At 43.2% G+C, this 57,500-nt stretch overlaps 2 protein-coding genes across 3 annotated transcripts; one reads left to right on the top strand and one right to left on the bottom strand.

Moving 5' to 3' along the window:
• The first annotated feature begins 262 nt into the window (after positions 1 to 262).
• On the top strand, positions 263 to 24,645 carry RPP30 (ribonuclease P/MRP subunit p30). 2 transcript variants are annotated; one of them, XM_020803204.3, is made up of 11 exons: positions 263 to 434; positions 1,849 to 1,904; positions 4,308 to 4,364; positions 9,186 to 9,260; positions 10,867 to 10,938; positions 13,736 to 13,825; positions 14,939 to 15,055; positions 17,674 to 17,703; positions 22,315 to 22,352; positions 22,990 to 23,069; positions 24,229 to 24,645. In XM_020803204.3, exons 1-11 carry the CDS (start codon positions 353 to 355, stop codon positions 24,333 to 24,335), a joined length of 804 nt encoding a protein of 267 aa, XP_020658863.2. In that variant the 5' UTR covers positions 263 to 352; the 3' UTR covers positions 24,336 to 24,645. The 2 variants fall into 2 exon arrangements, with proteins under 2 accessions (XP_020658863.2, XP_020658864.2); XM_020803205.3 differs by lacking the exon at positions 263 to 434 and adding an exon at positions 653 to 789.
• A 1,975-nt stretch (positions 24,646 to 26,620) lies between these two features.
• Positions 26,621 to 39,381, bottom strand: ANKRD1 (ankyrin repeat domain 1). The gene is made up of 9 exons (XM_020803206.3): positions 39,228 to 39,381; positions 35,342 to 35,521; positions 32,557 to 32,694; positions 32,346 to 32,453; positions 31,101 to 31,199; positions 30,246 to 30,344; positions 29,992 to 30,090; positions 28,971 to 29,069; positions 26,621 to 27,536 (listed from the first exon to the last, which is right to left on the bottom strand). Exons 1-9 carry the CDS (start codon positions 39,252 to 39,254, stop codon positions 27,426 to 27,428), a joined length of 960 nt encoding a protein of 319 aa, XP_020658865.1. The 5' UTR covers positions 39,255 to 39,381; the 3' UTR covers positions 26,621 to 27,425.
• Between the last annotated feature and the right edge of the window lie 18,119 nt (positions 39,382 to 57,500).

The following is a 57,500-nucleotide window of genomic DNA, read 5'->3' as shown; positions in this document are numbered from 1 at the left end:
ACACCTGGAAGAGCCGTCCATCCGAGCCCAATGTACCTACTAGTACACCGTGCAATGGAAAAGAAGCCATATACTTCCACAAATAAACAGACATATCTGCGCGCCTTTGCTAATTTTTCTTTCGTAGCCATCCCGATGTGTTTCACGGCGCCTCTTCTTGAAGCACAGGTCCGCATTTCTAGTCAAACGTAGCACCCTTCCGCTCCCTGACGGTGTCGGTAATACTGCGGTTTAAAAAACTACAATTCCCAGCATTCCGCGGGACGAAAGGGGAGGTGTAAACGCCGTTCTCTCGCCGGGGTTATTCTTCCCCCTCCCCGCACACCCACCCACACACACACGTGGATTCAACATGGCTGGCTTTGTGGACCTGAATATCCCTTACTTGCAGGAGAAGGAGTCGCTGCAGAAATTGGTGGAAACTGCAGCCCACCGTGAGTGCCGAGCGGCCCGGGGACAAAAGCATTCAGGGCAAGGGTGGGGTGGAGGGGGGGTGAAAGGCGGGAAGTGGATCGGAAAGAGAGCAAAGTCTGGGGTGGCGGAGCTGGAGGGGTTTTCCCGCTGCTTCCCGCTCGCAGTTTGGGAGCCTGTCGCTTTGCCTTGGTTCGGGATGAAAGAGTTTCCCTCCTGGGCTAGGTAACGCCACTGCTCCGGTTCGTTCTCGGGTCCGTTGCTTGCTTGGAAAAGCTGGTTGTTGCCAGCAGGATGTTATATCCGCCACGATGACATGGGAGAGAAGCTAAGTAGCTATTCTTAATTTAAGAGAAGAGTGGATGCATCATCGTCAAGGTTCGTGAAATTTATGCAGCTTGTGGTGACCCTCCTGGTATTTTCTCAATATAAATTACTACTCTGGGACCATGCAGCTTGCCCAGGTTGACACGGGCACATTGAACACACACACACACACACACACACACACACACAGACACACACACACACACACACACACACACACACACACACACACACACACACACACACACACACACACACCGTGTGGTTTTCACTCACCTATTTTCCCTGAGGCACAGTGGGGATTCAGGCTGCTCTGCCCCTCGGGTTCCCAGACCATTGAGTTCTACCAGCTCCAAAAGTAGTATTTATTTCTTAAATTTATACCCCGTCCATCTAGACACATGTCTACTCTGGGCGGCTAACAATAAAAATATTGTATAACATGATGTGTGAAGAAGAGAAACAAACCATGGTGGTCTAGCATTTTTTTTTTCTTTTCAGAATGTTTTTAGGGGCATGTTAAGATCTGTTGCCTTCTCTTCCTCCTCACTGCTTGTGGCAAGTTCCAGACTGAAAGATTTCATAAAAAGAAAGTTTTTACTTATGATATATACAGGAAGGAATATTTTCTAAGATTATTCTGCTTTAAGTCCTGACATACAAAGAGGGGGGTTTCTTTTATCTTAATTATGTGAGAGTTTCTGTTTCCAGTGGAAATAACACAATTTAATCTTGTGTATTATCTTGTCAATGATCTCAAATAGTTGCTGCATTTGACAATAAAATTGAATAGCAACAGATTTGCTGCTTTTTCTTTTCATGATCTGCCCAGAAACTGCACATTGCAGCTCAGCACATGGCAGAGCAAATAACAGTCTTGTGTACATAGCATTAAGGTGGCAATATTTCCTTACAGAACTGCAGGATCAGGCCAAAGATATATGTGGTCTAATACTGTGTTTTTAGCAGGAGAAGTCAGTATTTTTTTTCCTATCTAAACTTTGTTTCTTTGATATATCCTGATATGAAAGATCTGTTTTGGAACATAATCATGCTTAACTTTCTTAAAAACTCTGCTCTCCATTTAATTTTACCTCATTTTATTTATAGTTGGCTATTCGACTGTAGCAATCAATTATGTTGTTGACTATGAAGAAAAGAAAAAGGTAAGGTCCTCTTTGAAAATGCTCATGTACAGCAGCTATCCTCAAGCTACCATCCAAAATGAATTAGATTTCAATTCCTACTATCCCCAGCCAGCACTGTTTTGAGAGTTACAGATGCCAGGGACCTGTAGTTTAGTACATCAGTAGCAGGAACCAGGATGAAAAGGTCTATTGTAGGGGCTGTTTTTGGTGCTTGCCTCTAAAGGCAATAAAAATGACTATACAGTGGTGACTCACATTAAAAGCGCTCCGTTTGACAACAAAATCGCTTTACGTCAATGTTTTTGCGATCGCAAAAGCGATCACAAAACGATGTTCCCTATGGGGGAATTTCGCTTCGCGATGATCGGTCCCCTGTTTCAGTAACCGATCATCGCAAAGTGATGATTTTCCCACAGCTGATTGGCGGTTTCAAAATGGCCACCGGATTAAAAAAAAAAAGGCCGCCCGTTGTTTTTTGGCACGGATTCCTCGATGCACGGGCAGCGAAAATGGCCGCGCTATGGAGGATCTTCGCTGGACGGTGAGTTTGAAGCCCCTAGGAACGTATTAATCGGGTTTTAATGCGTTTCTATGGACTTTTTAAAATCGCATGACGACGTTTTCATTTTACAGCGATTTTCACGGAACGAATTAACGTCATCATGCTAGGCACCACTGTAGTCTGCTAACTCGAGAAGTTCCATTATTGAAACAACTATTTGATTCCTCCAGCTATCATGGCCCCTAGCCATGTTGTCTGGAGGTTTCTGGGAGAGGAATACTGGAAAAATTACATTTCCAATCTCTAAGCCTAGTAAAGAATATAACTTTGGCAGAGGCTGGAAACAAGGAAGAAACTATTTGTTCTGTTACTATGAGACAGCTAGGGAAGGTGGTTACCTTGTCATTTTCTCAAAGGGAGACAGGAAAAACAACTGCTCTATTTGACTTTTTAACTTGTATATTGCAAAGCAGATAATTGTTGAGGGTTTTAAAACAATTTTTTGTCCATTCAGTTTATGCCCCACAATATGCACAAAAGATGATCTAGCAAATGACTGATATAATGCTATTGAAGTAACCAGCTTCCGATAAAAAAACTCCAGTGGTTGTTGTGGGTTTTTCTGTGCTGTCCTCTGAAGATGCTGGCCACAGAGACTGGCGAAATGTTAGGAAGAACAACCTTCAGAACACGGCCAAAGAGCCCGAAAAACCCACAACAACCATTAGATCCCGGCTGTGAAAGCCTTCGCGAATACAAAAAAAAATCCATCTTAACATTTTAACTTGTTTTCAATTTTACCTACATTTCCTATATGTCTGTAATTTTAAATTGTGCAACAGTCTGATGCAAAGAAAGAAAGAGGACCATTAAAAAAACCCTAACATGGTAAGAGAACTGTTTCTTAGCTGTTATATCCTCAAACCTTCAAGGATGTTTGCACTTCCCTGTATAATCCTTCATACTGAATGTACATCGGAGAATGATGCCCAGTGACTTTCCCATTGGGACACTCGCGTATGCGGTCTGACCAGGACTTCTGTGTTCCCAAGTGAGGAAAAGGACTTCCTCAAGAGTTTCCCCATTAATTTCAGCAAAGGAAGTATTTAATACATGGAAATGCCATAAGCCTACTAAAATAAAGGGAGCTGCCCCCTTCACCCCAAACAGGCCTAAGCAGCTGCATGAATGTTATGCACAAAAATCAGCAGGCGCTCTCTCCTTTCCCTCCCTAGATGTTCAGTGAACAAAAGGGGTGGAGTGAGGAAAAGCAGAAATAAGAGTGAATAAGGAATAGTAATTCTTAATATTAACACTATTAAGAATAATGCAATTTTTGTAGGGTTTATGGGTAAAACTGATCAGCACTGTTATTAACTACATATCAGATGAAACCCTGTTAAATTCAGTAGGATTTCCCTTTGAACAGTATCATAGGGTTGTACTGCAATCTTTTTACTTGTTTACCAAAGCGGAAGCAGGCTGGATGGCTCAGTGGCTTAGGCAGAGCTGGAGGTTGGGAGTTCGATTCCCTACTGTGCCTCCTGGGAGAGGAGCCAGCCTGTGTGGGCCTGGGCTGGCTGCCCGGTCCCAAAATGTCCCCAGAAAAAGGGAATGGTAAACCATTTCTGTGTATTCTCCAACTAGGAAACCATAGAAAGGGCTGCCATAAGTCATAATTAACTTGACAGCGCATGATGATTATTACCAAAGCTCAAGCATGCTATTCAATTTGGTCTCTGCAGATTTTTTCAGCCTGCACCACATTTTCCATCAATCTAGCACAATGTATAAAAATACATCTTCAGCTTCATTTGTTTTCTTTTATTGTATTACACTTATTAAATCTAGCTATTTTTTTCCGTCCACTTATATGTTCCTTGTGTTTACTAGATGTCTTTTTGTCTATTTGTCTCTAGGAAATTGTCAAACCAGTGTCTCCTGCGGAATTGTTTTCAACCGTGCCTCTTGTGCAGGTACGTCCTGGAATGTTGCTTATACTTTTTTTTAACTTGTTTTAAAATGCTCCCACTGTTCTACAAACTTTGCTGAAGCAGTAATCCTTAGTTCACTTCCTTGAAATAGATTCTAAGTAAATCTTGGGATGTGATCGCTCTGTATACATGCAGAGCCTATGTAAGGTGAGTTTTTTTTTTCAAAAAAAATGCTGCCCTCAGTTAACAAGCCTGTTTACAAATTATTTCTAAGTAATTGCTTTGTTGTCAACATGGGTTGCATTTTCATGCTTCTGCAGTTGGGTGTGATACAGTCCATTCGGCCACCTGGGACCAAGGACACTCCATTTCTGCCATCGTTAGTGGTGCATATGTATTGAACAGGTTTATGCGTGGGAGGGCAGGGATGGGCAACGCTCAGAGACCTGGAGGCTGCCCCTCCCCATCCCTGGATCTTGGAGGGCTGGTCTTTGACCTCTTCCCACCTCCCCAAAATTTTGAGCATAATTGAGTGGTTTTTGTTTGTTTGTTTGTTTTTACAGAAAAATCCCCAGTTGTTCACTCTAGTGCTACCCCCCCCCCAAAAAAAAAAGGTCTGGGATTTAATTAATTAAAAATGGGAGAGGGATATGGAGGACCCATTGAACTCGAGGGGACTTTTAAAAACCATTTTTTAAAAAAGAAAAATATTTCGGACTGTAGCAGTGCTAGGGGAGTAGCAGGGGGGAACAAATCAAGAACCCTGGAGGTTGTATTCTGCCCCCAAGCAGCATGTTGCTCACCATGTATGGTCACGGTGGGGAGCTCTGTGCAGAGTTTTCTGGATAAGTTCCCACCAGGTTTCATACATCGGTGATGTTGAACCTGCAGCCTGAAAACATATGGAGGGCTAGAAGTCCCTTAGTCTGTCACTCTTGGACAACTCATGGGAGTTGTACGCTAAAACTTCAGGAGAACCAAAATTTCCCCATCACAGGCTCCATCGCTGTTTTGAATGCATTGGTCAAAATTCTGTTGCGTAGCTACACAAGTGGAGTAACTTTGAGAGGCAGATTGTCCCAAGCTAAGCAATTACTACACGCATTATCAGATGCATGCTGTAGATACTACCCGTTTCACTCAGTATGAAACGGGTAGTATCTACAGCAGTTAATATAATCTTTGAGCTGCAGAGGTGGAGAGGACCATTTGGATTGAGTCCAGCTCTGGTTAGGGAGGCACAGTGGGGAATAGAATTTCCAATTTTTGCTTCTGCAGCTGCATACCCAAGCCACTGAGCTATCCAGCAGTTCCTTGCCTTGAAGCAGTTCACCTCCAAAAGGTATATTGTTTGTGCATATAGATTTCACCCCCCTGCCCATCCTAGGAGGCAAAGAGGAGACATTTTTGGTGGGGCAGTGTGAACTCAGCTGAGTTTCTTTTCCAAGCCTATCCTTTAAATATCCAAGTGGGCCAGCATGGGTCACATGATTCAATGTGTCTAAATGCCCAAGTACGCGTCGAAAGCTTATCCAGGTAAATGCATTGCCTGCAGCCTCTGTAAGTCAACCAAATCAAATGTGTGTAACCAACTGCCGGGCACAAGGGAAAATGCTTTCCGAGCCTTTGCAACTGCTAATGTGGCCGAATTGGCCTGTGCAGAGCTAATGCTGCAAGATCTGCACCCCATCCTCAGTGCACCATATGGCCCTTGTTAAAAATTCATGTCAGCCAGGCCCTTAGATGTGGCTTCAGATGTGACATTTATATCCTGCCTTTCCTCCAGTAAGTTCAAGGGAAGGAGTCAGTTGCTCCTCTTCTTCATAACTTGTCCTTCCAACAGCCCTGGGAGTTAGACCAGGTGGAAAAAGACCCACTCAGATGTCAACGCCTCAAGCAGAAGATCCCCCAAGTGTCTCATATTTATTTATGTGTTCATTCATTCATTCATTCAATTTATATCCCTCCCATATAGGCCAAAGTCTACTCTGGGCGGCTAACAATAATACATAAAAGTAAAAACAATATAATAAAATAAAGACAACAGTAATGATATAGCTCAAGATGGCAAAGGTAATTATGTAATGACAGGAGGGAAAGCCTGCCTAAAGAGCCAGGTCTTCAGTTTGCTCCTAAAAACACCCAGCGAGGGAGCCAGGCAGATCTCTGTGGGCAGACTGTTCCAGAGTCGAGGGGCCACTGCCGAGAAAGCCCAGTTTCTTGTTCTTTCTCTCTGGGCCTCCCTTGGTGTAAGGCCCCTGAGCCACCCATCTTGGCTAGAACGAGCGATTCAGGTATATCTAGGTGGGAGCAGGCATTCCGCTAGATATTGAGGTCCTAAACCGTTTAGGCTTTATATGCCAACATTAACACTTTGAAATCTGTGCAGAAAACAAACGGGCAGCCAGTGCAGGGCAGCCAGAGTGGGGAAAATATGCTGCTATTTTCTCACCCTAGTGAGAAGTCTGGCCACCGTATTCTGCACCATTTGAAGCTTCCACATCAGTTTCAAAGGTAGCCCCATGTAGAGCACATTACAGTAGTCTAATCTTGGGACTACAAGCGCATGGACCAGAGTGGTGAGTGCCTTGACATCAAGATAGGGACGCAACTGGGCAATCCGCCAGAGATGGAAATAGGCAGAGCAGACCACTGACACTACCTGGGTTTCCATGGTGAGCGCCGGATCCAGATGGACCCCCCCAAGCTGTGAATCTCACTCTTCGCGGTGAGAGTCACCCCCCCAAAAGAGAAGGAATTTCCCAAACCACCCACCCTCAGGACCTCTGTCTTGTACAGGTTCAGCCTCAGTCCATTCTCCTGCATCCATTGCAGTTCAGCCTTCAGACAGCACTGAAAGGATGGAACTGCACCCACTGTTGTTGGGAAAAAAGGAGATGTAGAGCTGCATGTCATCAGCTGATGACCCCACCCAGCGGCCTCATATAGATATTAAACATCATTGGGGAAATAATCGAGCCCTGCGGAACCCCACAGTTGAGACTCCACGGGGCCGATACACTGTCCCCAAGCTGTACTTTCTGAGGATGGTCTCCCAAGAAGGATTGGAGCCAGATAAGTGCCAGACCACCGATTCCCAACTCGGAGAGCCTCCCCAGGAGGACACCGTAGAGATCTTATAGATCGATACCATAGTCAGCGGTATTGAAGGCGGCTGAGAAATAGAGGAGGACCAACAGAGACATTTTGCCTCTGTCAGCCTCCCTCAATAGGTCATCAAACAGGGCAGCCAATGCCATTTCTGTGCCATGGCAGGCGATTGGCTTCATCCAAAAGCGCCTGGAGCTGGTCAGCCACCACCCTCTCTACCACTTTGCTAAGGAAGGAAACATGGGTGACGGGCCTATATTTGCCAATGTTGTCCACCGCCAAACTTGGTTTCTTCCTTATGGGCCTAATGAGTGTCTCCTTGAGCACAGGGGGAAACTTGCCCTCCTGTGGAGACCCATTAGTTACTGCAGTGGCCGATGCTGTTGTTACAGGCCTGGCTGCTTTGATTAGTCAGGCCGAGCAAAGGTCAAGGGAGGAGGTGGCGGCACGAAAGGCGATCAAGCACTTTGTCCACCATATCTGGTGTCACAGGCAGAAAATGATTGCATATCGTCGGGCAAAGCAGAGCACTAGATGTCTCTGCTCGATATACTGTTTTAAAATAAGGGATAAGATCCTGGCGGATGGCCTCCACTTTGGATTTTAAAAATGCTGCAAATTGGTCAGGTGAGATGCTAGTGGGAGGCCAATCACTGTGACCAACTCTGGATAGATCGCAGACTATATGGAAAAGTTCTGCCTGCTGATTAGAAGCTTCACTTATCTGGACAGCGAAGTGAGCTTGACTAGCAGCCCTCACCTTAGTAAGGTAATAGTTAGTCGTGATCCCTGACAGCTTTCCGATTATATTCCGTCGGGTTCCGTCTCCAAATGCACTCCAGCCTTCTCCTATTCTACTTCATAGCTCACAGCTGCTGGTTTAATCAGGGCGGTGGATGAGCTCTGCAACAGAGAGGGTGTTTAGGAGAGATCATGTCAACAGCCCTGGTGATGACAGCAAGCCAGCCATCAACCAGAGCCTCGACAGGACTGCTAGTCAGATCTCTTCCCTTCCCTGGCAATAAGATTGGTGCATTTCATGGCCAAGCCAGGGTTTGGACGCAGGTCTCCCAACCCTTGTACAGACTCAAACTTCTATGCCATGCGGATAAGAAATATTTGGATACAACTTGAGAAAGGGTTGGGGTTCCATCATCACCACCACCAGTAGTTCCCAGAATTGCGTAGCCAACATGGCTCATAACAATATTGACTGGAGGATGGTGGGAAACTGCTGTCCAGAAAAGCAGGTTTTCTGTTCAAAATACATCTGTTTGTAAGTAAAGAGAAAAAAAATAAGGTCAACAGTAGAATCATTCAGAAGTTGAAATGACATTTGGAAATACGGCCCACTTTCCATCAGGTAATTGCAACTCGGGGTGGGAGTTGCAGCTAAAGTCTTCAAAACTGGGCCTGTTTTTGTGAATGAGGATGTGTTTTGTTATAATGGGGGGGAAATTACTTGACTTTCTAGCACAGCAAAAGAGAGTCCTTGAATTGGTGGGGAGCACTTGGATGTCAATAGTACGGTTCTAACCCTTTTGTCTGACTGGAAATAGCGTTCAATTGCCAGCACCTCTTGTGAGCTGAAGAAAGGGGAAGGATGCATTTTGCTTCCATGGGGATAAGAGGACTTGTGTAGGCATCAATTTTGAACACAGGATCATTTTCCATTTTTCTGTTAATGATGAGTGGGAGGCCTGTTGCCTAGGCTTCAGCTACGCTCCTTCACTCATACTTTCTTCTTTGCAGGGGAAATCCAAGCCAATTAAGATTTTATCGAGACTCACGCTTGTTGTTTCTGATCCATCGCACTGCAATATTCTAGTAAGTTTCTAATGCTCTTCACAGGATTTCTCTCTCTCTCTCTCTCTCTCTCTCTCTCTCTCTCTCTCTCTCACACACACACACACACACACACACACACACACACACACACACACACACACACACACACACACACACACACACACACACACACACACACACACACACACACACACACACACACACACACACACACACACACACACGTAAAGAAAGAAAAAGAATATAGTGGTTTAGAATCTTTTGTATTCTGAAAAGGAAGACTAGAGATGAAAGGGTATTTCCTTTTTCCAGAACACATTGTTAACTTGTGGAAGACTCTTCTACCATATCTGGCAAGGGCCCCAAAATCATAATTTGGGTTTTTTAAATAAAAGATCTAAGAAGGGACGTGGTGGCGCTGCGGGCTAAACTGCAGAAGCCTGTGCTGTAGGGTCAGAAGACCAGCAGTCGTAAGATCGAATCCACGCAACGGAGTGAGCTCCTGTCACTTGTCCCAGCTCCCGCCAACCTAGCAGTTCGAAAGCATGCAAATGCAAGTAGATAAATAGGGACCACCTCGGTGGGATAGTAACAGCGTTCCGTGTCTAAGTCGCACTGGCCATGTGACCACGGAAGATTGTCTTCGGGCAAAACGCTGGCTCTATGGCTTGGAAACGGGAATGAGCACCGCCCCCTAGAGTCGAACACGACTGGACAAAAATTGTCAAGGGGAACCTTTACCTTTACTTAATAAAAGGTCTAAGGTATTGATACATGTAAGACAAAAATAATTAAAAGCTTAAGTATCTATTGCTAATAAAAAATCTTAATAAAATCTTTAATTGGGAAAAGCACAGGACCATTTGCAGCTGCTTTTCCCCAGTTTTAAGTCCGTTGTATAACACATTCATTTTTTTAAAAAAAGACGGTCTGATGTAATTAATTATATGAGTTATTGATTCCTTATTTTAAGCATACCAGCATTAGAAGCTCTTAGAAAACATATCTATCCCAAATCATGTAATTGCTCCATAATTAATTGTACCATATCACCATATGATTAACTACACCAAATGATTTGTGGTAGTTATTGTCTTTTGTTTAATGTTACTATTTGGGCAATTTCTGAAATAAAGCTGATGTTTCCCTCATGCAAATTCACCTCATGAGGGTGAATTCTTAACAGTATTGGAAGAACAGCAGGAATTCTTTTCTAGATAACCCATAATATCCACTACTGCCAGTTTCTTTCAGAATTCTAAGATAAGCTTTAAAGCATTTTAAAGATTTTTCAGCCCTGAGGTTTGGGGTCTCTTCATTTGATGGGTGGTGCTCCATCATCAGAGTGCACCCATTATATTGTTGTTCTCATCTTGAATCTTAGAATGCTCCCTCTCGGCAGAAAAATAGAAATTATATGGTTTCTCTTGAAAGTTTTAGTTTCCTTTTAAAATAATTTCAAAAACATGTCATTTTTCCACACTTTGCTGTTGAAGGGAGTAAACTGGAAAAACTGTCCATGGAGTTTTGTGAGTCCAGCAGTGGAGACAGCCTGGTTAGGGTTTCTGCTTCTTTTTAATCTGGCTTGTCTAATAAATATCTCTCTGTTTCTTCCTGCACCTAGAGAGCAACATCAACAAACATAAAGTTTTACGACATATTTGCTGTATTTCCCAAGAATGGGAAACTCTTCCATGTAAGTTTGGTGAAAATATATTTGTTATACATCTGAACTTCACTGTGAAAGATGGGATGTGATATTGCAGGAGCACAGGAGAGATGGGATTGCCGGCACCAGCATTTGCACTGCACATTTTTTCATGTGACATCAGTGTCCTTATAAAATGAAAATATATGGTTCGGTAGTTTAGCTATGAGTCCCTAAGGCTGTTGACTCAGGTTCAGTCTTGAGGAAGGAGGCTTCCAAATTACTGACATGATGCAATGGGAAGATTTCTTCAAAGAGCCTTCCCTAGTTTGGTCCCTTCCAAATGGTTCAGGCTGGAGTGTCTTGTCAATATCACACAGCGTGTCCAAAACATCTGGAAAGAGTGAGGTCGGTTCAGCCTGTTCTGAGGGCAAAGTAGGCACTATGCTGATCAGTTGGTTGGTAATTATGTAGTAGTTAGTAATTTTTAATTAGTTATACAGCCCATGCCCCCCCACCAGTATTTTCCCCTAATGCAAATAAGCAGGGGACTGGCAGAAAATCCTCCTTCACCCCCTTGGATCCTAAATCCCTCCTAATTTATTTTTTAGAGAGCCATTCCTCCAGGTGCTAATCGACTGCACATCTTTGTATCTAGCGTGATCCTGAGACGCTTGGATACATCTTTTAAATAGCATTTAGCGGCAGGTTGGTACAACTCAGAGAGTAGGCTATGCATGTGAGGTGGGCAGTCATCCAGTTCTCGTCTTTTATCAGCCATTGATTCACAGGGCATGTCTCGGTTCTAGCTCCTCATTGGCAATAAGGACATAAGAATATATGGACATCAGGTAGCATAGAAGAGGTAATGTTACCAGTAATGTTATCAGCCTTCTAAGGCTCCTGATAAGGTTACTGAGAATAATGCAAATCAAGTTCTCTGAAATGATAGAAACACTGGGTAAATGCTCTTATGATGATGATGATATCTACAGAAATTGGCAAAAATCTACAAAAATTGGGACAGCATACATACTGCACCGATATTTAACAGATACTTAGGGTTTTTTTTTGTTAAAGCTTGCATCTGTCCTATAATACCAGTCAATGTTTTTAAAATCTTGATTAGTTTTACAACAACAACAACAACAGCATCTCATCAAGACAGTTCTGACATGGCAACCTTTCTGTAAGTTTTTCTCAATAGAGAGCACTTCAAAGTGGTTTACCGTTCCCTTCTTCTGGGAGCATATCTGGAAATGAATGTACAGCTTGTTCAGGGTAACACAGTCTGGCTCTTCTGGGATGAGCAGAAGGGAATCAGACTCCGACTCCACAGCCAGATACCTTTCTCACTGACCTATCCAGCCAACTTAAAGTGCTCGTTACTACTGTCAAATAGGATTTTTAAGGATGACTGCAGCTTTTATTCTATTTTAAACTTAAAGTTGCACTTGTGATGCGGCAGAAACCCCTATGTCCACCAGGTGGTGGCATTGCCTCTATTATGGGAGGCAAAAAGGCAAAAAAAATTAAATAGGGAACTATGGAACATTCTTCCTCTTTCACCTTCACTGCAAAGCTTTGCTTTTATTGATGAATGCCTCATATTTTACATTGTTGTTCATTATGGGAGGATCAGCCCTTTTTACTCATGAGCTTTTATATACGATCCTGATAAGTGTTGTGTTATGTTTACAATCTCCTCTTGCATGATACAAATAATGCTACAGAAATTTTAAGAATGGAATTAATAGCTGCTGACTACGAGCAAGAAGTTGCCCCCACCATTTGGTAAATTTACTTTTTTCAGCAAAACAACTAGAATGGGGGGGGGGGTGTGTCCAGAAAAGTAAAATTTCCAAACCACAGGAATAGCTTGAACTCTCCTTAGAGAAGCAACGTACTCCTTGTAAGTTGTAGCCTACCAATAATACTGCCCTACTCTACTGACTTGTTCTGAGGATTACACTTATAGATGTAAAGCTTAAAGAAAAAAAATCCCTGTGTAAATAAAGGCAGTAATTTTTAATACTATGAGAAGGAGGCCATTCTTTCCACATTCTGTGGAACCTTATTTAGGTTTGTTTAAGTTCTCTATTTGATTTCCACACCCTCTGGTTATAAGACTTCTTGGCTATTGTTTGTGGTCTTAAGTCACAAGGTTTGAGAAGGAATGTTGGTAATAATAATAAAAAAAATATGACTAGCTTCTCCCCAACAGCAGTCACTGTTTGGCTCTGAAATGACTGCCTTCCTGTACTCATTAACTGGAGATCCTGCCAGTTCTAGGATTTCATGTACTTTTTTGTCCAGTTTTTGGGACCAGCGCATACAATATCCTGAATTTGTAGTTAGATCCTGATTTTTATTTATGGTGGAACCCAGCCCTTGGACATTAAGGGTCCTGTATGTCGGTGGTTTCCAGGATAACCCAAGTGTTCTGGACTTCAGTTCCCAGATGCCTTCACCGCCAGCTGTGCTGGCCGGAGTTTCTGGGAGTTGTAGTCCAAGAACACCTGGGTGACCCAAGGTTGAGAATCACTGCTGTGAGTGAGCTTTTCTGAATTGGAAGGCCTCTCAGAGTGGCTTTTTTGTCAGCCAAAACAACAACAACAACAGCAACCCCTTCGGTCTATATTATGGAAAGAAAGGATATAAAAGGAAAGGGTGATGGAGAAAGAAAAAGAGAGAGAGAAAAGTGCTTTCCTCTAAGCTGTTGTGTTCTGCTCCAGGGCTCTTTGGTGCTAATACATGGTGGGGAATGTGGAGTGTGATTGTTTGTGCAGCATTATCTTTTTCAGGTGTGCCATTTCTAAAAATAAAAGTTGGCTTTTTAACACAGGTGGCCTGCACAACCTTAGACGTGGATCTTGTGTGCCTCCACGTAACCGAAAAGCTGCCCTTCTACATCAAGAGACCCTCCGTTAATGTGGTAAGAGATTCTGGAGACATTGCTATAAATGTTGCAGCACCCTCGGGACGAACACATTTATTTGAGTGTGAGTGTTTGTGGATTGCAGTCCACTTTGTCAGGCTCTTGGAGCACGATATCTGGGCCAGAGCTTACATGAAAATGTCACGCAGTCTGCTAAGGCTTCTTATTTTTGTTGCACTACAATATTTGTCTTTGGCTGCATTTTTGTTTTGTTTTTTAACTTGCCTCTTGAAGGTCTTCGGTGGCTTTGGAAAAACACATCAGGTCCCCTATTAGGGTTGCTGGCAGGAGAAGAGGAGATTGTAGCCTTTCTTTGCCTCTTTCGGCAACACCAGCACAGCCTCCCCCCTCTCCATGTCTGTGTTTTGGGGCAGGCTGGTGGAGGTAGGATCGACCTGAGCCTCCTCTCAACGCCCGTGTCATGTGCATGTGAATGCTCACGCCTGACTCCCCAGCTGACACCTTGATGGGACTGAAATGTTTGGGTCTTCCAGAACTAGGCAGGCTTCTCCTTTCCAGTCTGTGTATTGGAGAGACAAAGCCATTGCAGCTTAGCTTTGGCCTTCTTTGTGTTCATGACTAGTTGGCCTCCTTCCATCGCTACCCCTTTGCCTGTTGTGTTGGGAGATGGCGCCCTCCATTCCCAGTATGCCCACTGGCATTCCAGAGCACATTGAGGCTCAGTGACCTTATCCGGCTGGCTTTTACTCTGTGCGTGAAGTAACTGTACTATGCAAAAAAAAAAAAGCCGAAGATGCTCACTCTTGGGCTGTATGGGACTCCTCGTTCTGGGCTGACTTTGCTTCTCCAAAGCTAGTTTGATGTGCCTGCCTTTGGAGTTTGGAGCTGCTGCTAGGGAATGGCTAATGATTCAGAAATCCAGATGCACTGATGGAAATGATGGTGGTGTTTTGTTTTTAAACGTTCTGTATGTCAGAAGCATGGGTGCCTCCTTTTCCAGAGCAGATGCTTGATCCCACACGTTGCCTTTCTTTCACAGAGCAGGTGAGGGGGGGGGGGAAATATATCAGTAATAAGCAGTTAACTGTGCAGCTTGGTGTGTTACTCTGTTCAGTGCCTGCTTATTAATTGCTTTTCTTACCTGTGAAGGCAATAGACCGAGGCATCTACTTTGAACTTGTTTACGTGCCTGCCATCAAAGACTCCACCATGAGGAGGTACACCATTTCAAACGCGCTCAGCCTGATGCAGATCTGCCGCGGAAAGGTGAGGTTAAAAATGAAAGCAGTTGCCCTGATTCTTGCCTCTGAACCATTTCCAGTTTGCTCGTTGTCTTGAGCGTAGGTGGCCTAGAATCTTTGTCTTTGGAGTGGTTGTGAAATTAATGAGACTGTCAACGCATGCTGTCTGATGAAGGCGACGGGCCTGTTTCTAATGACGGTGAAAATATTTTCTTGTTCAGTTTCTTTGTAACCCAGAAAACTCTGTGAATCCTGGGAGAAATCAGAGGCAGCGCTGTGGATGGTAACGCAGCTGCCTCTCCTGCCCAAACAGGCATTTGGTGCCTTTCCCTTGGACAGCCATGTGGGAAGATGTGGAATGAAAGGCCAGCCCTTCCACAGCTGCCTAGCACAAGTGTGAGGACTATGTGAAGACTCCAGATGTGCACTACAGATCCCATCAGCCTTATTCAGGATGGCCAGAGAGCAGGACCATGAGGGTTGTAATCCGACATGCGTTAAATTTCTTCCTCTTCCCTCCTCCCACAGCAGTGCTACTGCTCTGGATCCTTCGTGCTCTGGAGCAAGAGAGTTGAAGTGCTGTTTGGCTTCTGGATGGTCAGTTCAGAAAAAGAGAATAGGAAATGTTTCCCTTCTTCATGAAACCTTCCTCCTTTTCACAAAGAAAACCGCAGCATTTCATGGTGGTAGCACTAACTTTAGGAAGTGATGGCAGGGTTTGGCTTTTTCCTCTTCCCTACCCATCCCTTTTTCCTTTTGTGTTAATCCTTTTTATTTGTCAGCTGACAAACTGGTTTTGTTCCTTTGTCATCTGACCTGGTAGCCTATACAGGTGAGGAGTCAACATGTTTTACCTGAAATTAAAATTAAATAAATGTGTGATGGGACATAGAAAGGGGATCTCTTCCCCCCACCTATTCCATGAGTAATCCCAGGGGAACCAGATAGTCTTTTAAGTGTACATCCCTCCTGCACCTTAGCATATTGTGACCAGTTAAGGAGTAAAGAAAACCAGTTCCTTCTACCACTGCCCCTTTTTCTTCAACTGATACCCTGAACATTGGTATTCTAAGCTCTGGAATAAATATTCTGTGGGAACTACTGAGCATGGATCTTTGTTCTGCTTTCCCCCTTCCATTTAATTGACAAACCAGTGCCTGAGAAGTCTTTGGATTGTGCCAACTAACCTATCTTGAGTTCAGTGTGTCCCCTTTTTCCTTTCCAGCAGATCACTCACACTTGGTACTGGGAGGGATGATCACGAACCCTGCAAACTCAGAAGGGACCTAATCGCCCCGTGTGTTATTGCAGAGTGGAGCCTCAACTCTACAAAGGAGACTGGAAAAGGGATTCTTCTTGAAAGTTCTCACCTTTCAACCCTTGTCTCCTTTTGCCAGGAATGGCAACCAGCTTTTGAAGACTGTTGGCTTGAATAGTGATGGAATGCGCTTTTTTTGATAGGAGCCTTGTGTAAAAGGATCCTGACAACACTTTCCCCATGGCTGGGCCCGTCCCTCTAAGCATGTTGTTATTTTTCCCAAAACTCTGTTACTCATTATGTGATTGTCTTCCCATCTTTTATTTGGAACAAAGAATTAAAGGGCAGAGTTGGAAGCAGGCTGGGGAGCAAAATTCCGAGCTTACATTGGGGTGTGCAATGGAGTCTCCATCAGGCGCTTTCCACCTAAAGCTTCATCAGAGTGGCACGTATCTCTGGATTACTTTGCAAGAATGTAGAAGGGTGTGTTCAGTGCAGAATTCTACTTCTGAAGCATCCGGGCTTTTTTGCCGAAACAAAATATTTTCTAGAATATTTGGAAAGATGTTTGTTGGACTGGAGCTCACCTTGCTGGCTTGTGGGATTCTGGGATTTCTGATGCAAAACAATAACTTCCCAAAATTCCATGCAAGGCCAAGGTCTCCAAAACCTGAGTGCTTGAGCTGAATATGAATTCCTGTGGCTCGGACATGAACAGTGCTTGCACCTTCCTCTCTTGGTGTGTCTCTGTGGCTAAAAAAATTAAATTGGGTATCTGCCTTGTTCACCATCATTGTTGCTCCTTAATAAGCAGTGGACACTGATTATAGCTGAACATCAGATTAATATATATGTCCTTTCGAAGACAAATTGTTCAAATCCATTTGCAAATCTTTTTAGTTTGCATCATTTAAGGTTGGAATTAAGGATTTCTGCTTAGCATTCCAAGCACCATCATGGTGTAGTATTTAGTGTGGAGGACTAAGACGGATGGCAGAACTGAAATCCTCACACAGCTCCCTGGTGTGTGTGTGGGGTGTGTGTGTGTGTGTGTGTGTGTGTGTGTGTGTGTGTGTGTGTGTGAGAGAGAGAGAGAGAGAGAGAGAGAGAGAGAGAGAGAGAGAGAGAGAGAGAGAGAGAGAGAACTCAGGCCCCTTTCTCTCTGCCTAACCCTATGTCACAGGGTTGTTGTGGGGAGTGCCAGAAATGAATGGGAGGTTGCTCACACTGAAGCATTGTGTGGCCGTCTTGTGAGCAGGGACAGGACTGATCATTGGGGGCACCACACTGTTGAAAAAAAGAGACACGTTCAACAACTTATATTTAGATTAAACAGGGTTTTGTTGTTGTTTTTTTAAATGAGTAACATTTTCTTTGTTTCCTAGAATATAATTTTGTCCAGTGCAGCAGAAAAGGTGAGTGTATCTGTATGCTTGTGGGTCTGTGTGTGCAGTTTAATTTTGAAAGGATTCATAGATTGCTGAAATCCATCTTACATTGCCCCTTTACATTTCTGTTTTCCAAACAGAGTAGCATTGACACCTCACACCTGTCCATACACTCTGGTAGCACACTCGCGGTCTGTGCAGATGCCCCCGAGTCCCTTTGCTTTTGCTTTGCCCATGAGAGGGGAAGCATTGGGGAAGAGCTGCCCCTATACCTTTTCCTCCACCAAGCCCACCACACACCTTCTTGGCAAGCTGGTAAGGACATGGTGGGGAGGGGAAGGAAGGTATGTGAGGAGTCACGTCTCAGCACACTTTCCTTGCCTTGAAGGTCATGCTCTTCCCTGCCCACTAGGTGGCACAGTCTCTCTGTCGGGATGGGAGAGGGATCAGGCCTCCCTGTCCCCTGCACACCCCCAATACAGAGCTTTGAACCACCACAAGTGTGGTGGCTGTTATGAGTATGATCAGTGTTCTTCGTAGTGATCTCTGTGAATTCACACAAATGGGTTTATCCTGCGCCTGCGCAGAACGTTCGGAAGATTCTAGAGCTTAGGAAAAAGAAACAATTTAATTCCCCCCCCAAAGAGTATAAGCTCCGCCTCCTCAACCTTCCTTTCAGTTCCTCTTTTCCCCCCATTCCACTAGGATATTTGGAATAGTAGAGAGACTTTAAGGAAAGTTTCCTAGCCTGTTTGGCTTTCTTTTCTTTACTATTTGATTCTCTTATTTTTATTCCACACTGGTCCAGTAGAACTTAATAGATTTAATTTTTTCCCCGTTCTATCGCCCTTCCCGCCTCCCCCCCCGCCAACAGATTCCCCCTCCATTTTCTCTTTTTGCTTTCCCTTTTTCTTTTATGGGCCCTCGGGGCTTCAAACAGTGCTCTGTTTTGTTCACGAAAGAGCCCTCTAACAGACGGGCATGATCAGTATTCATTTTGCCTGGGGGAATTCCATCGTGGCCAGTCATGCACTGCACCCAGTCGTGCAGCCTTTCTAAGCAGGCTTTTAAACTCCGGCTCCAACAGCTTCGTTCTTTCCTCTACGAAAAGACTCTCATTATGGAGATGCCTGCCCTCCTTACACCGACACCTCGCGCGGAGACTTCTAAATCAGCTCCCAGCCCAGTTAAGCAATCTTCACTCACCTCAACGCCATTACTGGTTAAGCCCAAGGATTCAGTAAAACCACCTAAGCCAGTTGCCACCAAGGTTCCATCATCGACCGCTTGATTCCATTCTCCCTCTTCTATCACAGGGAAACTGGTTTGTCACCATCGATCTAAAGGATGCCTATTTCCACATCTCCATTCATCCATCTCATCGAAAATTCCTCTGATTCCGAGGAATCAGTTACCAACACCACCTACCAATTTGCTGCCCTCCCCTTCGGGTTCTCCACAGCCCCCAGGACATTTGTCAAATGCATGGCTCCGGTGGTAGCCTATCTCCGTACCAAGGGAATAAAGATCTTCCCTTACATCGACGACTGGCTTCTGGTTGCAAAATCTTACCAAGATGACATTATAGCCACCAATACCACCCTCAACATCCTAGACAAACTCGGCTTGAAAATCAATTGACAAAAATTGTATCTGATTCCATCTCAGATCGTTGATTATATAGAAGCAAGACTCAACTCAATCCAAGCAAGAGCATTTCTACCTGCTCAAAGAATCGTAAAAATCCAGATGGCGATACAACAATTTTGGCCTCTCGAAACCGTGACTGCATTGGATGTCCAACGCTTACTGGGCCTCATGGCATCCACAACTCTGGTGGTCCTCCATGCTAGACTCAAACTCATGTCACTTCAATCCTGGTTCCTCCAACAACTCAATCCCTTTACAGACTCCCCTATGAAAAAACTATCGGTCATGCCACATATACTGGACAATCTCATTTGGTGGACAGTTGCCCGCATTCTGTCGATGGGCAGAGTCTTTCAGTCTCCTTACCTATCCATACAGGTCACAACGGACGCCAGTCCTTCAGGTTGGGGAGCTCATTTCCAAGGATTGCAAATTCATGGCCCGAAGACAAGGATACAAAGAACATTCCACATAAATCAGCTGGAAATGTTGGTCATGAAGGCTTTTCGAGCTTTCCTTCCACGTATCGAAGGGAAAGCAGTGCAGCTCGTCACAGACAATACCACAGCTATGCACGACATAAACAGACAGGGAGGAACTCGATCCCTGCCCTTCCTTCGCCTAACCCTACAGTTTTGGGAATAATGCCATGCTCACTGTATCTTCCCACAAGCAATCCATATTTCATCACAGGACAACTACCTAGCAGACCGTCTGAGCAGGCTCCCCACCAGGATGCACTAATGGTCTCTCAATGAGACAATCTTTCAAGACGTATGTCGTTGATGGGGCCAGCCTACCATAGACCTCTTTGCATTTCATTGCCCCGTGGTGGCCACGACAGCCGTGGTTCGCCCACCTCAGAGAAATAACGGAGGAGATGTTCCACTTACCTCCAATACTGTCCCACCTCTCCCAGAAACACAGGGCCCTTCTCCATCCCTGATGGCATGGAGGATAACCCCTAATTTTGTGCGATCTTAGACCACGCTCGGAAACCGTCCACTTCTTGCCTATACAATAATAAGTGGAAGCCCTTCATTAAATTTATTCATTCCAAGTAAATGAGGGACTTACCCCATTCCCAGCCTCCCTCTCGACCACACTTACCTTCATACTGCATCTCTTTAATCTCAGTCTTGCGCACTCAACTATTAAGGTATACATCTCGGCTATTGTTGCTCACCAACCTCTCCACTCTGGTTCCGCTAAAATCTTCTCCCATCCTACAGTCAAAGGATTTCTAAAGGGCTTGCAGAACATCAGACCGCCCTCACAACAACATGTTCCTCAATGGTCGCTTCGACTTGTACTTGAAGCACTTACCAAACCGCCATTTGAACTGATGGCAACCTGTAACAGAAAGTTACTTTCTCTCAAAACTGCTTTTCTTGTGGCCATAACCTGTGCTAGACGTGCTAGCAAACTCTCAGACCTAAGATCAGACCCTCCATACCTACAGGTCCATCCTGACAAAGTCACTTTGTACCTCAACGTGTCTTTCCTTCCCAAGGTGGTATTGGACTTTCACCTCAACCAGCCTGTTGTGCTACCGAAACTATTTCCTTCGCCAGCCACACAACCTGAGCGTAAGCTCCATACTCTAGTCGTCAGAAGACCTCTTGCCTTCTGTCTTGACAGGACGAAGCACTTTAGACGCTCTCCACGTCTCTTCTTGTGCTATCATGGACCCAGTAAGGGTACTTCTGCCTCTCCGCAAACCATATCAAGGTGGATAGTGCAATCAATACAGTTGGCATATCAGCTTGCAGGCAAGCCAATACTGGACTATTTAAAGGCCCACTCTACTCGAGCCGTCTCTACTTCGACCGCTCTGCACAGAGGCGTTCAGATACAGGATATCTGCAAAGCGGCTACTTGGTCGAATCCCCTGACGTTTGCAAAGCACTATCACCTCGATGTCAGGGCCAAAAATGATATTGCACTTGGAAGGGCAATTCTGTCATCTCTGCTACCATGACTGCCCTCCATCCAGTGAGTACAGCTTGCTAATCACCTATTTGTGTTCATTCACAGAGACCACTACGAAGAAAGTTAGGTTACCTACCTGTAATCGTTGTTCTTCTAGTGGTTCTCTGTGAATTCACACATCCCTTCCTTCCTCCCTGCTGTCTGTCATGATACCATTCTTAAATATCTATTCCATATGGTAACGGCAGACTAGGGAACTGAAAGGAAGGTTGAGGAGGCGGAGCTCATACCCTTGGGGGGACGGGCGGACTAAATTGTTTCTTTTTCCTAAGCTCTAGAATCTTCCGAACGTCCTGCACAGGCTCAGGATAAACCCATTTGTGTGAATTCACAGAGGACCACTAGAAGAACCATGGTTACAGGTAGGTAACCTAACTTTCTCAGTGGGCTTGCACTTCTTAGAGAGAGGAGACTGAGACTTCTCTACCTCTGTGGAGGAAAGGGAGAGCGACATGGGAAACGGTGGGGAGACGGCTCTGTGTTCATGCTTGCGATCCTGAACTTGTGCAGCCTGTACCTATCAGAACGTTGCTCACCCCTGGGACACTGAGATATCTGGAAACGGGGAAGTGTTAGTAGTTATATTGGGATGAAAAGTCCCTGAATCCCATGGCCACTGCCATGCTGGCTGTGGCATTCTGGGAGCTCTGCCCCCTTAAAGGAAAATTTCCATGCTCTGAAAATATCTCACATTCAGGAAAACCCATATGCCATTTACCCATGGTCAGTTATTGTGCTGTGTCTTCTAGAAGCTCGCCCCAAATCTCGCTGGTGATGTAAAATAATTGCAGAGCGCAAACTGCCACTGTTGAAATAAATGAGTTTTTTTTGTTTTTGGTTTTGGTTTTTGCTTCTGGCAAAAGGGGAAAAATTCTAGCCTCTACCTTTTGATTAGGTAATATTGCTGCCATTATGCAGTGCCCTCACACTGAGCGACACAATTACAGGTTTATCATTTAGCAACTCTGCCTACTGCGGTTTTATTTTCTCTTGCAGCCCCTGCAACTCCGAGGCCCATACGATGTGGCTAACTTGTATCCTTTAAACACATGTGTTTATGCATTTCAGAGATTGAAAATGTCACCCACTTTGTGGTATAAAGTCCCTGGCATTGTTCTGACCTCTCCCGCTGACAAATAACATTGTCGGCAATAGCAGCGTGTTGGTAAAATGGTTGTGGTTCCGTAGGAAAAGTGAAGGCCAGTTTTCAGAGGAGGAGGAGGGAGCCTCAAGGGGGGGGGGAGCCTAGAGACAGAAGGAGCAATGTGCTGATGGCTGGAGGCAGACATGGAAACGCTGCCTTTTTGGGAGGGCTAAGCCCCACTCATCCCATGGGGCTGAGAATGCTGGCTGAAAGAGTTAAAGGAGGCAGAGTAAACGATCACCTGAAAATGTGAGGATTGGCCTAAACAAGCAGAGATAGGGAATGAAGATGCGCCGTTTGTTTTGTTTTGGACTTTGAGGGACCCAGATTTTAAAAATCTGATATGCACAAAACTGTGGACTGTAGTAGGATTTGTGTGTGGATCACACGTTTGGTTTCTTTCCAAGCTCAGTTTTCTATCCCTGTCCCTCTTTCACACTTGTTGAGTCATACCAAAACACAGCCCAGCCATGCCTTGAACCTCTTTTGTCCTCCTTGTGCCTTAAGAACCTTAATGTAATTGGCAGAGGGTGGCTTTTTGGTCTCTCTGAAGGCAACGCCAAGGCAGCTGTTTCGACGAATGGCAGAGCGGTCCTGCTTCATGGAGGTGAGCCAAAGCTGTTCAACTATGTTTGCTATTGGTCATTTGAGTTAAATGTAGTTCATCATGAATTATAATGTAAGTAGTACATAGTAGGAGTAAGCGGGCATGTGCATCTGTCTGTCGCACATTCCTTCAGGCAAGAAGCTTATCTTCTGATGAACTTGTGTTTTCCTCACCCATTGCTGGATGTCTTCAGTTACTTGAGGGAGATGTACATTTGCATACAAATTGTAATCGTAGCATCAAGTGGAAATTTAAGAAGAGGAATACTGCCATTCAAAATGTGCTTTCTGGAATTCTAGCTCTGTCAAAATCAATAGGACTTGCTTTAAAAATTGTTTAAGAAGGGAGTGGAAGACTGAAATCAAACATGTAGAAGACAGCTTGGCCCACAGGATCCATTTTGGATCCGCACTGATTGTAAGAGTTTTTGGCAGTGACCTGCAAGGTACAAAGCTTTGCAACATTCCTGCTTAACAGAAAGAACATGGGGCACAAAAGTTGGAGTTGCTGCTTGAACATTATTTGGGCACCACCTTTCAAGTCTCCGCAGTAGCAGTTATTATTACCGAGAAAATTCCTCTTCTCCCTGCTCTTTGTTTCTCTTCCTGTTTGCCCTCCAGATGGGTTACAACTCCCATCCTCCTCCATCAACACGCACAATTTAGGCAATTGCAGTTCAGTAAAATCTGGAGGGCCACAGCCGCCCCGCCCCCCCCCCCCATTTGAGACATAGGAATACTTTTATTACAGTTTGACATTTAAATTTAGTGTTACCTGAATACTTGTTTTGAATGAGCAATGAATGTATGAACATTCTGTCATCTTAAGTGGCCTTAAATAGGCTCCTTGACTCCCTAAGTGTGCCTACCTGGGAAGGGCAAGGAGTGTTTTGCGCTGACCTAATTCTGAGGTTTTATATGCGTCTCTTAGCCTTGTGTGCCACTATAATGTAGCATCTGCTCAGATGGGCGTAGTGACTCCGGCAGGCCAGTTTGCACCAGTTCTGTGGGAGTGGCCTCTTTGGCTGTGCTTGGCAGACCACCAGCACAAATTCGTGCGCCACACAGCTGGTGATGCCAAATGCCAGCCACCATCTGCAAGCACAACCAAAGGCTGTGGGTTTTGGGATGTTTAAAAGTCTCTCTTTGTTGAATTTCAGAAACCAGAAAGACCGCCTCAGGCGTAGTATATACGAAGAAGAAGCCTCGGACCTCAGAAGAAGATGAGACCACTCCTGCCAGTAAAAAAGCCAAGACAGCTTTGTGACAAGCAGAATCTTCACAGCAGTGCCCGTTCGCCTGCCTTTAAACCTTCATGTGGCATTCTGGGAATGGCTGGATGGAATGGCTCGAGACATTGTGGTCACTGTTCTTCCTCAAGAAAATACCACAGTTTATTGTAGGGAATCCTCAGTAGGAGTATATGGACCAGTTCTGACTATATTCTTCAGACTCCCTTTTCTGCTGTAAACTCTCCCCACCCCCCGCACAGACTGCTCTTGTCCAGTTGCTTTTTCTGCTACTATATATATTTGCCATATGTATTTTCTGCTACTAAATATATTACTGGGAATGCAGATTTCCTTGTTGCTCCTGCAACTGGACTGCTTAGGAATCCTGACACTGGTTCATCAAATTAGTCTACAAATGTGAGCCTCAGGGAGCAGAGCAACAGGTGTGTGTGTCCATGTGAAGATACTGCACCCTCCGCAGTAGGAATCCATGTTGCCCTTCAGGTTGCTACAGTTCCACAGCTGTATCGGGGACGTGGGGGTTGTTCATGTTACATCCACGAGGATAATGTTAAGTAGGACTGCATTATCAAGATTTGCCCTACCATTGACTGCAATGCAACAGGAGAAGATCTGGGAAAGCAGTGGCTGTGGGTCTGGGTGGCTATGTGAAGCTTCTGGGGCCAGGATTTGACAGCGAACATTTACTGACGACGGTGAGCGTCAGTTAAATGTGGAGGGTGTCCTGTTTGCTTTCAAATCCTGCCTCAAGGCTTTCTGTTGGAAAACCCCCTGCATGTGGTTTTGGAACAGCACTGAGAACTGCAGAGGAAGAAGGTCCCACTGCAGTCCTTGTTAGACTGAAGGCACTTTTGCAGCAGGCAACTTGTAGTTAACATGAGTAAGACACAACTAATCCATTGCCAAGCTGAAGACAAAGTAGCCATCTTGAGCCTAAGTGGAGCATGTGAAGGAAGGCTTGCCTGGCTATTTCTGCTTCGTTATCTGAGAACGCCTGTTCTCCCATTTGACACCCCCCTCTTATCTTCCCTGAGGTAGATTGTAATTGGCCTTCTTGCCTCTCTGCAAAAATCGTCCCCCTCCTCACACTACAGGAACGGGAAGCATCTTTTTGGGATGCCTGACAGCACTGTGCTTGAGGATCCCAGTCATCAGCAAGGAGAGAAGACATAAAATGTGTGCTTGGAGAGACGATTTTGTGCAAAGGAGGTCTGGGCGCAGTGGGGCAGGTTGGGGGGGGGGAGGCTTGCCTTGTGGCTTATTTGCAAGACCAGAAGTAAAGCACGCCAGGAGAACAGTGGGTGGAGGAGGAAGTTTGGGGAGGAATGGTGGCTTCGGCACCCTTTTTCCTCCTGTTGCTTCTCCAGTTTTCAATTGCCTCCCCGTTAACGGCCCCCCTTGGTTACTTGTTCAGCTCATCTCATGTTCATCTAACACATGGATTGTGCTGCTGTTGCAGCTAATTAAGCTTGATAACAAGGGAGCAAAGAGTCAGAAGGGGCTTGTGGGGCAGTCCTGCTGTGCCCTGGAGGCCTGCTGATTTGTGGTTATTTATAGGAAATGCTTTTTATAAGCTGCAGGCCTGAAACCGCTAACCCGTCAATAGGAAGGCCAACATAACATTATCAGGATTGCTTTTGACTTGAAATGGCTTTGGGTTTGTAGCCGCAGCTTCAGAAATATTCCAGATTTACCTCGTTATTGATGTGCATAGCCTGAAACTGTGGCTTATCCATGGTAGAACTCACAGTGGCTTGAATTTGACTTTTGAACAAACTGAAGATCCTTAAAAGATGTTCACTTTGCATGAAGTCTCCCTTTTTCCATTGACTCACCTCCTTTAATTTTATTAAGAAACTAACTGCTTTATCGTTTGTGAAGCAATGTGCTGGTTCCCATTCCATTATCTGTACCAGATAATGGATTTTTTTTTGAGGGGGGGCTCAGCCTAATACAGTGGTAGAGGCTTTTTTTTTTCATTTCAGGATGTAGAGAATATGCTGTTTTAGGATCCTCCTAAAGATTCTTCTCAGCTTCACAGTTTGTAACTTTTGAGTCACCTGCTAACAGACAAGTCAGAAAGTATGTTCTTCTCAGCATTTGATTTGGACTAAATCCAGTTGTTACTCCCAATTAGAGGAAATCTACTGAATCTGTGGGGTTTATAAGAGTGTTGACTAAACAAGGCCCATTCATTCTGTGGATCTACTCTGGCAGGCACTAGTGACTGGTCTTTATGCAGCATCTCCATCTCACATTTCTTAAGACAAACAACAAATGTTAGCCAGCTGAAAAAGAGCTTTAGATCTTAAACAGGTTTTAATACAAAATGTACATAAAAAGCCATATAAATATACATTACCTTTCTTCCATTACATACCTTTGAAAATAACATTGCTTTTCTTGTGCACCTTTTTAATCTCTTTGCCCTCTGCACAATCTGCACAACTTCCTGTTCCAAGCTATGCCGCTGAAAATGGCTTCCACTCTATTGGAATAAAAACCAGACCACTTCCCCCAATAACGTTTAGCAGGAAAGTAGGGCCATTGCTTTCTAATTCCACTTTGCTTTTTCCTTCCTGATTCTCCAACCTCTACTTTTTGCTTTGAACAGCTTACTCTTGACAATGGCAGTTCAGCAGATACAGGGTGAGGGTGACAAATGACAGCCTATTGAAAGCAAGCTTGACAAGACCCTGCCAATAGGTTCAGAAACACTCTTGCCTTGTATAAAAAGGAGCTTAAATGCTCTTGGCTGATTCTGATCACCACATTCAGTGACTCCAGGTGTCTATATAGTAGCAGTACCAGCAGGAATTATTGACAAGATCAGCAAGGAATAATAGCCAAAGAAGCATCATGAGCGGAGTGTGGAGGATACAGAATGCCAGTGAGAATAAATAAAGCAACTTGAAATCGTCAGCCTATGCTTCAGGATATTTCCTCCCTGCTCCTGTCCTGTATAGGTGTAACAGTCAGCAAAACAAAATACTTCTTTTCATCCAGTAAAGTTGAGGTTGTTTTCGAAGGTACTGCTCTTCACTTCAAAAAATTGCCATTTTTGCAAGGTAGCTGTCAGTCCGTTCATGTTTTGAGTCTAGTTTTCAGAACGTGTCTATCGGAGAACTTTTGTAAGAGTTGTCCTTCAGGCTGTTGAATATTTCCTTAGTGCCATTTTGCCACTGCAGAACAAGATCCATCGGAGTTTTTCCCTCCTGTGTAGGAAAGTCAGGGGAATTGGGTTAATTTTTTTAAATGTCATCTTTGATTTCTATACTCTTCATATTTCTCTGACTTTGATACTTCTCAGTGTTGACAGTGAATTCTCATGGTAACATGTCGGCTGATGCTTCTCTGAAGTAACAAATCTGTTCAATTAGCAGATCTTTCTGACCTACAGAGTACACACCAGGGCAGTTTGTGTACTATGTATTTATGTACAATACACATCCAATTAGAATGTTCTTGTTTTTACTTTGGTTTCTTGTCCTGCTCTTCTAGCACACTCTTGTCAAATTGCATTTATTCGTCACAGCCCATCAGATCTGCAAACACAAATGTTCTGGCCTAGAAAGTCATGCAAAACCTACTCAAGTACAAATCAGTCAGAGTTAGTTGCAGTCAAACCCTAGTGCAATCAATGGAGTTGGTTTAATTTATTTTCTTTTAGTAACTTGTATGTTGTGCCATATAAACTCAAAGAGGCTGCTATCATAAAAACAGGAAGGCATCACATTGCTATCACAAACAAGTACCTCTACAATGTTTTTGATCATACTGAGGGCTAATTTCTATGAGATACCTATCCAGGATTCCAGGTTTGGTCTCATTTAAAGGGATCCTGAGCTCTGCGTGGGCCTCCCTTGCTAACACACAAACTGGCCAGAAAGTATGCCCGACTAGGATCCAGATGCTGCAAGTAAAGTAGCCAGTTTATAGTTTAAGACGTATGCAGTAATTGGCCTTTCTTGTTCCCCGCACCTTATAAGTTGTGATTAAAACCCACAGGACTGTCCACATCTAGCATGAAAACACATGGGAAAACCAGTGAATAGAAAGTTAAATAGGTGGTTTCTCTTTAATAGTCTATAGCAGTGGTCCCCAACTGTTTCCAAATCGTGGACCATGTACAGGTGGGCGGGATGCGCTCTCGTACATGCACGGATGGGGGCACACACGGGTGGGCAGGGTGCACGCTCGTGCATGCGCGGGTGGGTGGGGTTGAGCTCACAGGTGGGTGGGGCATGCTCTTGTGCAGGTGGGCAGGGCACCCGTGCGTGCAGGTGGGTGAGCTGTGCACGCAGGGGGAGTGTATGGGGGGGTGGGATATCTGTTTCCGTGGCCTGGTCCTGCCAAGGCCATGGCCCGATACTAGGTTGTGGACCAGGAGTTGGGGACCCCTGGTCTATAGTTTTCCTGTCTGTTCTACAAATAACATTATGGTTGTTTGGGAAAAAATTGGGGGGGGGGGAAGCCATGTTAAAAGAGTAACATATTTCAAGTTTATATATTTAGAGATTTTGTAAATCAGTTATGTACTGGTTAATGGAGGCATTTACTTTGCTGTTTGTTGCTTCTGTATAGCTGTTTTTCTTAATATGGTAGGAATATATTTTGTAGGAAAACTGTAAACATGATGCACTACTTACAGCATTCTTTATGTTTAGATTGGCACCATACAGAATCAGGAGTCGAATCATTTTGTAGCGATTGAGCCTCACTGCATCGTGCATAGGGGTATCGCCCTCCTAGAACAAGGGACAAGAAATTAATTTGGTAAGCTCTTGAGTTATTCCATCATAAAGCTGAAAGGGCTTAACCAATTCCACTAACATCTTACTGCCAAATACAGTAGAAGTGCCAAGGGCCATCCTGATGCTAAATTGGAATGAGTGAGCGAAGGGACTCTAAATGCCTTTTGTACTCATAAAAAGAGCAAAATTATCTCTTATCACTGTAATGTAACCTAGTTATCGTAAAAAGGATTTCATGAGAAGTAAGCCATTAATAATAACCATGCACAGTCAATTCAATTTAGACTTGTGGTGTTTCAATTTAGACTCCGGGTTTTCTAGGCAGAAGTGGTTTACCGTTTCCTTCTGGAGGTGGCCTGGGACTGTGCAGCTTGACAAAGGCCACTCAGGCCGGCTCTTCTCATAGAAGGGACAGTGGGGAGTGGAACGCCCCTCCCCTCTGGCTCTGCAGCCAGATACCTAAACTACTGAGCTATCTGGCAAGCTACAACCCATTATTTGTAGCCTGTAACTTCCAGCTTTAGGAAGGAGGTTGTGTTAGGTTCCTCTGTTCAAGGAATCCAAGTTATCAATCTGAGCAGCATCACAGGTTTCCTTTCTCCCCTCCCATCTGCCATTTTAAAGGCCATATGTTTATCATATCCCTGCCCCCCCACCTTTTAAAATAAGAGTTGAATCTCCACACAGCAGTATGGCTTGAAAAGAAAATGCAATGTTGCTTCATGAGAAAGGGACTCTTAGTATGTTGGGTAAGGAAACTAGCATTCCAGATAAGGTTGGACTATCATGCCCATCATCCGTGACCACTGCCAATCTAGAATACCTAGGAGTTGGATCATCAGGCATTTCCCTGGTCTCTCTACCCCTTGTTCTCTGGAAATTGCTTGAAGAGGATTTATACAGTGAGAAGACTTACACGGTCCTTGGCGTTGAGGTCGGCTTCGCAGGCAATGAGGTGTTCTCCACAGTCGTACTGACCTGTCCTGACTGCCACGTGCAACGGAGTGCTGAGCAACTAATAGAAAATTGGGGAGCAGGGGGTTGTGCACAAGAGAAGCATGGTCAATAGGAAGGCAGTACAAAAAGTGTGAGAAATAAATTTGGCCCTTAAACCACATCCCCAGTGTACAACCTCTCAGACCAGAGCTTTTGGCAGGAGGAATGGAATACCTTGTCTCTTGTATTCCTGTTGATTCCTTTGTTTAGCAGATATTTCAGGACTTCCACATTGCCCCCACGGCATGTCCAGTGAATAGCCGTCGACTCAAGCTAACCCAGAAGAAGCAGAGGAAATAAAATACTGTAATGGACATGAATGTAAATGCAAGAATAATTAATTTACAGACTGAGAAAGAGAGAGAGAATGTGTGAGTGTTATATGTGCAGGGAGCCATCTTTACCAGTATTCTGCCTAACAATAGCTCTTCAATGAGAGCAGAGTCACTGCTTCAGGAGCCACTGACTAATTCTGCAAGGCCTGGTCAGTTATGCAGTTGGGCCACTTCCCTGCCCAGATGTGGACCAGAGACTGCAAGAATTCTAGTTCTCAGAGAGGTGCAGATATTTAAAGTTCAAGCTCATCAGCATTCTTTGATTTCCCCCGCCAGAGCTCATGGTATCCAAATTTCATATGAACTTGCCCCATGCAAATGTGTACATATTTTTGTGCACCTTAAAGAACACACTTGTTTTTGTACACTGGCTGAAGTATCTGTGCATTTTAGAATGATACATTGCTTTCTTTACACATATTTCAAATATTTGTCCTTTGCAGAAGATTGCAGGCGATTGCACCTGGTTCCACAATAACAGCTAAAAGATGCAAAACTGTAAATCCATTTTTTAAAAAAACCCAGTGGAGCAAATCTGTCACTTATTCCTAGTTCTTGGCGCTTGATTACTCAAATCCTGATAATCTTCGTCAAATGTATGAGCTAACCAGCTGCTGCTGGTAATGAAAGAAGCTAATCTCTGTCAATCAGCCAGAAGACTGTTACATTTGCAAGTACAGCTGGCGCTTCTTACCATATCTTGGAATTCAAGTTGGGCTCCAGCTTCTACTAACTTTTCCACGACTGCCAGGTGTCCTTCTGAGCATGCTCTGTGCAAGGCCGTGCGCTTATACTGTCAATTAGAACAACAACACTATAGTCAGTTGTGAGCGTTTACCTTTGCTTCTTGATAAAAGTAGATCTCTTGAGATTTAAAGACAAGACACAAGTCTTCTGATATAGAGCCAGCAAGAACAGCATTGCCAACTCCGAAACCAAGGACAGAGTCTGTCACGGAGACTGAACTAATCACGTGGACGGATCCAATGAGTACTGTACATAATGAGGACAGCCATATGATAGATCCGGTGGAGCTAAGGACATCGGCAGCTTTCCCAGACCCATCAAAGGAAGCACAATCAGAGATGCTGACCAGGTTAAAAAAACTGCGCCTTCGGCTCCAGAACTCAATAAGGCCTGTTAATCCACCAGAGGGTAACACACAGGACATTATGGGACCAAATGACATTGAGGAGATCTCCCCAATTATGTTGGACCAGCTTCCAGTTAGCAGCGGGGGAGAATCCCCCATGTTAGCAAGTGGCTCCTCACGGGGGTTCGAGCTGCCAAATGTAAAGGAGGTTAGGACCCCACTGATTATACCATCGACATCTGTCCCAGGAGATACAAATCAAGAGTCGGTCAAACAGCCAGTATGATATCTCCCCTCCAAAAGTAAAAACTTTCCATGTAGCGAACTAACACATCAAGATGAAGGATTATACTTTATTTGCTAGTTTTCTAGGGGTGGGCATTTAATGATAGTTTATGAGACTCATGTGTTGGGAAACTATATCATAAACATTCTTCGTAACAGGTCCCTTGAATAGTACTGAAGATCTGTTTAAAGAAGTACCGAATGCTGTACTCTTAGGGATTAGAATACTGTAATGCTGTGAAAAGTAAAGAGAGAATTATGGCAGAAAGTCGTGTCAGTGGGTTTGTTTTGTTTTTCTGTTTCAACCTTCAAACAGAATTTCCTGAACAGAAGAGATGTTTCCATACAGTCCTTCCACCTTTCCCCAGAGAAATGTGGAAAAAATGTGTGAGGCGGAAACGTATGCCTTGAAATCGTTAAAAGATCATCTCCTATACGGCACCAAACTACAGCTCTCACAATCTTTTAGGAAGTACTGTGCCTGTTAAATTAGGGTCAAGACACTATCGGTAAAAGTGCTTTCAGCAGAATTAGAACAGAAACATAAATGTAATACTGTACCTCATCACAAACGTTTGGGTCCCCTTTGTCTGCTAGATATTTTTCAATGACTGGCATCTTGTTTTCCAAAGCAGCCTTAAAAAATGTAGGAACATCCACAGGTTCTGTCTGGTAGTGAACAGAAATGGGTGTTAGGCTGGGACAGTTTGCGTAAAACCCATCCAGTGCTCAGCCCTATGAATATGAAGTGTAGGTAAGTTGCAGAACTTACTATAACTTCTGGCTCAGGTTCCTTCAAAACAGGTACTTTAACTTTCTTGATTTTTTTCCTTTTCTTCAGCTGAATGATTTTCTCAAGGTCTTCCAAGCTTTCAAGTTTTGATCTCTGCTCTAATTTCTTTTTCTTGAGCTGAAAGAAGTAAAAAAAAAAGCCAGTAGTTTCAGAAAACCACCTGCCCAGATATTAAAAATAAGAAGAAGCTAGTAAAGGTAAAGGTAAAGGTTCCCCTTGACAATTTTTGTCCAGTCGTGTCCGACTCTAGGGGGCGGCGCTCATCCCGCTCTTCAAGCCATAGAGCCAGCGTTTGTCCGAAGACAATCTTTCCGTGGTCACATGGCCAGTGTGATTTAGACACGGAACGCTGTTTACCTTCCCACCGAGAGGGTACCTATTTATCTACTTGCATTTGCATGCTTTCGAACCGCTAGGTTGGCAGGAGCTGGGACAAGCGACAGGCGCTCACTCCGTCGCGTGGATTCGATCTTACAACTGCTTGGTCTTCTGACCCTGCAGCACAGGCTTCTGCGGTTTAGCCCACAGCGCCACCACGTCCCCTAAGAAGAAGCTCAGTAACATCAATTTCAATGGAAGTTTCTCAGGGATCCCCCTTTGGCAGTTGAAACCATCAGAGGAAACTTTGCTTCAGGTTTTAACCCTTGTGGTAGACATGGATTTGTTTACAGAGGAATACTAGGCATGAAGTATAATTCCAATATATACAGTGAACACAGTTGACAAAATTCTGTTGTGTAATGTATGTATGATAAATAAAGAGCTCCTGAGGCACTTTTCAGAGTCCCGTGCACACACTAAGCCAGCATATGCGCATGCCCCCAAGAATCACGGTGGGCTTTTAAAATGGACCCCAAAGAGCAGATTGAAACTTACAACTTTGCTTCCATTAGGCAACTTTTCTTACATTACACAATACGATCTTAGCTACTATGTGGTAGTGGTGTGCGTTATGCGTGCAAATCACACAAATTAAGCTTGCCCTGCCCCCAGAAAAATTCCTGCAGACATTCTACTAACCCTTTAAAATCATGCATGGTATATAGAGAAGGTGGATTCCCACCATCACAGAGTACTCTCCTTGCCCTAAAATGTGAGAATAGCACAAGGAGGGCCTAAGACATTTTTATTCCTGTCTCCCAGCCCAACTACAGAAGTCAGCAAGGATGGCAGTTGAATCTTACTCCAGTGTAACACCCCACACCGTGCCAGAGGACAGAAGGTTAGCTTTGGCTGTGCTGTCAAGGCTGTCCTCCTGTAGGATCGGATGCTGTGGCCTACAGCAGAAGGGCGGTGATGGCTGCTCTTTCCATAGGTCCCAGGATCTTCTGCTCAAGGCATGTGCCACTGCTTAATGGCAGAGCCTGGTCAGGATCAGTATGCAGTCATGGAGTGGCTTACAAATAACGGAAATAGTTCGGTGCTTTGTAGGATTCAATCTTATTAGAACTCTTCCACAATGTACTCCTCTCAGTTTATATTTAAAACACAGGCCACATCTTTCAGACACGGTAGCAGCCCAGCTATCTTCTTACACGGAAGAAGGTGCTAACAAGAGTGATTACACATGACAGAATTTATCCTCCAAATGCAGAATACATATTTAATTGGCAGATTCTTTGCACCTGTATTTTGTAGTGACTTTGATCCAGCCATTTCAAGGTACCCTTTTCTTACAAACTCAATTATAAGTGTTCCTTGGTGGGGGTGCAATGGAAGGTCTGGTGTCAAACCTTTTAAAAACTGTCAAAATTGAACCGCCCCTTAAATTCCAGACTGTATTGTTATTCATCATTTAAATAATCCATCACCAGTGTGAAGCTGTAAAATACTAATTCATGAGCTCATGATAATCTGTTACTTCAAAGTCAGAATCTGTGGATTTCAGCACTACTAACTTTGCTATTTTCACCTCCCCTTGGGAAAAGCTGTTCCCCTAGACTTTGTGTGTGTGTGTGTGTGTGTGCGCGCGCAAGGTATTCAACATGGTGCCAACACGTGACATGTCAAATGCAACTCTGCAGACTCTACTGAATAGATACAAGTGATCAGATTTTTGCAAAGCTACAAGGGAAAACATTGCAGTGCTGGAAGATGCCTGACAGTTGTGTAAATAACTACCATGTAGCAGCAGCAGCAACAATAAACATCATTAGAAAGTATGCATTTTACAGCAGTCATGTCAAGAATGCTACGTAATACTGTGTATAGAATTTGCTCAAAAGTCAGAAAGGGATAGTGTGCAAACTAAACAACAAAACTCAATATTTTGGGGATGGCCCAGGAGGAAGCGAGCAAGCCGTTGATTTGGGGCTTTGCCTCAGTATATTTGGCCATCCAGACTGGGACTTTCAGTCATGACTATCAGCCATTTTCAAGATTTTCAAAACTACATATTCCACACAGCCATGCAGCTTGAGAAACTGCATTGGGCATGCACAGAAATTGAATGTGGGACACTATGTCTGCAAAGCTTGTGCAGAAAGGTATAGCATACCCCTTTAAATATTTTACAAGACCCTAATTCACAGTTTTATAATTATAATCAAGTCACACAGAGACCTCTAGGCACTGCTTGGCAATGTGGTATGACTGATCCTGTGAATGACTGAGGATCTTCCCTTTCCAGAGTACTCCTATCAAAACTTCTTTGTTGTTTGTCTCTATAGTTCCTCCTAATGTTATCTTTTCTTAAATGATAATGGGAATTCAAAACTTTTGAGCTACAGAAGTTCAAGAAGATGCAGAAGGAGTACATATTTACCTCAGCTTCAAGCTGTTTCTCCTCTTTGTAGGTCAGATTGCGTCTTGACAGTGAGGGATCAGTGATTGTCTTCAGATCCTCTTGTTTTTCTAACCTCACAGCTGCTTCATACTCTCCATTTTTGAAGTCCTCTGGGAGGAAATCCCCTGCCTCCCTAGCATCCGCCTTTTTGCCTGTTACCTGTCAAAACAAACAAACAAAAAAACAAAAGATGGTGACTTAGGTTCAGTGTTCCAAAGACTTTCTGACAGATCTGGAGGGTGAAAAGGTACATGTAGAGTAGGGTAGTGAAGCCCTTGAGAAGGACGGAAGAAGGAATGAATCTGCTGGAAGATGCATGTGAATCAAATGTCCCCATAGCAATATGGAGAGGGAGTGGGCTGATATTTGAGGGCATGAGAGTTGGCAGGTTTCAGGACACCTGCTGACATCTCAGAGAAATGTCATCTTTGTTTGGGTCTTCAGGCAGGGAGACATATTTCAGGGCATAAGGTGCAAGAGGAGGAGCAAGTTTCATTTTCTTGTGTGTGGTGACTTTATAACCTAGGCATCCATCTCCTTCCCATTCTAAACTGTGACCAAAGTGAACTGGTTCAGCATGAAGATGGTTGTATGTGTATTCAGCCGGCAATGTTTAGGAAGTAGTGTAGGAAACCAATGTTATCTGTCTCATACAAACGCATTGGTTGAAATCCAGTAGCAAGTTGCACTAGAGGAGACCTATCAAATTAGTGGGAATTTATTGAGTCAACTCCTCCATAAATGCCACTGTTACAATGGGCCTAACTTGGTGATTTGCTACTGGATTTCAGCCATTCTTTTGTAATTGTAAGACGAGGATCTTCTCGCAGTGACATCATGGTGTCTGGTTTCAGCTCCTAAATCTTGGAGAATAGGAAGTTGCTGATCTTCCACTCCTAGGCAGCATGCAGTACGGCTTGCTAGAATCCAAATGCTCAGGGGAATAGGTAAGAATCATCACACCCTAGGAAGGCCAACTCGAGTGTTAAGAGTGAAGTGACTGTCAGATAATAGACTTTACATGCCATGAAAGGGCAACAAGTTATTACTTGTTTAATTTGCAATCACTGTAGTGTTACTACTAGGAGGTGCTAGTGGGATTATCCTCATGCGCCAAAATTATGTCACTGGCTTCAGGTACTGTATTCCTTGAAGAGATTTTCAGGTAGGGGAGATGAGAAGTTGACTGACAAGGAGATTGAAGGAAAGGTTGCTGAGGAGGCAACCAAGAATAAGAGGACCCTGAAGGAAAAAAGAAATACTGTAGCTTAAAGGTGAATTAAGAAAGGGGCCATCAGAAATAAGGGAACTGAGAAAATAGATGGGTGCTTTCCCCATGCCAAACAGAAGCAACGGAAAAAGGAAATCATGCCTGTGACTAGGGTCCAGCAAGTGGGGCTTTGCTTCAGGGTGCCAAAATTAGGGCCAGAAATTTAGAGGTGAATCTACTGTTGAGACTTAGCAATACCTATCTCCTAGTCATTCTCTCTCTCTCTCTCTCTCTCTCTCTCTCTCTCTCTCTCTCTTCCTGGAGGGTGAGGGACACTACATTCTGAACCTCATTTCCCACGAGGGTTGTGCCTCATGGTGGATTAGGTGGGAAAGGGTACCGTTTAGCCCAGCTGCCCAAATGACTAACTACAGCTCTGAAAGAGATGTCAAGGCCACACAAAAGAGGGGCGTGCTACATGAGAAGAAGACAGGAATGGTAAGAAAGGAGACTGAGTCTGTGAAGGAAATCAGGCACTAGAGGCAATCACCTGAATATAAAAGACCTGAGAACAAAATAGGTAAGTGGGGAAAAATGGAGAAACTAAGAGGGGAATCATACTGAGGTAAAACCGTACAGATAGGAGGGTCTATGCAGTCTTTGAAAGAAAGCAGTTGATAGGCAAGTGGAGGTTTAGAAGGCAGGGATTGTGAGTCAAGGGTGCACCACCTTGCTGAGTCTAAAGCTCAGACCCTGACAGAAGAAGAGAAGAAGTATACTATCTGTGACCATAGCCATCCTGCCTGTTAAATCTTAAAAACACATAACTCTACTTCCAGATTTTGAACCTGCTGTGTACACTATGTTTGCAATGATCAATCCATACAATGCATTCATGTAAAGTTAGATAAGGCTACCACAATGGATCCCTGAAAGCAACGAAACAAATTAGTTATGACTAATTTATTTCCCACAGCATTCAACAGTCATGACTAACTTTAGCTAGACATGGGGCAATGACTAGGATTCTAAGAACTACTTTGGGTATATCGAGGAGCTTAGTTTCACCCAATGGAATTTTAATGCTCCCCCCACCTCCCAGCTTGATTAGCAGATTCATATGCCACCTGCTTCTGAAATTCCCCATGCAGCAGCGGATCCTGTCCACCTTCAATGGAACGTCTCTTGGGTGGTTCCTTGAATGCAAGATAGTTTGGTTTTGGCTTTATCACAAATGACATGCTTAGAAACCCTGTATGTACTGTATTTTACTAAGGATTCATTCAAAGAACGTAAGAGCAGGGATCAAAGTTTTACATCACAAGCATATGCATCTCTACCCAGAAGTACGTTCTAGTAAGTTTAAGAGGACTTACTCTCAGATCAATATTTAGGATTTTTCTTTGTTTCTGCTCGACAGAGTCAATAAGTAATGATTCATGTTTGTGTTCAAATCTGATAAGCTAACCTCTCTAGTGCAGTAGTGAATTCTCTTCTGCTTCCCTGTGAAAGATGCTATAGTAAACAGGAAATGTATCTGATGGACCCTTTCAGGCATGCAACCATCTCAGAAACCCCACATGGTGTTTGTTGCTAACCCCTACATTGTGAAGGCAAGAGGAGAAGGGGACGACAGAGGACGAGATGGTTGGACAGTGTCATCGAAGCGACCAACAAATCCGGGAGGCAGTGGAAGACAGGAGGGCCTGGAGTGCTCTGGTCCATGGGGTCACAAAGAGTCGGACACGATTTAACACCTAACAACAACAACCCCTACATTAACAACACAGTAATAAAGACATTAGAAATGAGAAGGTGCTTCTTAAGCCTAGTCACTCAGCTCCTCTTTCTCATCTATTAAGCTGCCCAGAATTGTTCCCAATTACTTCTGACTCCAGCTTGCATATTTGGCACAGTATAAGCATAGCTAGAAATTCATTCCCCAGTTTCTTTGCTGAGAAGCTAATGTAGACAAAACAGATGCAACTGGTTCCTGTGTAACATCACAGGTGAAGAGCTGGGACTCTTTCTCTGTTCCCATCCCAGGTAATAGCTGTAGTTTGATGCAGACCACCGTGCAAGTCCCATTGTGGCAAAAGTGGATATACTGTATAAATAGTTTTTTAAAAAAACCAAGCTTTCCTTTCTTCTCTTAGGGTAGGACTTGATCTCTTTTTTTCTTACATATGGAATAATGTCCAGTTACAGTAAGTGCTTTTCATATGTGACTAAAGTGTTCACGTGCATTGTTTCAGTAATCTTCACAACAGCCTTATAAGGCAGGTCAATATTACAGTATTAGCTTCCTTAATGTAATAAAATACTTTAAGATTCCAAAGTAGCACCTTGACACAAGTCACCAGAAAGCACACAACTCAGTGGATGTCTAAATCATGGATCTTGTGCTCATAGCTCACATTCTTAATCAGCATGTACATACCCAACACAGAGACACACACACTCATCAATCTGTTCTAGAGCCCCAGCACAACCTGCTCTGGCATGGCATGGCAGAAGAAACGAAATGCTTTTCTTAATGATACAGTTCACAGAATATAAACTAGGAAAGAATGTGACAACACCTATGCTATTTTATCTAAACATAATGCAAACCTTTAAAGAACCATCACTACCAATGGGAGCTTTTGTACCTACCAGCTCTTCTACTCTCAGCATCATCATAGTTCCTGTTGCCTTATGGGTGTCACTGTCCTTTAAGGAATATTCCTCCCACCTCCCCAAGGCAGCTTTACTGAGATATGCCAGTGTCTCCTTTAGCTTATATATCTCTGCAAGAACTTCTTCGGAGTGAGATAATCTTCCAACGCGGGAACACCAAGTATGTCGTCAGCCCCGCCAACTCTGAGATAGGTGCTCTCGCATTCCAGACATGTTAACTAGCCAGATCTAATGTCAAGGGTAGGAATTGGGGGGTGTGGGGCAGGGGGTGGGGCGGGGAGAGCTGAGAGGCCAAAGAGGGCTACGTCTTGCAGTGTAACTGCACTGCCTCTATGAATTAGTGTGAAATCTCAGGCGCTTCATTCCATGGGCAATGACCCCATCGCTCAGTAATGCAAGCCATTCTGTCTGTCCAGTGCCCAGTGGGGCAGCTGTCCTCTGAGATACCACACTGTATCGTCACTGACTTTCACATGAGCGAGAGTGTCCAGGAAAAGGACGAGTGACCTAGAGGCTGCACACTCAATGTAGCATCACCTTTGGCTAAGCAAGCATGTTGATCCTTTCCAGTTATGGGAAGCCATTCTTTTCATTATATTCTATTTTTGGCTTGTAAACAGTTTTGAAGGGGAAAAGGTTCTTATTTTTTTGCCCTCCCTCTTCCTCCACCCAACGTGATATCACCAGTCTATATTTGTTGGAAGGAATTCTCCGAAAGGATTACGAAGCCAGAACACTGTCTCTGGTGCTAAAAAGGCTGAATGACCTGATAAGTTAGCATTAGCCGAAGAATTCAGAACTCATCGGCTTTACATTTTCCCAGGAATCTGTCGCTGCTCATAAACAGAGTAGTAAATGATGATCTGTGATTGTAAGGAAAAGAGAGGGAAATAAAAATTAAAATCAGGCTGGAGTGATGAAATTTGAAGAGTCAGAGAAGTCACCATCATCTGACAAAGTTATCTCTCATATAGGTGACCATTTGGGAATGTAGATGTTACACTGGGGTTTGGACCCTAAGGAAAACTTGTATCTGGTGACGATCGGCACTGGTTCATTGTATGCTAGGCTCTGCAGAATATTTCAATCAGCCATTCAATTGAAACTCCTTTCACGTTAGTCTGTCTATACCACTTCACATTTATGCATTCATCCACTTTTTCATTTATTATATTTATAAATCATAATTTCCCCAGATGTAACTCAAGCCATGTATACCTCTTAAAGCAAACACTCACTCAACAAAAATTAAATTATAAAGTGCAGAGCTAATAAAATACAGTCAAGAAATGGGTTTTAAAAACAGCTAATATCAATAGCAATTGTAGCAGTGGTAATTTCAGACGGACTAGTTCGAGTCGTGTTGTGGCCATCTGGGAAATGTAGTGGTCATAACAAGGGATCCTATAAACAAGCATTCCTTCCTCCCCACCCCCACCCTTAAAAGCATGAATAAGGAGAAGATCTTTTGTAAAGTGAATGGCTCTTAATTGTCCATTCAAGGCCAAGCCACACTCATACATTTTGCATATCAAGGAAGAAATAAGGGAATAGCAGGGATAATGTATTCCCGAAGGCTTTCATGGCCGGGATCTAATGGTTGTTGTGGGTTTTTCTAAAGATGCCAGCCACAGAGACTGGCGAAACGTTAGGAAGAACAACCTTCAGAACAAGAGCCCGAAAAACCCACAACAACCATATCAGGGATAGCTTGCAGCACTGTATTGTTTCTGTACACCAGGGAATTTTGTACATCCATTTCTCTACTACAATTGCTACGACAATTGCAGCACAGCTCAGAAAGAGCTGGAGAGCCTTATTAAGGTGGCAGATGATGTCACAGTCCTGGCTAATGTGAAAAGTATTAGGGCTTCAGCAGTGTAAGCCCTGGCTTCCCTACACCTTAGCAATTCACCACACTCTGTGGGCCCAGGGGCATGTTGCAATGCACAGAGAGAACATACTGGTCTAGCTATTCCCATCCCAGAAACATGCTGTCTGGGGTAATGGGAACTGTAGTCCATTATGCTGATGGGGGAAACCAGTTTGGAAAATTAGTTTGGTGGCCATTTTGCTATTGCGAAGCATCCTTATGAAAGAGTGACTTCCTAGGGAGAAATATTGGGAAGAACATTTTATTGTGGAAGAATATCCACATTTTTATCCTTGAAATTCTACCCCTCCGGATCTACTACCCAAAGTCTTTGCTATCTAGCAAAGTGTGAAAAGGACTGAGGCAGGAGAAAAGTTGAATAACAATAAAGACACAGGAGAAAAGCACATTCTCTTCTAGAAATAAGCACCGACCGAAAGAGAAGCAGCTGCTGGGCTAATATAAGGCAGCTTTCATTTTGTCCTTCGTCCTACCAGACACTTCTTTCCACCAAAGGCAGAAGCTTTGTAACATTTAAATAAACTGGTAGACATGGAAGGACAATATTGAAGTTGGGGGGCAGGAGAAAAGGCTGTAGAGTAACTCGCAGCAGAATCTGGTACACAACAGCACATGGGGCATGGCCCTCACTCACTCTTGCCTGCCAGTTTGCCCGAGTCAGAGCCCAATGGTTTCTTCTTCGTGCTGTGGATGCATACTTGACTGCTTGAGTTATGTATGAGTGCTCACTTTGGCCCTAGCTCTGCCTGTTCCCCTTGGTCCTGCCCACCGGTGCTGTACCTTTGCAATGGGCAATGGCTGTCATAGTGTGGCTGCAGTATCATTTAGTCCCGTCCAGTTCCAACTACAGTAAACATGTAAGTAGTTACAAGTAATAGAATTATTTGTAACTCACTATTTTTTGAGGAAAGAGTCATGTAACTAGTAATTGTGAATTTACTTGTAGGTATAGCAAGCAACTTCTAAGTTACCTAAGTGAAAGAAATACCAAGTAATTCTTTTCAAAATTTAACATCATTTTTAGAAGAAATTTAATAGGACTTTTTCTAGATGTTATGCCATTCTTTTATGAAAACTTACTTGGTGAAGGAGGTATTACTTGGTTTCACTAGAGTGGTCGAAATGACTAGATAGGCGGGGTATAAATAAAATAAAATAAAATAAAATAAAATAAAATAAAATAAAATAAAATAAAATTAATTAATTAATTAATTAATTAATTAATTAATTAATTAATTAAATAAATAAATAAATAAATAAATAAATAAATAAATAAATAAATAAATAAATAAATAAATAAATAAATAAATAAATAAATTGTCTTTTTCAGGTGGTCGCTGCTATGAGTAAAATGGGGACGAAGCGTGCATATGCCACTTTACCCTCTTCAGAGAGAGAACAAAAACAATTCTTTTAAAATAGCAGTAGCAACAGTTTAAGCCACCTTTCTGTATGTAGAGTGACCTACCACTAACAGGCAGAAATCCATTAGCATGGAACAAAACCCCCTTGAGCAGGCAAAGAAAAAACAAGCCAGAGTACACCAGGAAGATGTTTGTCTCAGAGCAGATTTCTAAGGTCTTTATCCTCCACTGAACTCACCCGTTGTAACTTGAAGCTTCCCAAGCATGCCACCATCTGCATAGTCAACCTATACATCTTCCAAAAGTCTGATTATATTTTTACCCTGGCTTCCTACAGCACTGGCGGTAACAAGGGGTAAGTCTCAGACGCGTTATGAAATCTACCCAGAGTTCAAAACAGTTTGCTCTCTACTGCATAATGCTCCTGCTTAAAATATTAATAAATTAACTTAATATCCATCCTGTCAGTGGCCACACTGACTGGGGATTTTGGGAATTGTAATTTAAAGAATTACTTTCCCAAATTCTGTATGTGAGGCATATTTGGTGCTAGTACAGACAGTCAATAGGCCAGAACAATCTAGGATTCAACCACAGTTAGAGCTGTGGATTTTTTTACACATAAGACCTTAACACATGATGTACATGGACCTTTCAAGTAAAGTTGGTAAAATAGGTGAGAGGGGAATTGACAGCATTCAGCATGTTACCTTTTAAAATGAAATGCATATTGTGACTCAACAGGTTTCTTTTACCTTTATCATTGCTTGAGATTGTGCACAAATAAGTACGGTAATTCTTAATTAGTTATGACACTCTAAATGCAATGGTGGAAAATGCAGTGTTGAATTACCACTAGTTAAAACGCCACTGTGAATATCCTTCACTGTGTGAGCTGCTGCACAATTAGGGACAGAAGCAGCAGCTTGCTGTTGGAATTTATTCCACTGCACATATGATAGTGCTACAAACTAACAGGACTCTTGTCAATGTCTTATATGGAGTTGTATTGTAAGTGTCAGCAAGCTAGAAAAACGGGAATATTTTCTGGTTCTCTCTAGTGGCCAATTCTGATATTGCATCTTGTAAATACATCAATAAAAACCAAAGAATGCTTTCCTTGACTGTTAGAGTGCAACTAGACAGCTGAATTATCCCAGCCTGCATTTGTCTACATTGTGCTAAACAGGGTAATTTTGATGTGTGGTATGTCATTTGGGGGTGACACTTGCATCCACATGCAAGGATCAACCACTCAAGTGACCTTGTTTAGCCTGATCAAGACCAGTGTTTCCAACCTTGGGTCTCCAGATTTTTCTTGGACTAAAACTCAAAGAATCTAGCTGTTCTGGCCAGAATTCCTGGGAGTTATAATCCAGAAACATCTGGGGACGCCATGTTGGGAATCACTGAGCTAGATCAATCTTAATTTCTTTTAAAGGTAAAGAAAACAAACCAATAAACATAATCCTCCTCCTGTCTTCTCTGTGTTTTACTTCCTGCTCCCTGCAGAGGGGAAGGGAGAAGAAGCTTTCCATCAGTTGCTAACTGATATAATGCAACAGTTATGCTTTGAAATAGCTTTTTTTAAACAACCGTTTCAAAGCATTGATGATGCATTGGTAACAATTAAAAAGAAATGGAAAACTTCTTCTCCCTTCCCTTCCATGAGGAAATGGGAAGGAAGCTTTCCATTTTCCAAGATCATTAGGCAGATTAAGCAAAGGGATAGTTGAACCCATCCATTTTAGTTCAGTCCCAGTGATCTCACACACACACACTGGCACCAAAGCAAAGCAGAGTGACCCTACCCGCACTGACATTTAAAAAGAAATGAACAAACAAAAACAGTAGCCTCTGACAGGGGCCCCAAAAGATGTGGATAGGCATCAATCATGGACAGGCTGGATTGCAATGGCACAAACATCATGTGGTTGCCAGCAGAACAGAACAGAACAGTCCATTCCCAGCCTGGACCAAACACCCGTCTGATCACACTCTTAGGATTGACAAGAGGCAATAAAGCCTTTAAAAATCTTCTAAAAATCCTCTATCTAAAAATATTTTAAAATACTCTTTAAAAGTACTTCCTGAAACTAACTGAAATGTTATATGTTTCACCAAAAATGTAAGTTCATGGGATGATACATTGCTCCTTATCCTAAAAGGAACTAGTTGTGAGTAGGCACATGGCGTTGAACTAGTTACTTCCAAGGTCTCAGAAGAAAGATGGGCAGTCACAAGTATGTGGATTTTCAAGAGCAATTAATTGCCCTTCCTTGCCCTTTGTTTGTATGCTAAATTTGAAGAAACCTGTGCCCCTCCAGATGTTGTTGGGTAGCACTCCTGCCAGCCTTTTCCGAGTGTAGCTAATGGTGAAGACTGCTGGAGTTGCAGCCCAAGAATATCTGGAGGGACACACATTTCCATTCCTTGGTCTATGCTGTACTGCTTGGTGATTTATTGCTACAGGAGCTGGCATCATGCAGCCTACAGGACACATGTAGACCCCAGGGGGTTATTTGTGCCCCTCACCCCGAGGCTACTCAGAGCCTCTCAAGTTTAATTATTTTTTATTTTATTTATTTTATTTATATCCTGCCTATCTGGTCGGATCAGGACCACTCTAGGCGGCTAACAACATAAAAGTACAATAAAATTGATATATAAAAGAATTGTTACATAGTAAAACATTACACAAAGTGGGGGAAACAATAAGAGAGGGGAAAAAGGGCGTCAGGAATTATCTGATGGGAAGGCCTGCTGAAACATGCATGATTTGTTTTTGCTAAAATGGGCCTATTTCTGCTCTGAGAGCATCCAGGAGCAGTAAGTAGCTTTCCCTATGAGAATCTTCAGAGGGGTCCCCTAAAGTCCAAACCTCCCTATGAAAAGGAAAGTGTGGGGAGGGGAACCTATCTGTGCATTTATTGCTCAATTAAAAAAAAAATCCTGATACTAGCTATTTCTAATCCCAGGGTGACCTCTTGGTGGAGGCTGGGGCAAGAATTTACCCCTTCCCAAGGTCCCTGAGATCACCCACCTCTGCCTTAACACCACATCAAAAGACGGGCTCCACTCATGTAGAGGGCATCTAAGGTGCCTTGGCCTCATAGGTAGCGCTAGTTCCGGAAAACACTACAAAATGCCAACTTTTGCTTTATATTAGCCTTTAAAATGTACTTTACTGGAGGAGAACAAATGGAAATGACAGCACAGAGAAACATTCCAAAGAAAAGAAAAATGCTTTTATTTCACAGATGTGACAAATGGATTTGCACAGCCAGAGTCCAATGCACATGTGGATATTAACGCCATCATTGGATTGCACTTGTCAGCCCCCAGCAAGTCATACAAAAAGGTGTGAAACTGCAAAGTAGACTCACCCCACCTTCCCCATGGGCATAATCTAGCCAACCTACAGGGGTTGACTAGTTACACCTCCCTTCTTAAAGCCCACCCCCCTCAGAAAGCTGTCACACAGGGAATCATCATTGTCATTGTCATATGTTTTTAAGTTAATTCTGACGTATAGTGACCTTTTCCGAGGTTTTCTAGATACACAGTGCTCAGAAGTAGTTTACCATTCCCTTCTTCTACTACAGTACCTCCTCTACTACAGGGAGAGAAAATTTAACATTTTCTTCTCTCATACATTATGAACCCTCACAACAATGCTTTATAATACAACAGGATAGCTTGCAACAAAATACTGGTTTCAGAAAGAATGAGGATTGCAGATAAGCTCAGAAGGAGCAGTCGAGACTTGGATGGTGGTAGACCTTCTTCTTCTTCTTCTTCTTCTTCTTCTTCTTCTTCTCCTCCTCCTCCTCCTCCTTCTTCTTCCTCCTCTTCCTCTTTCTCCTCCTCCTCCTCCTCCTCCTCCTCCTCCTCCTTCAGGGCTATCAAAACTAACTTATACTGTACCACTGGTCCTGGTAGAAACACACAGACAACCTCTTGGAGGAGCGGGGCGTAGATTCTCAGCTGCTGTAAACTGGCAGGGCTTCAACTCTGAAATGAGATTTTATTCTCCTTCTTGGCAATCTCCTGGAAAGAAACCGCCAGTCAGCCTGCCAGCACGGTCAGGAACCTTAAAGATGCAGACAGTGGCGTCTGAAGATGATGATTCAACTTGATGCTATTGATGGCTCAAACGTCCACCAATCCTATATCTCTATTTGTGCCCACAAATATGACAAGAACCAGATGGTGGGTGGTTACAGCAGTGTTCCCCTTACTGTAAGCATTTTGCTTCACATTACTGACTGGATAGTTTGAATAAGATGCCTTATAAGCAGGTAGAGAGATTTCTAAGCTTTAGAGGCAGAAGGATGACTTCTGTATTCTATATCTGCACCAATGTCATGGCCTTTGAAATTGGTCTACCTTTCCATTTCTGGTTACTTTTGAGTCATGGGTATTCTGTTTCGTTTCACACACCTAGTATGGTATGTTGGTTAAAATTTCAGAATTGGAATTTGAAAGATATGGTGTCTACTCCCCATGACACCGGGATAGTCACACACTTTCAGAGTGACCTTATTTGCAAGGTTGTCACGAGGATGAAGCGAGAAGTGAACCATGTGCAGTGCTTTGAACTCACTGGAGCAAAACAAAACAAACATCTTAATATTGTATAACTTTAACAACTACAAAAATAACAAAAGTTGCTGGTCCATCCACTGAAATCTTCGATCAAAAAAAAAGGGGAAACTGGGGTTAAAAATGGGCTTTACTGATCAGCCTTCTTTAAGGCCTATGTAACATAAAAAGAATTATAGTTACAACATTATAACATACAGGGGATCAACATTATATAAATAAATTCATACATCTATAATTCTACATAACACTCATCAACATTTTTATGTTATATAGCCCTTGAAGAAAGCTGATAGGCTGAAATGCATCAAGTTTTATACTGGGACCATAGTTTTCTCTCTCTTTTTTTGACCTAATATATCACTTTCATGACTGACAATATTATTTCAGTGTCGGCTCTCATGGATTAAAGTCCACTTCCCAAAACTGAATTATTACACATAACAGATATCAGTGAAGCCCATTTTTAACATATCCCTCCTTTCTTCAGTTCTCTAAAAGCCCTTAGAAAAGGTATCTATTGCAATAACAGTCCTTCAGAAACTATATTTCTCAGGGGCTACAAGGCCTGGTGAGTTTGCAGAAATGGTACTGAAGTTCAGATTTGGACATCCTGAAATTTGGATCAGCTCAGAAATTAGCTCAACTATTTCCTAATTCCAGATAAAATGAGTTTGATTTCTTTCCAGGCCCATAGGATGCATCATGGGGAAGGCCCATTCATTCCAACTGTGCTTGTTATGAATGCGGAACGGAGAGCAAATCCCTCTGTAAATTAATAAAATGTGGTTAATATGGTTCATGGAGCCATGATTCTGCCACCATGGATCAGGAGTTACTACATCCAGGCTGCTGAGGCAAAGAGTATACTAAAAGAAGCAATGAACACTCTCAACCTGGCAAGTTTCTGCTCTGAATAACATAGCTTTCTTGCATCAGGTCCTCAGAATAGAAGTGAATCACTTCTGGTTGCATCATGTCCCGTCAGATTTTGCAAACAAAGATGACTCCTTTTTTACACTCACCCTTAGTAACTTTCTATTTTATATTCAAGTGTGCAGATTTGTATTTCTGGATTACAACACCCTGAACTTCCCAGGCAGCAGTGTGTTGCCAGGTGAAGGCTGGGAGTTGCAATCCAGTCGGACTCTTTTCCTTTTAATAGCTGCCTGCCTGACACAAACATGTAGCAGGATTTCCTGGTCTTTATCTTCATGCCATGAAAAGCATGGGCAGTTCTCTCTTTGTCCAAGCACAGAAACAGAGACAGTAAGAATAAGGCTTCATCCTAAGCAGGGTTTGGACTGCATTGCTTGACCAAATCCTCCACTCTCCATGTTCAACCCTTTCAGGGCACCCGAAATCTGATGCCTGAAGTGTCCATCTTGTTCCGTCCGATGGTCCCAATTCCACAACAAAATATTTGACCCCTTTCGTTTGATTGCAGAAGTGCCTTTATCCAAACTGGGGGAGGCTTGACAATGGTTTTGTAGAAAAACACAGAATACTTTAAGATGTTACACATATTCTTGGTATCATCAGGTGATGTTTCAGGTCATCCAAGTCAATAATAAAAATATTGAAGAGATGGTCCCAGGTAGGCTCAGTCTTGGTTCCAGCGTTCTTTAACATTTTTATTAATGATTTGGGTGAAGAGGTACAGGGAAAGTTTATCAGATTTTTGGATTACACAAAATTGGGTGGAATAGCTAACATCCTAGAAGAAAGAAACAAAATTCAAAAATATCTGGATAGCCTTGAGCACTGGAAACAAAAAGATGAAATTTAACAGGATAAGAGAAAATTTCTGCACCTAGAAAAAAGAAACCAAATACATTAGGCTCTCAACAGTACTACAGATACTCGTAATAAGGATCTTGGAATTGTTGTAGATCACAAGCTGAATATGAGCCAATAGTGCAATGTGGCTGCAAAAAAGGCGAATGCTATTTTAAGCTGCATAGTACAAGTAATCCAAACAAAAGGACACTGTATGTAAATATAATCTCAAACCAAATAGCACACCAACTGCTCCTGGCAGGGAAGACCAAACAACACATAATAAAAATAAAACATCAAAGAGCTATTCAGAGTGAAACAAATGAACTTTTTTCTGCCATCCTTTGGAAGAACTAGAGGAAGCCATAAGATACTGTAGAAGTTCTGGACACAGGATTTTAAGAAGGATGCCACTAAACTGGAGCAAGTTCAGGGCACCAAGGACGATCAGGGTTGTGGAAACCAAGTCTGTGAAGAAAGACTAAAAGAACGGGACAGATTTAGCCTTGAGAAAAGGAGATGGAGGAGGGATATGATAACACTCTTCACACACTTGAAACGTTGTCATACAGAGAAGGAACAGGGTCTGTTCTTATTCCAAGGTGTAAGACACGTAATAATGGACTCAAGTAACAGAAAGCCAGATTTCAGATGAACATCAGGAAAACTCATAACTATTAGAGCAGTATGACAATGGAATCAATTAGCTTAGGAAGTGGTGAGTGCTCTAATGCTAGAGGCATTCAAGAGAAACTCTGGTAGATAATTGTGTCAGATGTACTTATTTATTTATTCATTCAATTTTTACCCTGCCCCTTTATCCCTTACTTGAGCAAGGGATTGGATTTGGTGGCCTTATAGGCCTCTTCCTTTGTCATTATTCTATGATTTCATGTTTTGCATCCACTTAGGAGGAGAAACATGGAGCTGACCTTTTCATCTGGCTACAGAATTCTGGGAGCTGTAGACCAAAAAATTAGAGTTTTGCAAGCTGTGATCAGGCAGCTAAAAGGTGCAAATAAAACTCAGCATGGTCTTGAATGCCAGCTCTTATGTGATATGTCACAGGAAAGTAAACCTATTTGCTTTAGCTTTTCCTGTCGCAATGTTGACTTGCACATTAAAAGGTAGCATTTTGTATGCTGGTACAGTGGAATCCAGCTGTGAAGACAACACCAGTACTGGTTGGCTCAGCTTTTCATGCTTGATGCAAGCTGCCAAGAGACAACAATAAAACCTGTGACTTGTGTCACATATTCTGAGTTTGCCCACCACCCTCCAGCAACACTGATAAAATAACTGTCTTTAAAGGAATCCTGCTTTCCAAATTATGCTAGGACTTTTCAAAGGCAGTTAATCATCCACAGCTTGTGGACCTGCTCAAAGCATTCACAAATGGAAGAGCTGCATTTGGAAATTGCAGAGAATCACTTAACTACATTGAGCTACAGCAGCCCCACCAGGAAGGAGAAAAATCTGCATGTCAGTATAAGATGTGATGGAGTGGAGATTTCAGCTTCCAGACCCCCACCCCACCCTATACAATGCTGTTAAATCCAAAATTATTATCGCACTACCTGCCTAATTCCTTATGCAAGTACAAATTACTATCCTTGCCTCACCCATAAGGATTTTATACTTTCTAAAGGTGGGGTCTTACCACCTAAATCCAATGTAACACTAGGGTCAAATCAGGCAACACAGCTAGCACATGACTGGAAGTTGATAGGGATTCTAGAGAGCTTTGTGCCTGAAGCTGTGTTTGCCTCCTGATGGCCAATCGTGAAACAGTACAAACTAATTTGCAAGTTAGGGAGGCAATAAAAGTCATGCTATGACAATCATATGTCTTTCAACACTGACGGAATGCCTTGCTCTCTGAACCAAAGAATTTGACCCTTAACAAAGGAACACAATGTGTTAGTGGCGTTCTATTGGTTCTTCTTTGTGGCCTCTGTTAATGCACACAAATGAGTTCAGTCTGCGCTTGCGCTGGACTCCTTGGACTCTTGTTTTGCCCCCTGCAACTCATAATACAGGTGACCACGGATGCCAGTCCCACAGGATGGGGAGCTCACTGCGGACCACACAAGGTACATGCCCTGTGGTCCAGACAGGCGAGAGATCTCCACATAAATCATCCAGAAATGTGGGCAGTCATAAAAGCCTTTCATGCCTTCGCTCCTCTAGTACATGGTTGAGGTGTTCGAGTGGTCACAGACAATACAACGACCATGTATTACGTAAACAAGCAGGGCAGCACCCACTCAATGTCTCTGTTGCACCTAGCGATTCACCTGAGGGAATGGTGCTACAATAATCACATATTCCCGGTGGCCATTCATGTATCCACAACCAAAAATGAAGTGGCAGACAGGTTGAGTCACTTAACCATTCAGACTCACAAATGGGAACTCGATGTACCCACCTATTTCAGGATTTGCGAACGATGGGCACATCCTGTGGTAGACATGTTTGCAACACGCTTCAACACAAAATGCAGCATGTTCTGCTCCCGTGCAGGCAGAGGTCTCGGATCACTGGGAGATGCATTTATGATCAAGTGGAGAGCCGACCTCCTATACCTCTTCCCACCAATACCACTCATTCAGAGGACCTTGATCAAGATCAGACAAGTGGGAGTCAATGCCATCTTAATAGCAACTTGGTGGCCTCATCAACCATGGTTTACCACTCTCAGAATGATGACCATGGACTACATAAAGTTACCTCCCCTACCGCACCTACTCACACAGAACGAAGGCAGTATTCACCACCCCGATCTACAATTGCTGTATCTGACGGCGTGGAGGATTCTCCCCGATTCAAGAAGTCCTTGACAAATCCAGAAAACCATCTACTAAACTATTATATTCCTACAAATGGAATAACTTTCTCAAATTTACTGAATCTAAAGGGCTGCAATCACTCCCTGTTTCGCTTCGCACTCTCCTCACATACTTATGCCATTTATTTGATCATGGGCTAGCTCTGTCTACCTTGAGAGTGTATGTATCAGCAATTATTTCCTATCAACCTCGTAATTCGAACTCAGCATGTTTATTCTCCCATCCAACATTTCTTAAGGGCTTTCGCAACCTTCGTCCACCAGTTAGGCCTCTGTTACCACAGTGGTCACTACAACTCATTCTACACCCCCTTACTTGTCGCCCATTTGAGCCCGTGGCCACCTCCGATTTGTGGCTATCATGGTTTAAGACATTATTTTTAGTAGCCATCACCTCTGTGAGAAGAGCAGGTGAATTGGGTGCTCTTCGAGTTGACACACCCTACCTACAATTCTTCCAGTCCTCTACCCCGACGTTTTGTTTCTCCCTAAGGTTGTTTCCAGTTTTCATATAAATCAACTGCCGACTTTGCCAACGCTGTTTCCCAACCCTTCTTCTGAAGCTGAACGTCTTCTCCATGCTTTAGATGTTCATCGTGCCTTGGCGTATTATACATCAAGGACTAAAAGCTTTCGCAGGTCTCCCTGGTTATTCCTTTGTTTCCATGGCCTGAATAAGGGTATGCCTGCTTCCTCTCCTACAATCTCCAGATGGATTGTCTTTTATTGCTGTAGCTTATGAACTAGTGGGCAAGACCCCTCCAGATGGTTTGAGAGCACACTCTACTAGAGCCATGGCTACACCCACTGCCCTTTTGTGAGGTGTGGATATTCACAGAGCAGCCACTTGGTCATTCGCAGAGCAGCCACTTGGTCATTCGCAGAGCAGCCACTTGGTCCACCACATCCACCTTTATGACGCATTATAGGTTGGATCTGCAAGTCAAGAAGGAAGCAAGCTTCGGGAGAGCAGTTTTGACTTCATTACTGGAGTGATGGCCCTCCTTCCGGTAAGTGAGCTTGCCAGTCACTCATTTGTGTGCATTCACAGAGGCCACGAAGAAGAAAGAGAGGTTACTTACCTGTAACCATAGTTCTTCAAGTGGAACTCTGTGAATTCACACACCCCACCCAGCCTCCCTGCTGTCCGTCACTTATTCTTAGCTTAATGACTTCTAGCTTTGCGAGTGGCAGATAAAATGGAACTGAGGGTTGTGAGGTGGGCGGAGCATGAGCTGTAGGGGCAATATTAAATCAATGTTACTTTTTAAAGCTCTAGAATATTCCGAGGAGTCCAGTGCAAGCGCAGACTGAACCCATTTGTGTGAATTCACAGAGGTCCACTTGAAGAACTGTGGTTACAGTTGAAGAACTATGGTTACAGTTAAGTAACCTCTCTGTTTTGCATCCAGCAAAGTGGGAGTGCCTTTGTTTTCCTTGTTCCTAGTCATGTTACTGGTCAGGCAACCACTGATACAACTGGAAACACGGTTACGTTTCTTCTGTATAATCCAGAATATTAGGTGTAGGTAAGCAGAACACAATTTACACTAATGGCATGACAACAGTGGATACTAGATTGCGTAATCAGGGTACATTATATTCTTTCAAAGTGTTAGCTAAAGCTATCCAGTTTGGCTTCTATACACCTTCCCCCACCAAACAAAATTTATCTCCACATTTCCTTTCCATTCACCAAGAATGTTGGATGCTTTGCCAAAGAATGGAGACAACGCGCAGTAACAGCCATGTTATGAAAAAGGAGCTGACCATTGTTTGTTTCTTCATCCTAGTAAGTCCTAGTTATCATCCCAGGTATGAACTGAAACCTGCATAACACCTAATAATTATTATTGTGTACCATCAGGTCAGTTTTGACTTAAGGTGACTCCTTTCAGGGTTTTTTAAGTCTGGAGCATTCAGAAGTGGTTTCCCATCCCCTCCTTCTTGCAGCTTGCCCAAGGCTCTTGTAGCCTAGCTGTTCTGTTGGGGAGTACAATGGGGAATCAAATTCCCAACTTTTATACCCCATTTGTCTTCTTGCAGGCTTTCACAGCCAGGATCTGATGGTGATTGTTTTTTTTTGGGGGGGGGGGCTGTTTGGCCATGTTCTGGAGATTTTTCTTCCTAACATTTTGCCAGTCTCTGTGGCCCTGCACCACGCACCACACCAGAACACAGGCAGAATTCTAGCTCCTGTCCTCTAAAGATGCCGGCCAAAGAGACTGGTGAAACATTAGGAAAAAAAACCTCCAGAACACAGCCAAACAGCCCAAAAAACCCACAACAACCATATTACCCAATTCACTGAGCTATCCAACCAGCTCACATAATACCTAGTACTGTAGAGTCTAATGTGAATGGCTGCTAATTCCTCCCATATTCTACTTTAGGACAATAGAGCAGACCTTGGGGAAGTTAAGTTTTGTAAACTCACAAGCTGCTCTGTGAGAGATTTTAAGCAACAATACTAATGGACCTTTAGGGAACTTGTATGGATCTTGACCAATGCTATATGGCCACCCCTAGTATTTTCTTTTTCTCAATGTTTTTTTTATTTTGTAGACCTCAGTTTTTATGGAAAAATTGCTAATGCTCGGTATTACTTTCAGAAGCAAAGGTAGGCTCGTATTCTCTACCAGCTGCAATCTGTTTACCACTACAAGGGAACAAATACTTCCTCATGCTAGAGGAATGCTCACTAATGCAATCACAGCTCTCTGAATATTAAAGTATTGCTCACTTGGGAACACACATATAGTTAGGTAACTGAGCTCCAGGCTCCAGGCAAGGGACCAGGATGAATAGAAATAAAAATGTTTATGGTTACCATTTGATATTTAATTTTCTTATTAAGCCTTCTTGAGTGCTGCCTGCAGATCATTTGATTTATGTCTTTGCATTATAACTCTGACATGTAAGGAAGACAGAGCCTGCAAAAATGATGGCGCTTAAGAGAGGTCTTGGGACCTGCTTCTAAAAGGCAACTAATAACATTGCACAACCTGAACAAAAGGTTAATGAGTATCACTGTATTGGCCTGTATAGTTCATGCATTTCAAATGAAAGCATTTGTTGCTACAGTTTCAGGGTCAGAGCACCATTGTCACTGGGGCTCAAATGGAAATCAGGAATGGATCAAGACCTTTTGTGATTAGAGTACAGCCACTCTGTCCCAGGGCATCAAAATTTAAAGGGCACCAAGATCTAGAGGTGTGATACCGAGGAAAGCTGAAAGTACATTTTAGAATTGATCAATTGACAATATATTTAGAGAAAGACCAGGCCTCGGAAGAACTCAACCCTGAAACATTCACACCTAGCCCAAAAGGCATTTATGGCTGACACAGAATAACAAGTAACATACACAAGCAAGATACAGTATTGAAGGTTATCTATCAGGGCCCAGGAAGACAATACATAAACGTATCAACCCATAAGGGAAATAGATAATCTGTACCCCAGACATATAAGGGATGTGGGCTAAACCGCAGAAGCCTGTGCTGCAGGGTCAGAAGACCAAGCAGTCGTAAGATCGAATCCACGCAACGGAGTGAGCTCCCGTCGCTTGTCCCAGCTCCCGCCAACCTAGCGGTTCGAAAGCATGCAAATGCAAGTAGATAAATAGGGACCACTTCGGTGGGAAGGTAACAGCGTTCCGTGTCTAAGTCGCACTGGCCATGTGACCACGGAAGATTGTCTTCGGACAAAACGCTGGCTCCATGGCTTGGAAATGGGGATGAGCACCACCCCCTAGAGTTGAACACGGTTCAGCTTTGCATCTCTGCCTAATTCCTTGCCAGAAAACTGAAACCTAGATTTGGCTGGTAACAGGTGAATTTACTGAGAAATGTTAGGAGAATAAATGGCAAGACTTTTAGGCTCTATTTACTTTTCATAATAGCATAAACTTCAGCCCCAGGTACAACAATTCCTAATTATGGCTTGAAGTGTGGCCCATTCCATGCCTGACTTACACAGGCATTCCTCCCTCTGTTTGGTCAGCTCCATGACCAGCTTGCTCTTTTCACTGGTCAACAGATGGCATAAGTGCCAGTGTGAGCCAGCCCCAGAGAGTTCTTACCCACACCTTTCTGGCTACTGTTTCTTTAAAAGGTTTGTTTGATTGTAATATGTGTGATTACAGAGATCAGTCCAAAGTGTCTGACTGGCTGTCCCTTTGGAGAAGCTGCTTAACTAGACACTTTTGCTACCATTAGCAACCATTAAAAAGAAATGCTAAAATTCCCTTCCACTCCCCTCCAAAGGTGAGTGACAAGGCAAATTTCAAATTCCTAATTCTGAAAATCGCTAAGCAGCTTCAAAAATGGGAAGCTTTCCCTTTAAATCTTCCTTGCTGCTCACCTTAGCTAAGGGACACAGCAAATCAGTGGTGCTTTAACAGGACTTTAAAAAATATTTTTCAGAGCATCTAATAAGTTAGCAGCAATTAAAAAGAAATGCAAAATGTCTTCCATGCCATGCCCTCCAAAGGAGAGCCCAAGAAACATTTCCAGTTAAGCAGCTTTTCCTATGTGACAGCCTTAATGATCTTGAGAAACCTTCCATTTTATAGGAAACTATATTTCTTGATTATGCTAAACAGGGTTGCTTTAGGTACTTTTTTGACCTCAAACCACCCAGTCTTTGTATATGGATGCAAAGATCACACCACCTTAGCCACCTTATTTAGCCCAAACCTGTCTGCTCCAATTTGGCCATCTAACCAACCCCCCCAATTTCACATAGAGAAGTTAATGAGACTAGCAGTTGAATCTTTTTTTAAAATGATAACTTTCATAACAAAATCTTGGGAACTACAATTCCTGGAATCTCTGGCCCATGCTGGTGGGAGTTTCTGGGAGTTGTTGGTTTGGAAAGTAACCTTTCTAAGCTCTAGGTGAGAGCAGAACAGATGGAGTGGGAAACAGTCAGAGAGCTACGAGGAAAGTGTTTGTTTTCTGGATTACAGCTCTCAGAATAGAAGAAGAAGAAGAAGAAGAAGAAGAAGAAGAAGAAGAAGAAGAAGAAGAAGAAGAAGAAGAAGATCAAAATACACAGAAACTAATGAACATGCATCATGTACTACATCCAAAAAGTGATGTAGACAGATTACATTTACCACAAAAAATCAGAGGCCATGGATTACTACAAATACAGCAGGTAGAAGAGGAGGAAAAAAGAAGCCTAAATGGTTTTATCAGTACAAGCAGAGAAAAATTACTTAAGGCAGTGAAAATGGAGAACATTTTGAAAACAGAAAGAAAGGCTCAATATAAGAAAAAACAATCTGAAAATAAATTAAACAACTGGAGAGATAGACCACTACATGAACAATACCTGAGGAGTATTGATGGAAAGCATTATGGTGTCTCAACATGGGCATGGGGATCCTTAAGAAAGAAACCAAAGGTTTGATTTTTGCTGTACAAGAACAAACACTCCAAACCTGCATGATGAAAGCTAAGATCCAAGGAATTAGTGCTGACAGCAGATGTTGACTCTGCCAAGAAAAAGATGAAACTGTGTCACACCTCATCTGTGAATGTCCAAAGATTCCACAAACAAATTATAAAACGATGGATGATGGAGTGGCAAAATTAGTGTACTGGTCATTATGCAAAAAATATAACTTGCCAGCCTCCAAAAACCCATATAGAGAAGGTTTCAGAAAACAATGAATCAAGATCTTGTGGGATTTCTGGATCCAAACTAATAGACACCTTGAACATAACACACCAGACATAGAACAAAGAAAT

Source organism: Pogona vitticeps, chromosome 3, assembly GCF_051106095.1.
Source record: "Pogona vitticeps strain Pit_001003342236 chromosome 3, PviZW2.1, whole genome shotgun sequence".
Taxonomy (NCBI): domain Eukaryota; kingdom Metazoa; phylum Chordata; class Lepidosauria; order Squamata; family Agamidae; genus Pogona; species Pogona vitticeps.
This window is presented reverse-complemented; position numbering and strand designations above follow the sequence as displayed.

Excerpts from the sequence above, each read along its gene's own strand:
- RPP30 (XM_020803204.3), top strand. The coding sequence starts at position 353 with ATGGCTGGCTTTGTGGACCTGAATATCCCTTACTTGCAGGAGAAGGAG. Across the intron at positions 435-1,848 it reads GGTGGAAACTGCAGCCCACC|TTGGCTATTCGACTGTAGCA; the intron begins GTGAGTGCCGAG and ends TTTTATTTATAG. Across the intron at positions 15,056-17,673 it reads TGCAGATCTGCCGCGGAAAG|AATATAATTTTGTCCAGTGC; the intron begins GTGAGGTTAAAA and ends TTTGTTTCCTAG.
- ANKRD1 (XM_020803206.3), bottom strand. The coding sequence starts at position 39,254 with ATGATGATGCTGAGAGTAGAAGAGCTG. Across the intron at positions 32,695-35,341 it reads AGAAACAGCTTGAAGCTGAG|CTCAAGAAAAAGAAATTAGA; the intron begins GTAAATATGTAC and ends TACTTCTTTCAG. Across the intron at positions 31,200-32,345 it reads ACCCAAACGTTTGTGATGAG|TATAAGCGCACGGCCTTGCA; the intron begins GTACAGTATTAC and ends TCTAATTGACAG.